This window comes from Macrotis lagotis, chromosome 1 (assembly GCF_037893015.1).
Source record: "Macrotis lagotis isolate mMagLag1 chromosome 1, bilby.v1.9.chrom.fasta, whole genome shotgun sequence".
In the NCBI taxonomy this organism is placed as follows: Eukaryota; Metazoa; Chordata; class Mammalia; order Peramelemorphia; family Peramelidae; genus Macrotis; species Macrotis lagotis.
In genome coordinates this window covers 611885654-611957742 of record NC_133658.1, presented here as the reverse complement: position 1 = coordinate 611957742, position 72089 = coordinate 611885654, and the positions used below count along the sequence as shown (strand labels likewise).

General features: G+C 36.3%; 1 protein-coding gene and 1 pseudogene across 1 annotated transcript; one reads left to right on the top strand and one right to left on the bottom strand.

The window, feature by feature from the left end:
* Positions 1-14917: 14917 nt before the first annotated feature.
* On the top strand, positions 14918-69588 carry MARCO (macrophage receptor with collagenous structure). The gene is made up of 16 exons (XM_074215008.1): positions 14918-15091; positions 23432-23533; positions 25356-25613; positions 29802-29837; positions 34312-34392; positions 34490-34534; positions 38357-38401; positions 38943-39050; positions 50864-50962; positions 51059-51094; positions 51757-51855; positions 52045-52107; positions 64043-64132; positions 64677-64712; positions 66170-66343; positions 67538-69588. Exons 1-16 carry the CDS (start codon positions 14983-14985, stop codon positions 67666-67668), a joined length of 1512 nt encoding a protein of 503 aa, XP_074071109.1. The 5' UTR covers positions 14918-14982; the 3' UTR covers positions 67669-69588.
* LOC141508534 (glioma pathogenesis-related protein 1-like) lies at positions 27506-28248 on the bottom strand (annotated as a pseudogene).
* Positions 69589-72089: the final 2501 nt, after the last annotated feature.

Genomic DNA, 72089 nt, shown 5'->3' with positions numbered 1-72089 from the left:
TCTCTATTTAACTTTCCTATTACTTGCTTTTGTATTATAACTTCTTTAAATAAATCTCTATTTTCTTTCTACACCTGAAAGTGATTCTTCAGAGTTGATAACCAACACAACAGGCCGCAGTGTGACCTTGGGCAAGTCACTTAGCTCTATTTGCCTCAGTTCCTCATCTATTAAATGAATTGTAGACGGAAAATGTCAAATTACTCGAATATCTTTGCCAAGCAAACCCCAAATGTGGTCATAATTCTGTCATTAGCTTTTGACATTGGGCAAGAAACTAAATTTCTTTGGGATCTCAGTTTTCTAATCTACTAAATGAAGGAATTAGATTAAATCAAAGCTTCTTAATCTGGGATTAACTTTAATTTTATATGTGTGTGTGTGTGTGTTTGTGTGCATGTATATATGTATACATACACATACATAACGGACTTTCTTTATAATCTATATTTTATTTTTTGCATTTAAAAATGGTATTATGGAAAGCTCTCCAAACTGACAAAAAAAAAGTCCATGAAACAAAAAAGTTTAAGAAAATGTCAGTTCTAAGAACTCTAAGATACCTTCAACTCTTTCTTAAAAATTATTTTATTTTTAATTCATGGAATAAAACAAGCAAAGTCTTATATCCCCCCCCCCAAAAAATAAAAAATCCTAGGACAATAGCTTTTCATTCTTCAAATTCCTAATAAGACTTAAAATGCATAAATTTCCTTCCAAGAAGGGGGAAGAGTAGAGTAAATATTCATAACAAGGTATAAATGACTGAAGTTTTGGGGTTTCTTTTTTTTTGAGAACAAGGTTTTTTATTGTTTTTTGAATTTTCCCCCAATCTTGCTTCCCTCCCCACCCCCCCCAGAAGGCAATCTGATAGTCCAGAAGAAGTTTTGATGAGACAAAGAAAGAGAGCACTGGTGTCAGGAGTACCTGAGTTCAAATCCGACCTCAGACACTTAATAATTACCTATCTGTGTGACATTTGGCAAGTCACTTAACCCCATTGTCTTGAAAAAACTAAAAAAAAAGTTCCTGCTGATCTCTTAATGGCCAAATCCAATAGGCTTTTCTCAGTTCTCTTCCTTTTTAACCTCTCTGCAGCTTGATGTTTACTGTTTTTCCAGGAAGGCATCTGTAATTGCATCTCAGTAATTAGTTGTATACAAGTTCTCCAAACAGAGCAGACATGAGTAACAATGTGGAGGAAATCCGGAAGACTTTATCTAGCACCCCACCCATCCCTCAGAGACTTTGTTTAAGGACTTTTCACTCTTTTATTTAGGATTGTGCAATTGCAAATTCAATTTAGTGTTAGTGATCAGAGATGACCACGTGGTAAATTGAAGAACTGCTGTCTATCAGTAGTTTTTCTCGTGTCTGTCTCTTCATGACTTAATTTGGGATCTTCTTGGCAAAGATACTGGAGTGATTTGCCATTTCCTTCTTCAGTTCATTTGACAGACAAAGAAACCAAGGCAGAGTGGGTTCAGTGACTTCCCCAGGGACATACACGTATTAAGTGTCTGAGATCAGATTTTAAACTCAAAAAGAAGAATATTACTGCTTCCAAGCCCTACCATGTCACCTAGCTGTCTCTGCTACAGAGTAGGAGCAGTTATTAGTAACAAAAAATACATTTCCCTAAAAATATGAAAGAGAAATCATAAGGGACTCAATAAAGTTGAACTGTCTGTATTCTTATATCAGAAGATGATGGTACATGCAACTCCTAAGGATTCTATCATTATTAGGGCAGTTAAAAGGAATTTATATAGCTAGAGAGCATGGGTATGTTGGAATGTTCCCCCAAAAAATGGAGGTGTGAGAAAGAGGGATGTACTAAATGGGGGGAGGGAGAAGTAAAAAAGGAGAAATTTTCTCACATAAAAGAGGCATCAAGGAACAACTTTTATGGTGGAGGGAAAGATGAGGAGGTGACACTATTCCACTATCAGTGTAACTGATTCAAAAAGAAAAGTATATATGTTTATGTGGGCATATATCTATATATCTATATTTGTATATATAGACATATCTACATGTATCCATATATACATAAATACATACCTACACATACAAATACTTGGTTATGGATAGAAACCTATCTTATTCAATAGTGAAAAAATGGAAGGGAAGGGAATAAGAAAGGCAGGGATGAGAAGGGTATGATAAAATGGAAAGTGGATTAAGAGAAGCAGTGGTTAGAAGCAAAATAAACTTATGAGAAGTGGAAGGATAAAGAGAGAAAAGAACAGAAGAAAATAGGATAGAAGAAAATACACAGTTTGTAATCATAACTGTGAATGTAAATAGAATGACTTTACTCCATCCTCACATTTGTTGAACTACTTCAGATTATTTTAGTTCTATTCTAGGGATCCCTCAAAAACCAGAGAGCAAAAGAAGTTCCCAAAGTACAGATGAATAAAGTATAGAAAAATTAATTTATTTCCACAGAGAAAGCAATGATAAACACAAGAATGAAAGTATGTATTAACAGAATGACTTAAACAAGATTCATCACCTTAACTACTGGTACAGACAGTTGGAAGGTTGATATGCAAACCTTGTTGGCACATAAGTTTTTTTTTTTCCCTTAAGAATGGCTGCTAGTTAGTTCTTTCCTATTTGACTCCTTTTCTGATCAGAAAACCACACTTTATTTTTTTTTCAGTTTTTTTCAGTCTCTCTCTCTCTCTCTCTCTCTCTCTCTCTCTCTCTCTCTCTCCCTCTCTCTCTCTCCCTCTCTCTCTCTCTCTCTCTCTCTCTCTCTCTCTCTCAGGCATATATCTCCTCAGGTGCTAGCTCACTCCTATTACTTCCACCAACTGCTTTGGCAGACAATGCCATACTGTCAACAAACTCACAAGGTCACTTTTTAAGATAAGAAAAGACCTCTCAAAAATGGTAAAGGGAGTTAGATGCTTGAAATAATCCTAGTCATCTGAACCCACATTCTCCTTGGGGTATTGTAGACTCTGCTACCAGAATGCCATGATATCGAGAAGGCAACCATCTCTTAATGAAATCTTATTACTTATCACACTCATCATTCAAATTACTGAATCCAAGAAGACCATAAGTCAAAATATCCTTCTATTTGGTGGGGTCACACAGTGTCATCAATTTATATGGTACAACAGTAAGTCAGGAATCTATCAGTGGAACAATAATAAATAGTAAGAAGGTGGTTCCCTTGTATCTAACAGGGATGTTGGTAATATTTGATGAGGTTGAGGTGGGAGAAGAGTCGCATTACCACTGTTATGTTCAGACATTAACACTTCATAGAGATTCTATATCATATTCTTTTCAACTCTGATAGCTAAGAATAAGGCCCTGAGAATAGAGAAGAGGCTCAAAAACTGCATGCTAAAGAGTATTTTAAAATAATCTACTATGTATTCATAACAGCAAATTACAGGTTCCCATCAAGCTCCAATTTGGTGTGATAGTTACTTTATACTTCAATTTTTCAAAGCCAAGAAGAAAATAAACTATATTTTTTCTTCTTCTCATCCTAGTTTATCCAGGTAAACACAAAAAAAGTGTTCTCAGAATTCTTGATAGACTCGTGTATCTAGAATTCATAGATCTCACCATCTAGAGTTCCCCAAATAATATAGATGTCTAGTATTACCTAATATATATGGAGCTCTCAAACCATATTCCTAAGGAAATATAGCAGAGTCTCAGCACAATCTTCCAACCAGAAAAACAAAGATTACATCTGAATAACCTTATTGTTAGCCTACATGGGAAAACTCATTCCACCTATCTCACCTCTGGGGAAGTACAGTCACAGTATATAAGAGGGAAAATATAAGAAAGTCTAAACAATATGCATTACTTCTCTTCCTGGGTGAATATCATCTGTACGTGTGTATGAGTGTGGTGGGGAGATGTTTAATATGTTGGGAGAAAATAATTAGAAAAACCTTTTGGAAGATAATATAATCATATTCTTCACAAACCCCAGAGATTAGCTTATCTGGATCTTAATTTCAATTGTCAAACTCAAAAACCATCTGAAAGAAATAAAATAGCAGACAGCCTAATACTTTACTGGCAGCAGTCTCTACTCTTCCTCCTCAGATAGTACAGTCATAATGGAGTCCCCAAATGTTGATAATGGAGATACAATTTCCTTGCAATTTCCTCCCTAGTCATGGTACTGTTCTCTACTGGACTGGACTCAGATCAATTCCCAGATAACCTTAGGTTTGAGATTGGAACATGCACACTCTCAAGGTCTGTCTTAAGAATCTGGGAACTGATTATATGACATGGGAGACAATGGCACAAGACATGGGGTGTCCTCAATTAGAGAAGATGTTGTACTTTATGAGCAAGACAGAATTGTAGTAGCTGAAAAGAAACATGAGTTGCGCAAATTTAAAGAATCTACCCCAAATGTTCACATGGCCTATTTGTGCCCAATCTATGATAGATCATTCTGAGCTTGTATTGTTCTAATCAGCCACAGTCGGACACACTGCAGCTTGACTCTATAGTGATATAATTTTGGTCCTCTTCCAGAAAGAAGAACAATCACCACCACCAAGAACAAAGAATTCAGAAAAGGAGTTCTAAAACTCTGATGTATGGCTGGTGGAAGAGGATGGTTAATTCAAGCAAGATCAGCTAAAAAATCTCAAGGGAATGGCTAAATTAATCTTTTACTTAACAGTAAAATGACTTACTAGCATTTCATTTGTTTCAGTTTCAAACCTAAGATTACCAGGGGATTGATCTGAGTCCAGCCAGGGTTTCTCCTTTTCTAGGAGGAAATATAAAATCATTGCCTCTAGGGGACTCTGAGGGACTTACCACTTCTTCACTTTCCCTTGGTGCCAGAAAGTAATCCATTGTCAACAATGACAAGTGTTAGGGCTACAAGCAGGCATTACACAATAGTTACTGGGTGGCATACTGGCAATAATGTAGAGGGGTTGATCAATCTTACATTAATTACAAGAATCAATGAACTACAAAGAATTTGCTTTTGCCACTGCACATACCAGCACCAACTCTTGTCACCAGGCTGCCATTGCCTCCTTGGCCAGGGTTAACTGTTACCTCATTAGCCAGGGCAAGATGATTGTCATTACTAGACCAAAAATTTTAATCTTCAAAAATCCAGGATGCTTTGAAAGTAAACTGAGTTCTAATAAAATCCATTGGTATAACTTGGAGGTTCAAATTTCAAGTCTGGAAGGCCCAGCAAAGAAGGAGGGTCCAAAACATAATTTACTAAAATTATCTTCAAGTCAGAACTGTTAAGAACACAAAGGAAATTCATATTGTCTTTTCTTGCTGATAATTTCTTATTATCTTGCAGATAATTTATTCTCTAATCTCCCAAAAAGTGGAGGGTTGAGGTGGGGGGGAGGGGGAGGAAGACAGAGTTTATCATAAATTCTATTGCAGGACAAAGTGTTACTTGGATCATGCACCAATAAACTTCCACTACTGGGGTCTGACTCTGCCCTCCTATGCTGGGGAAAAGATATAAAACAACCCAAAAGACAGCAAATCCTCTAAGCCACCATGTGGTCTTTACTTCTCACCAGAAAACACTAGCAACTTCTGCTGGACTTGGGGAAATGCTCCTGGGGCCTGAGTTCTGTGTTCTTTGTGGATTCCTCACTGGGAACAAAGAGAATTAATTCAAAGCACATAATTTAAAGATGAGAATGAAAACTTTAAAACTGATGCAGTGAATCCCTGCCTATCCTCAGTTAATTAAAGAGGGCATAATTGGTACATTTGTCTATACTCCCAGTTCCAGAAATATTTCTGAGATAATAATAATGATTATAACTGATATTTACATAATATTGTATAACATTTATAAAACAGTGCTAGGCACTTGCTAAGAGCTTATAATTTTTATCTCAATTGATCCTTGAGAATTAGGTCCTATTAGTACTCCCATTTTATACATGATGAAACTGAGGTAAAGTGACTTTTCCAGATCATACTCACATTGTCTCTTCTAGTTGAATGCCCACAGAGAGTTTACTCTCTAACCTCCCATGAGTGGGGTACTAGGGATTGAGGACAGGATTTACCACAATTACCATCCCCAGAGATATCATCAACAATAGGAAGAACAATCATGGTTTACTTTCTTCTTTACTGCCCATCCCACCACTTTAACTAAATAAATATGTTTCAATAAAGTTAAACCTAGCTAGTCCCCTAGAGTTTCAGGTTTGATTTTGGAACAAAATAAGACAATTGTTAATCATTCGGTGATTAATTCTAGCCACCAGAGAAGGATAGTCAACAAGGATAACCATGAAGAATCCCTCAAGTTGATTACCTGCAAAGTTCCCTTTTCTAAACTGCCCATCATAATCCACCAACAAAGTACCTGAGACTATTTGGGACTCCTTGTGTCCTTTGTGTACTCAGATGAACAGGAAGTGATGTTAATAGTCTGAGCTTTTGGTCTTCAGAGCTAACCAAATATAGAAAATTATCTCAATACCTCTTAAGGAAGTAGCTAGTCTAGTTTGCATGAAGGATGGGTTAGGATATTGTTTCTAACTGGTAGTCTAGACCCAAATAACTTTTAAGGGTCCTTAGCCTCTTGTTGATGTGGAACCAGAGTCTACCTGGGACTACTACATACCTAACTAAAAGGAGAGAAATATGGTTTATGGTCCCGGAGAACTAGAAACTTCAGGGTATTTATCTTGGGTAAGATAAGATATGGAACTCTCTCACTCTCTCTTGATTGAACTATCTAATTTCCTAAGGCAAAGCTCATCCAATCTATATTGCCTGGAATATATTCACTCATATGTCAATCCTCAACTTTCACAAGGCCTGAGAAAACTGCATTAAAATAAAAAATGCAACTGTTGATACATTGAACCTATGGGAAATAAGGAATTAGGTTCCTGTGATCACCAAAACTTTTGCTAGGGATTGTTGAAAATACACTTTTCTGCATATAATTCTTCATAACAACTTTAATTTTGATAATATGAACCTTCCCTAACAGAGTAATCCTGAAATAACCCATAAAATGCAGTATGCAAAATAAAATTTAAAGCATGAAAAAGCTATTTGCTTAATAGTAATTCCCTAATATTCTGAGACCTTTTATGCTAATATTTTTTTTAGGTTTTTGCAAGGCAAATAGGGTTAAGTGGCTTGCCCAAGTCCACACAGCTAGGTAATTATTAAGTGTCTGAGACCAGATTTGAACCCAGGTACTCCTGACTCCAGGCCCAGTGCTTTATCCACTGTGCCACCTAGCCACCCCCTTTTATGCTAATATCTAATAAAAATTGATTCACTTTTCATAACACATAAAATAGATAGTACTGTAAATATTGTTCAGCAAATAAAATTCTTAAAACTAAAACATCTCTTAAACATCTATTTATTTATTTATTTATTTTGAATTTTATGACTTTTCCCCAATCTTGCTTCCATCTCCCCATCCCCACAGAAGTCAGTCTGTTAGTCTTTGTATTGCTAAAACATCTTTTAACCTGAATTTTACCTTCTACTGTGTCAGAAGGCATTGTGAGGGAATTGTAGATCATACTGTACTTTAAACCTCTCTACATGTCAGCCCTCTGAAAAACCAAGGGAGAGGTTGCTGAGTCTTTAATCATGTTGGAATGTGCCAAGACTTGCATAACAATTTGGAAGCAAAATTACAACACAGAATTGTTTTTAATGGTAAACAATGCAATGAGTTCATGAGGAGTTCTTTACAACAGTAGAGTGAACAACTGATAAAAGTGGTTGGTAGGATCCAGCTGCTCCACAAACCTCACACTTCTCACTTTTTTTCTCTATGGTATATAACCACAAATGTGTTCAGAAGCCAACTCCAAATGAAAAACGAATAAAATCACACAAATACTTGAAGTCATTATAGTTAAATGCCTGAATGTTGAGGACTATTTCTATTTTCTGTGATTTCTCTTTTGCTATCAACTTGGATAATGGGTTTATCTGCTATTATTGTCCATTGTGAAAGTGGCATTTGGTGGGCAGAGTCTTTAATATAGAATTTAGGACATTCCTTTTCCCATTAAGGAATAGGTCTCATGAATTTTGACTTGAACTTTAAAATTACAACCCCTAAATTAATTGGGGGGGGGGAGGACTTGGAGGGAGAGAATGAAAAGAATAAGTATTTAAATAGCTGTTATGTACCAGTCACTCTGCTAAGTGCTTTTACAAATATTATCTTATTTGATCTTTATAGCGACAATAATAATAACATTTTAGGGAGTCAATAGATACAATTCTAGGCTGATATTCCCTGGGGGCAATGGGTTGGGGATAGGGGTGGCTGCATCTAGGTAACATAGTGGATAGAATACTGGCTCTAGAATCAGGATGATCTGAGTTCAAATTTGACCTCAGTCACTTACTAGCTATGTGACCCTAGACAAGTCATTTAATCCTGTTTGTCTCAGTTTCCTCATCTGTCAAATGAGCTGGAGAAGAAAATGATAAACCCCTCCAGTAACTTTGCTAAGAAAACTTCAGATAGGGTCACAGAACGTTGAACATGACTGAAAAAACTCAACATACACACGCACACATACACACACACACAAGCTCCACTGTCTATGAGGAGAGCAGAGTGGCCAAATCATCTGATCCCAATCTCCTGATTCTTCATATAGTGGGAATCAGTTTCCTTTGGAGAAAGGTGGGGGAAAGGAGATGCTAGAGATATCTATTCTTGCCTCCCCAAGGACCACCCCTACACAGTCATACATATACTACAAACATATGCTACATGAGCAAAAACAAAACAGCACCACACATAACCTTCCAATTCCATACAATTTATTCCCATGCAAGAATGGATCCTTTCTTCCAAAAAAAGAGGCAGAACCAAGGTTGGATGAAATGCCTAGGTTTTGCAGTATTTCTTAACAGAATATCAAAAATCTTCCAGAAAAGAGGCAGACCAAAGCTAATCTTTGAATCAAATAGATAAGCAAACATTTATTCTCCCTCCCACATGCAATCAGACTTAAAGGCACCCAGTCCCTCTCTTTTCTGCAATATGAGATTTAGAATCAGGGATCTGGGAAGGTATTATATCTACCTGTATGGTTTTAGAAGACTCACCAAAAAATGAAATCATAAAAATAACTATAAAATTGGGGTTTGACCAGGTGATGTTTAATTTCCTTCCCATCTCTAAATCCTATGACCTGCCTCTTCAGCCACAGCCTATTTCAGCCTATACACCTATTCCTTGAAGTTATCTCTGACTAGGACATACTGCATTTCAGATCTTGCTTCCTATTTTTCATTTTTTGCATGCTATTCCTCAACCACATTCACCTGATCTCATTGTTACAATTTGTTTCAATGTGCTTGACCCTCGAGAATACCCTTACTACCATTAAACTTATCTTTAAGGTTCAAGAGGAAGGACTAAATTCTTTCCACTAATACAGGGAAGCAGAAAAATAAAAAATTCCAATGTTAGTTGGGTCCAGTCAGGCTTCCAGACTTCCTGTTTATTTATTTTATTTTTTTTAGGTTTTTGCAAGGCAAATGGGGTTAAGTGGCTTGCCCAAGGCCACACAGCTAGGTATTTATTAAGTGTCTGAGACCGGATTTGAACCCAGGTACTCCTGACTCCAAGGCCGGTGCTTTATCCACTACGCAACCTAGCCACCCCTTTCCTGTTTATTTTCAAGCAAGCTGTTCCATAGCAACCTGATCAGGCTCTAAGAATAGGCTTTCCCTTAGTATTGATCTAGGGAGTATGGTAGTTTTATTCTTTTATCAATCCATATATTTGGTCACAAGTAAATTCAGTGGAAAGTTCAGTACAGCCCATCCCTCCAGCTAGATATGCCATTAAATGAATAATTAACCTAATTAAACTTCACTGATGAAGAATTGTAGCATCTATTTTTGTCTGCCCTTTCAGCAATTTAAATATCCTAGTATTGTAAAATAGTTTTGATCTCTTAGATCCTCTAAAAAGGCCTGAGGGACCCCCAGGTATGTTTTAGAACTGTTCTAGATTTTATCTTCCTTAAACATCCTTAGTAGAAGCAGACAAGTGACTTATTCCTTCTGCTTGGATTACAGTTGAAGATCTAGATTATCTGGTTATCAATTACTTAACCTGAATACCATTGGGGTTCTAGGGAAATTCTCTTCCCAGAGAAGTGAAAAAATCCCTTATAATTTCAGCATTATAAGGGAAATTGCCCTAGGAGTTGTATCCTAATTTCCACCCAGGTGCTTTCCAGGTTAAATAAACCTGAAACAACTTCTCCCCTCGTGAGTGGCTCAGGTATGTGTTGATGTGGTCGATTACATAGGTTAAGTCTTTGGGGTAAGAGTTGAAAGATCAGATTTTGTGATTTTTGTATCTCTCCCCACATCTTTCTCCATTCTTACAATTAGGTCATACCTAGGATCCAAACTTTGTGGTCCTAGTAGCATGATGCGGGACATTCATACAATGAACATGAAAATAACAAAAAATAAATGGTACTGATGACAGAATCAGGATCCAAAAAATATCTTGACAGACTAGAGTATTAGGCTATTTAATGAAATTCACTAAGGCATAGGTGACATAGCTTAAATGTAACAGAGACAAAATTCTCAGTTGTTTTGAAAAAGCTCTGGTGCTTTTAGTGGACTGCAAGCTCAAAAAGAATATGCATTGTGATATGGCAGTCAGAAGAATGAACATGACCTAGAGGGAAACATAGTTTCCAGGGATAAGAAAAAAATGAAAATTCCACTGTAATCTTCCTTTATATATGGTTTAGTGGATCCCATTTATGTTTGAGTTTGATACTATTGATATAGAGCACAGTAGGGCTACAATATTCCTCATTCTGAATACCTTGTGGCTATTAATGAAGCCTAAGGGAATGATAATTTTTTTTAGGTTTTTTTTTTTGCAAGGCAGCAGGGTTAAGTGACTTGCCCAAGGTCACACAGCTATGTGATTATTATGTGTCTGAGACCAGATTTGAAATCAGATCCTCCTGACTCCAAGGCCAGTGCTCTATCCACTGTCCCACTTAGCTGCCCCCCGGCAATGATAACTTTAAAGTGAATAGAGGACACGGTTTTTCTTCACATTGTTAGGAGTCAGACCAGTCCCTCTCTTTCTGTCTGTATGAGTCAGAAGATGATCTGAGCCACCACAAAATTAGTCAAAAAGTCCTTTCCCACAATCTCAGGTACAAGGAGCACATGCAAAGACGATGGAGAGAGGAGACTGAGGAAGAAAAGTAACTGTGTGGAAGCCAACTTCTAGGTTAGGCTGTGATAGTGAACATGAACTGGAGGCAGTGGATTGAGGCAGCTCAGCCAGTGGAGCAGTGAGCTGAGCCAGTGCCTGAAGATATACAGCACTAGTGATGATGTTCAGCTACAGGAGCCAGAGTAAGAGTCAGGATACAGAATAAGTACTTTAAAGAAAAGAAGTTAGCAGAAGTCCCAGAAGGAAGAAGTCAAGATGAAACATGGTGACACAAAAACTATTGATTGTTGGTGACTTGGATGGGGTTTTTTTTTGGGGGGGTGAGGATTTTTTGGTTTTGGTGAGGCGGGGTGAGTATTGACCCTATGTAGAGAGGGAAAAAGAAAACATCACTTGTCTCAGGGTAGAATCAATGATGTGTGGTGTGGTCCATGACTGGGGAGGCACAAACAGTATCAGAATCAGGATTTGCACTATCTAAATCTTAATAGAGGTAGCACAGGTCCACACTTATTGTATGCACTTAACCCAGTTTAGGAAGAATTGTATAATCTGAGGTGAGGTACAGCTCTGTCTCCTCTGCCTCTCCTGAATGAAAGTCCCTGAATATAACTAGAGAATATGTGACCCAGGATCCTGGGAATTCCCAGGAAATTCTTTCACTGATAGACATGCATTATAATAAACTTTTGTTAGATAATGCCTGAGTGGGAACTTGATGCCCCTAGGGAAAACTAGAAATAGACAAAAATCAGAAACAGAAATATAAGAAGGTGAAGTCTGAGTGAGGGGTTTCGAAGTTATGGATCATGAAGATCAAACAGTTTTGTGTAATAGTGAGATCAGGGTTGTGATCAACCCAGTGTGTGCTTGATGGGAAGGGTAGATAGAGGTCTTGGAAATTCAGGACATTGATAAATTGATAGGTCAAAGTGTGTGAGGCAACACCAACATGAATTTTGAAGTCCCCCAAATTGAGGGCAAGAGATTAGAGAGGCTAGGAGAGAAGAAGACTGTGAACTGTATATTAAAATTGTTGAGAAATGAGAGAGAAAACCCTGTGAGTCAATAAATTCAGAAATCAGAGTCAAAAGACAGTGTTTCAGATAACTACAATATTTAAAAAGGGATAATCATTCTTGCTTCACCTCCTCCATTTGAGAACATTTCTGCTTACTCTAGGACTTTGGGTTTCTATAAAGCTTGTCACTATTTCTATAAATAGTGACAAGAATTAGAATAGAAGATAAAAATGGGGAGGGAGTAAACTTCAAAAGAAGAGAAGCTGATGAATGATGAGACAGTTTGGAAGTGAGAGTAAGGAGCTAGGAGGATGCCTACTCCTCTTCCTGGTCCAATTTGGGCCAGGGATGGGAGTGGCAGAAAGAGAAGAGCTACTGGAATTAGAAGGGATGGTCAGGAATACAGTGTTTTCTAGAGAAAGTTAGGTTTCAATTATGTAGTCTAAACTGGATAGGGATGAGAGTAGGGGAAAGGCAAAAAGGAAAAACAATTTTCATCTCTATAGATATTGTCTCTTTAGCACAAGGATAGGGAAGTGGAAGCTGAGAATTTTCCCACCATAGAAGGGAAATTGAGAAATAGTGTGGCACAGTGAAAAAAGATCTGACCTTGAAGTTAGGAAATCCTAGATTCAAGTCCTGCCTCTGACCCATACTATATAATTCATTTAATCTCTCACTATTCCAAGCAACTCTTAAGTATTGATAGAGGTTCCTCAATAGAGAAGTTCCTATAACCATGAAACCATGGGTCTTGTAGATTCAACTATTCTCCCTGCTTTCCTCTTGTCATCTTCCCTCCCCTAATTGTAGGCAGCTAGATGGTACAAGGTAAAATGTGCTGGGTCTGGAGTCAGGAAGACTCATTTTCCTGACTTCAAATCTGAATTAGCAGTGTGACCCTAGAAAAGTCATTTTACCCTGTTTGGCTCAGTTTCCTCATCTGTAAAATTAACTAGAGAAGGAAATGACAAACCACTTCAGTATCTCTGCCAAGAAAAGACCCATATGGAGTCACAAAGGATTGAATGTGATTGAAAAACAACTGAACAACAAACAACAAAATCCTCTTTTAAGGATAAAATACAGAGGAAAAATGTTCTAGAAGTGAAAAAATTTTTACCAACTGAAATCTTTAATGGAGAGAGAGAGACAATAGAGATGGAGGAATAAAATGTATCTTTGGTTTCACTAGCATCGACTTGAAATTTAACTTTTCCTTCAATTATTTGAAAAATCTTATTCTGAGACAGGGTCCTTAGACTTTATCAGACCAGAAAAGAAATTTAAGAATTCATGACCTAGAGGTAGAGACCTGAGGTGAATGTAAGACCCCTTCTAACCAGCCTCCTCAGATGACATGTTCTCTATCCTCAAGGAGTTTCCCATTCAGTTGGGGAAACAGGTCTAGCACACAAAAAATTACAGAATAAAAAGAATACAATAACTCAAAGTCCTCTTAGAATTCATAGTGGATTGGCACTTAATAGGCATAGAAATCTATCTTACCCTAGAGAAAAATGAGAAGAAAGGGATGAGATAAGAGGGAATGGGGGGAGGGAAGGGGGAATAGGTGATAGAAGAGAGGGAAGACTGAGAGAGAGGGTACTCAGATACAACACACTTTTGGACAGGGCCAGGATGAAAGGAGAGAGAGAGAAAGAGAATAGAATAAATGAAAGTGGGGCAGCTAGGTGGCACAGTGAATAGAGCACCAGCCTTGGAGTCAAGAGTACCTGGGTTCAAATCCAACCTCAGACACTTAATAATTACCTAGCCGTGTGGCCTTGGGCAAGCCACTTAGCCCCATTGCCTTGAAAAATCTAAAAAAAAAAAAAAAGAATAAATGCAAGTGGGGAGGAATAGAATGGAGGTACAGCTAGTAATAGAAACTGTGGGAAAATATTGAAGCAACTTCTCTGGTGGACTTATGATAAAGAAAGCAACTCACCCCAGAGACAGAGCCATTGGAATCTGAACACAGACTGAAGTACATATTTTTTTCTCTCACTATTCTTGAGGTTTCTCATCTTCTTGGGGCAGGGGTTATGTTTACTCTTATAGTAAAATTATGGTAATAATATAAAATAAATCTAGATTCTTAAAAAAAAGAATTCATAGTGGATTGGAAGCTCTTTGAGGATAAGAACTTTTCCTTTTTTTATCTTATACCTCTAGTGAAGGCTCAAAATAGACACCAATAAATTTTTGCTCATTTGAATTAAATCCAAAGAGAGAATGAGCTTCCCTGTAATGCTCAGAAAGGCTTTAAGGAAAAAGTCAAAAATGAACTGGGGTCCTGAAGGCTGAGGTAGGATTGGGGTAGGCAGAGGAGAAGGGCCAGAAGTTAATTGCATGGCATTTAATTTCTGATTGGACAAGTTGGAGAAGAGAGATTGTCTCCCTCCCTATGCTGATCTTTGAGGAATGGAGTCTAGTATCTGCCTAAAGTATTCTCACTCACTGTTTTTAGTCAGTTGCACTGACCAGGACTTACCTACATATTGGGACAGAGCAGTTTTAAGAAATGGCTAATTTGCTTTGTGATAGGAAACATGTTGTAAATTTAGAAATCACAGCCAAGGGGAAGCATCCCCTCCCCCACCAATGTTTCAAATAGCTGTAATATTAAACAAGAGAGATAGCCATTCATGTTGTGGTTCCTCTGATGAGAGAGTATTTCTGCTAACTACAGGACTTTGTACCTACTATAAAGCTACAGCAATGGAAACTCAAGAGAGTTTTAAAAAGGAAGAGGTCATCTGTCACACCAACAGATTGGCAGCTGTTGAACCAGCAATGTTTTCTTCAGTGGAGACCTTTGAAATCAGTGGTAAAGTATTCTTCACTGCTAATCAGTTCAGGGGTAATGCAGTCACTTCATTATCCATATAAGAATAGATTATATGATTGGAAAGATTGAATTTGCACTGTATATTATATTTAGAAATTCTGAACTTTTGCTGATTAATTTCTAATATATTTAATTCTGGAATTTTCTGGAAGGCTAAAATAGCTGCATCTTCTATTTCTCTTTTTTTAATTCAAAAACTGCTATTATTAAATGGGATTCCCTTAGAAGTGAATTATCCATCCTCTACTGTCTTTCTCCCTATTTAATATTAAATTTGGTAAAAATATTTTTTTTAAACTTCAGATACTTCTAAAACTTTCCCCCCTTAATGTTTTATTCTTAAAACAGCACAATTGATTGCATTTTGAGGGATGTGGCAGGGGAAAAGAGAATAATATAGATGAGTATACCCTTGTGATTTAATGGGTGTAGGAACTTCCCTATTGAGAAAATTATCTCTGCCAATACAACTATCTGTTTTATAAGGTATTGCCTGGAATAGTGAAAAGTTTAAGTGACTTGGCTATAATTGAAACCAAAGATGCCCTAACTTCAAGGCAAGACATTTACTACACCATGCTGATTAAATATGAAAAAAAAAACTTCTAAAATTGAAGTGATTGAAGAGATTTGGATGTGAATACTCAAATTTAAAATTTCATTAAGAAATCATGAAAACTAGACTTGTAAGACATGTATTGAACTTTTACTCCAATGACAGAAGTTCAGCTATATCTCATTTCATCAGAGAAGAGATGAACTATGGGGGCAGAATGAGGGATATGTTTCCAGATATGGTCAATATATTGATTTGTTTTGCTAAAGTATATGTCTTTTTTTTAGAAATGAGAGTTAAGCAATATAATGGGGAGGGTTCAAATGAATTCTTTTTGGTACTTTATTTATTTTAACATTCATTTTTTAAAATTTTGAGTTCCAAGTTCTCTCTCTCCTTTGAATCCATCCTTTATCCATTGAGAAGGCAAGGGATATGATATCATGTGTGATTATATATGTCAATTCAGTTCAAATGAATAATTATCAAAAAATACCTCTTAATTTTCTTGATTCATTTACTCTGAACAATACTGTATAGATGATTGTTTAAAAATAGATTTTATTGATGTTTTTTTGCCTTCACATCACCATTATTGCATGAATGTGTTTTGAAAAGCTTTTCTCCAGTGAGTTTTCTAGAACTGAATTTTCAGTTTTGAATATTAGCATGGGAAACTTTTCTCTCAGCCAACCCTGCATATCCCATATACTTTTCTAGAAGCGTATTCTGGGATATTTGCAGAATCCTATCCACTCCAATATTTATTGAGTCTCTGGAATCATAGGATAAAAGATTTTAGAAATAAGGGAAGCATCTAGTCTTATAACTTATAACTTATAACTAATATGGGAGAGAAAAGTAAGTTGTTCAAGGTCTTAGAGGTAGCTTACAGGTGTAATTGCATTGTGAATATTACAATGAATAAGACATAGTCTCCACACACAAGGGGAAAGGGAGGAAGAAAATAGGGAATATGTGTTATATACTAATTAAATCAAAGGCTAACAATGAATGGAAAATAATTCCTGTCTCTCAGGAAGACGACAGTTATAGGAAAATGAATGAGAAGGCAAAGGGAGAAATTGAAAAAAGGAAGGGCTGGTGAAAAACCTTGTTTCAAGAGTGGGAGAGGAGCAACATTGATAAATTCTCCAAGGGAGATATTCTATAAAGGAAGATAGGGACCTTACAATGGATATTATCTGCAGGGATTCAGTACTTAGAAAATACCATTCATCTCTCTCAGGAGAAGAGAGATAACTGACTGAGGACTGAGAGAACATGGATCAGGGAAGAGATTTTTTGAAGTAAATGGGGAAATAATGACCAAGAGAAGGGTAAGAGTAAGTAGAAAAGCTCACAGTGGGAGAGAGGGAGTAACTGAAATGGGTTTGCAGTTAGGAAAAGGAATATTAGCAAGAGAACATACATTCTTTGAAGTACAAGGAAGAGAATTAAGAGAATGCATTGCCTTGGAAGCCAAGGGAGAGGGAAGATGAGCTGCTAGAGAAAGATCAGAGAAGATTAAAAGTGAGAAAAAGATATTAACAGAGTCATCATTCTCTTTATCAATTAGTAATTAAAATAATAATTAACTAGCATTATTATAGTGCATTAAGGATTACAAAGCACATTAGATGCTATCTTATTTGATGACTACAACCCAGAAAGTGGGTACTATTTTGATCTTCATTTCATAGATACCACACATATTCCCAATTTTCTTCCTCTCTCTTTGTGTGTGGAAATTATATCTTATTCATTGTAATATTCATACACAGTTGAAGAAACAATGAATTTACAAGTCATAGAATTATAGCTTTAGAGCTAGAATTTCCAAAATCTCTAGGATTACTAGAAAACAGGGATTCAAGTTTTGCCTAAATATCTGCCTTCTAAAGTCTATCTTTTTCTGCCTGACTATCTGTCTCTCCTCATGTTTCTGGAATCAATAACTCAGAGATCCTTTGGTAACTTGCATATTTTTTATTTTTGCAAGGCAATGGGGTTAAGTGACTTGCCCAAGATCACACAGCTAAGTAATTATTAAGGCTCACATTTGAGCTCAGGTCCTCCTGACTCCAGGGCCAGTGCTCTAGCCACCATGCCACCTAGCTGCCCCGATATCTTCTCTTGTAGCAGGAATGAAGAATGTTTGTTTTCTTCAATGCATTCATGCCAACCCTGCTCCTCTTGCAATTAAAATAATAATTAGCCAATAATTTTATAGTGTTATGGGTTACAAAGTATGTTAGATGCTAGCTTATTCGATAATCACAGCCCAGGAGTTGGGTACTATTTTGATCTTCATTTCACAAATGAAGAAACTGGGGTACAGATAAATTAAAGTGACTTTCCCAGAGTTGCACAGCTAGAAAATGTCTGAGGAAAGATTCAAACTCAAGTTTTCTCAAAAACAAAATCTTTTATCCAAAATATTTCAGACTTGACAGGTGGATTTAGCAGATTGTGTTTGTCTGTTTCTGAGAAAATCTCAGAATTTTTCCCGAAAGGATTTTTTTTAACTGAACAAGCAAAAACCAAGGGAAAGAAATGAGCAAAGATAAGACTATGAAAATAGCCCCGTTTGTTGAATTAAAGAAAGAATACTTATCTGAACCCTAACAGAAATCTACATGCAGATTGGTTTAGAATCATATATAGCACTGGCATTTGAAGGGGTCTCAGGAATCATCTAGTAAGATTACTTATTTTTGCTAGAAGGGCCCACAGAAACCATCATTTTACAAATAAGGAAACTAAGGTCCAGAGGGAACAAAGTGATTTGTTTTAGGAGATAGTAATTAGTAGAACTAGAATTTGAACTTGGGCCCTCTGGCTCCAAATCAAGTATACTTACTTCTAGCACCCTACTGTTATTTATAATAACAACAGACTCTAAGAACTGGAAGGAAGCAAACACTTATTAAGCACCAACTATGTGTTTATATGTGCTATACATTACACACATTATTTCATTTAATCTTGAAAATTCCCTTTGGGAGGTAGTGATAGATATTGTTATTTCCGGTTTAGAATTGAGCAAACCAGAAGTTAAGTGACTTGATGAAGGTCATATAACTGAAAGGAAACAAGTATTATTTTATACTCAAAAGAACCCTGGGAGGCAGGTGATAGACATTGTTGTCTCCAGTTTATGATTGAGCAAACCAGAGCTTAAACAACTCAGTAAAGGTACTACAACTGGTATAGTGTCTGAGGTCATATATGAACTCAAATCTTTTTTACTCCAGACCCATTATCCACTGCATTATCGAGTTACCTCTGGGCAGAGACTTCAGAGATCATCTAGGCCATCTAAATACCTAAAGAGAAACTAACTCTGAAGTTTCCCCTCACACCTAGCAAAGTGAAGATGACAAAAGGTAGAAATAGTCAGTACTAGATAGACTGCAGGAAAGATAAGCCTTTTAATATACTGATGAGAGCTATGAGTTGTTCTAGTCATTCTAGAAAATGATTTGTCTCCTCTTTGTCTCTGTTTCTCTTGCATTTTTGCTATTGCTAGCATTTCTAAGCAATGGCAAACAATGGAAAGAAGAGGCATGTTTGCTTTATTCTTGTATTTATTGGGAAAATTTCTAGTGTTTGTACATAATAAGTGATGTTTCAACTCATTCTTGCATTCCTGGAACAATTCAGCTTGGTCATAGAAAATGATTTTTAAAATACAAAATTGTAGTCTTCATGCAAGAATTTTATTTAAAATTTTAAATCAGTATTACTGTTATTCACCTCTAATTCCCTTTCTCTGTTTTATATCTCTCGATTAGATAGTAAGACTATAATTCTTTCGTAAAAGGAATTTGCTAGAGTGTTTCTACCACAATTAATGAGAAAATTTATTATTTGTGTTCCATAGATAATAATTGTTCTTTAAACATTTTAAAGATTTTGCTATAAATTCATCTGAACCAGGGTTTGTTTTTTCTTCCTTTGATAGTTCCTTTACAATTTGGTTATTTCCTTAGATTGGGTTATTTAAAACTTCTATTTTACAAAAAAAAAAAACAAAACCCTTCTGTTTCATGCTCTTTTGTTTATTTATATTCTTTGACCCACTTCTTTTGTGTAACTATTTTTATTGTTAGATATTTCTAGTATTTCCATACATATCCTGGCTAGGTGATGCTTTTCAGAGATGTTTAATATGAAGTTTTTTCCCCTTAGTTGACCACTTGCCTTCTCATCCTTACTGCATTAATTTTGTTGATGCAAAAGGTTTTTTTTAATTTTATATAACCTAAATTATCTGTTATAATCACCTGTATCCCGTGTTTGATTAAGAATTTATCCCTAGATTATCTGTATCCAACTTTGAGTCATCTCTTATTAGAAATTTTTTTTGTTGTTTTTGAAAGGCAATGGGATTAAATGTCTTGCCCAAGGTCACACAGTTAGATAATTATTAAATGTCTGAGGTCTAATTTGAACACAGATCCTCCTGACTCCAGAACTGGTGTTTTATCCACTGTGACACATTGCTGCCCCTTATGTGAAGTTTTTCTTATATAGAGTTTCAAACTGACTTTCTACAGATTTGCTAATGCTCACCTCATGGAATCAAATTACTTATTACACACTTTGAGTATAATGATTCAAAGATTACAAATTCTTTCAAATCTGCCATCATACAACACACTTCTCAATCTAATGAAGAACTTTGTAAAATATGCTGTTGGAATTAAAATGGCATTGCTCCAACATCCCACTCCAATAACTAATTCAAAAGAAGGAAATGAAATTAGTTGGCCATAATTTGATTCTGATGATTCCCACTTTTCCTCTGAAGTATTAAAATTCTCCTTAGAACAAAATTCCTTCAGAGAGTTGGGAGATTCAGAGTAATTTGTGACATATATTTTTGACCATAGTCAATGCATGAATTTGTATGTGTATATATATATATATATATATATATATATATATATATATATATTTAAATTCAAACTGTATATAATAAGTATTCATTGTTCCACTTACAATATTCTTATGCTGTTATTCTTTATTTGTAGAAATTCTAATGTTTCTTAAATTTAGAATAAAAACAATGATTTTAATTTTTAAAAGAATGTAAATTTGGCATTCTTAATACTGTAAATCAGTGTTTGGGACATAATAGACATTTAATTAATGCCTGTTTAATTGAAATATTTTAAAAAGCATTCTATAATTTTATTGGAATGAACTTTACTAGTCTTCTTCCTGACGTCTATCCAATATCATCTCTCTGAAAATTGGTATATTTGTTTAAATTCTAGTCTTCTGCACATTTTTCATCATCCATAATTCTTTAAAGATTATTGGCAGTTGTCCTAAGATTATATACTAGAGTACTTCAGTACCCCAGAATGTAGTTTGCTCTGGCTAGGAAATTTGAATTTATTGAACATTGCTAAATTTTTTCTCAATTTTTTTCACTCAACTTGACCTTTGATCCTCTTTTAGCCATGGACTTTACATCCTTAATGGCTTAAAAAAATACTCTCCATTGGAAGAAGGTAGAAAGAAATTGAAATTAAGTAGTTCATTTTTCCTTACTCTATAATTTGTAAATTAGTGTTTCAAGCAATGTAAGTATCTGCCCCTTCTTACTTTAACAGAACTATTTAAAAATATTCTGAATTTAACAGACACTAAAATGAAATGAGTTTTTACATATGCAAAATAGAACAAAAAAGAGTATACATAAAATCTAACAGAGCTTGTTTTTCCTTTTAAGTATATAATAATTTCTTTTCATCTCACTTCCTTTCTAATTCAATTAAATTCAGTAACAATATAATATAGTCATTGCCCTTGAGAACATCAGCAGCTGACCTCACCATCTCAGTAGCCAACCCTCAGAAGCAGTGAACTCCAGTTTTCACTTGGAGACTGACAAAAAGGAAAAACTGAATGTCTTATATAACAATTGTTAGGATGATGGCCAAGCAGTGAGACTGAGTGACTGAAAAAGTGGTGAGACAATGAATGGTTCCACTGTGCTCCAAGCCCATTTGTAACTTTGAGACTAGGCAAGGTTAGTACAATTAAGCTCTGAAGTGCTTAATTTCAAATTCCCTTCCCAGCGATAGTAACAAAACACAAAATAGACTGAAGAAACTGAGAAGCAACAGGCAGAATTGCATGCAGTCACTCAGAGTTGAAAGTTTGAAGTCTGCAAGAAGTGACTTATTACCTCATTCCTCTTCCCTTTTTCCTAGAAATTCTAAAATCAATAATATAATTTCATTGTAGGAAAGAGTCCAGAGAAATTTGGGATTTCAGAGAAGTTCTGGTTTTTTGGACTGCATACAATCCTTTGACTTATTCACTTTTTAATTCTGCTTTGGTGAAATGTAATCTTTTGTTGGCTATTGGCCTTATTCTCAAAGAGGACCAAAATGGCATCACTATGATAGAGTCAAATTACAATGTTTTCCAACTGTGACTAAGCAGATCAATATGAGCTTGGAATGTGATACCACAGGTTGGGCATAAATAGTTTATGTAAACATTTGGGGTGGGTTTTATTAAACTTTATCTTATATTTCCTTTGAACTACTGCAACTCTACTTTGCCCATGGAGCACAGCACTCTCTCTAATCACGGTCCCGTGCCACTGTATTCCATGTTACATAATCAAGTCCCAAGTTTTTCTTTCTTGGTTTTTGTGAGGTAACTGAGTTAAATGATTTGCCTAAGGACACACAGCTAGTGAGTATCAAATGTCTGAGATTGGATTTGAACTCAGTTTCTATTGACTAGAACCAGTGTTCTATCCACTGCACCATTCAACTGCCCCCCAATTCTTAAGATTGCTCTTGTTACACTTTTTCTGACCCTCTGTGAGCACTTGCCCTGTATGAGTTCTCCATAAAAGTCTTTTTTTTGCAGGTGTATATTTGGCATTCAGCCTATGCGGCAAGCACATCAGAGTTGCATTCTCTGTAGAGAGTTTGGATACTTGGAAGTCTAGCTCCAGAAAGGACCTTAGTGTATGGTATCATATCCTGGTTTTTCACCCCTTAGCCCCTCTGAGAATGTTTTCTACTCTGAAAAGTAGATAACAATAGTATCTCACAGGGTTAATATGAAGACCACAATGAAGCAATGTTTCAAAGAGCTTTGCAAACTTTAAAGTATTATGTATATGTGAGTTATTCTGTTCATATTCTTATTATTCAATGTCTGTTTTTTATTATTAGGGAAGAATTATTTCTTATCAGAATAGTTGGGAAGGATCCTAGTATATCAATGGGATGGAAGCCAAGAAACCAAATAAGTTATGAATTGTTTTTGGAAATATGTCCATTATCTTAATGTAGATCAAAATAAAAAATGAGGAGCTAAAGGCATTGCAAAAGGAAGGCTGGTAATTATGGCAACTAGACAATATCGATCTTCACTGTGTAAGGGAATGAAAGGGGAACTTAGTTCCTGAACTGGAGAGGTCTTGCTGAGGAGGTGATCAGAGTAGTCTGAGCACTGGAGGGGTCAGGCAGTTTAGCCACAGATTCCAATCTAAGTAGCTCTTCAAACCCTTTCTCTTAAAAGGAACAGAAAACACCTGAATGACCCTGTGTAGGGCGCTTGTAATTTTCCGCCTCTTATATACCTGACTCCTCTTAGTTCAAATGTACATCAGGTACTTTTGTGGAGCAGGACTTCTATAACTTATGATTTATATCCTGCTGGTATACATACTTTGAGAGACTGCCTTACTCTATCCCATCAGTATTCTCTTTATATTTTAGAATCAAAGCCCAAGAAAAAATGTGGAGGAAATTTTATCACATCTGTAATAATCATCTACCTAGTCCTGTTTACAGCAGGTGTGGGATTTCTGGTAATACAAGGTAACTGATTTTCTTGGATACAAGTTCTCTATTCTAGAGTATGACACCTACTCTGGCACACACTTCTGTTAATCTTGAAAACTTGAAGAATTACTCTTCCTTTTTGTCCAAGCCTGGGGTAAACAGAAGAAACTAAGATGGCCTCAGGGATTAGGAGAGGATAAATGTGTTCATATATGTGTATGTATATGTTTATATAGATACATATACATATCTGTATGTATATATAAGCTATAAACCTCTAACTGAATTATTTAGCTAAATATAAAAGCTTTTCAAATTAATCATTTCATGGAAATATCTAGTGGATGATATTAGATTAGATAGGAGAATTAATTATTTAATTAATCATTAATTTGGAGCCAATCTACTTTAGAATTTGTGATCAGTTCAGACAAGGACTAGACAGAACTTAGGATCCTAATTTGCACTGTCTATAAGGAACTAGTTTAAGCAAATGAATGATGTGACTAGAAATGAGAAGAAAATTTAGGACAAACTATTTTCAAATACTTTATATTAATATGCTAAATACAAATATCTTTCATTTAAACATATAATCTCAGTCTTAGAGAGGTTGCTTTATTAGGCAATCCTTTGGTTGGGATTGCTGTATGTTGGTGAAATTATTATTTTATGTTTCTTTAAAAACTTTTCTGCTGTTCAGATTATTTAATCATTCATACAGGCCAGGTAAACTGAATCATTCAACATATTGCAAAATCTACCTGTTTCTAAAGCCAGGAATTGCCAACTTTTGTTTTGCTTTTTTTGGGGGGGGGAATGGGGAGTGAAATTGAAATATTAATGGATTCTTCTGAAAACCAAGATTAAATAAGGAATTGGGAAGAGGTATTGGTATTTTTTTTTAGATTTTTCAACGCATTGGGGTTAAGTGGCTTGCCCAAGGCCACATGGCTAGGTAATTATTAAGTGTCTGAGGTCAGATTTGAACTCAGGTACTCCTGACTCCAAGGCCAGTGCTCTATCCACCTAACCCCCCCCACCCAAGTATTGTTAATTTTGATGGGAAGCTGACAGCATTCCAGCTGAAATCAATATAAGAAATGGTTACTTCTCATGAGCAATGGTGAGGATGGTACAGTAGAAAGCCATCAACCCTTCCCCTGGGCTTGTTGTTTGACATGTCAAGGATTCATGGAAGTAGGACTGAGGAGGACAAATGTACACTTTTATCAGTCCTCAATTACTCATGATGAGCTTAGGTTGTGGCCTTCATTCTAAGAATGCTGTTCTATGTGTTAAATCCAGGGTTAAATCAGAACTGTGGCCACATAAGAATGCTATTTTAAACATTCACTTCTAGGTCTTGGCACATCAACAAAATCCTTGGTTTAGGAAACTATACCCTAAACTAGAAAGCTTGGTAATGATTCAGATGTGATAGATACACAAGAATGAGAAGGCCTCATCAAATAATATTTGAAAAAAAAGAAGACTAGGTTCATATGCACATAGCTTGTAAATGCCTCACTATGGTCAAAGCAAAAGGAAATAAAATTTACCTTCCTCACTAGACTCCCAATAAATCTCCTTTTTATAATTTACTTTCCTCTTCATAGCTAGGTAAATTGAAAACCTGTATAGATCTCAATATTCTTATCTTTAAAATGAAGAGAGATTGGAGCTATGAAGTACATTCCTCTATTCTAACTTCAATTATCTTATGATTTTTGGAACTAGGAGAGCTACAATATTGATTTGCCCTAGGTTTTCCATCCTCCTAGAGATATATGAAAATGTAGAAATCAAACATAAATGTCATAAATATTAAGGTTCTCTAAGAAGAATATGTATATAGTTTTGAGTCTGCAGAAGGAAATGGCTTTCCAGAAATCTTGGCTACTAACACTTGAGCAGCTGTTATTTCCCAATGGAACCCTGGAATCCTCCCTGGATGAATCAGATCCATCTTTCTCCTATATCCTGTCCAGCCAGTCATCTCTCAACATTAAGAGTGAGAGAAAGTGGTTTCTGGAAATTGAAAAGGAGATCACTGAGGTGCAAGTCAGCCAGGAAGAATTACGTGGAAGGATGGACAACATTACCATGAACTCAGGTAAGTGACCTATCTGTTTTCTCTGCTCTTTCTCTGGTGCCTTCTGCCTTTGTCACAATGTTCCCTCAGAGATGAAGAGGAAAAGAGGAAGATCTATGTTTATATTGGTAAATAAGTCCTGAACATGGGAAAGCAGACTAATCTACCTGAAAAATCATCTTCCTGTGAGTAAGGAGATCTGATTGGAATGGATTCCTGGATTAATTCATCATGTATCTTTTGGGCAGGCCACCTTGATCTTTTGTTCAATATTGTTATAACAAAGAGAATAATTTCTTCCTTTATTCCCTTTGTCCCCCACTAGGGTTGAAATGAGGCTAAAACAGGATGAATAGCTATGAATTAGTTAGAAAGGGGTAGGGACATGAAAGCCCAATTATGACATGCATAATATGATTCTCAATGCAGATTCAGGGGCTCAGTTCATCCTCTTGCTCATTCACTTATTTCCAAATAAGATTACAATATCCAGTGTTTCACCCACTATACTCAATAGGAAGAAGGAAGAGAGATGAATAAAAATGCTTTAGACACATACTATCTGCCAAACACTATGCTAAGTACTAGAGATATAAAGAAAGGAAAAAGAAGGATTTCCACTCTCTCCTTTATAAGGGTAAATATGATGGGTACATGAGAGTTATCCAACCTACTTCCACGACAGAGTTTAGTAAACTGACCAAAACAAAGCTAGACAAATAAGAGGAACTGTCTCATTTTTCATATTCTCCTTAGTTTCCTAATCTCAATTCAAGGGAGTTAAAAGTGAGTCAGATAATGTTCCTAGAGTCTGAAAAGGAGATAATCTTATGGATACTTACAATAAAAAGAGGAAAAAAGAAATTAACTCTAGGGACTGAATATTCTCCATACATTCATTCATTCATTAAATAATCATTTACCTAGCTACTTACAATGAACTGAGAATTTAAAGAAAAGGAAGTAGATACAGCTACAAATCTATCCTCAGGGAGTTTACATTTGAATGTCTCAATATATAATACTGACTACCAAGGCTGTCACTGCTTACAGGCCAAGTTATGTTACATTTCAGTCCTCCTCCAGGATTCTGCACAAAGCAAACCTCAATTGCAGTAGCAAAAAAGTAGAGACATGAATCTACAAATTCCAAAGGGAAATTCTAACATTAGTGGCCAAATTCCATAATCTTAGAATGAGGATCATTCATAATACTTAAATGAAACAGTTTTAGTATCACCAAAAGTAATCCCTGTGTAATAAATGTATAATAATCTTAGGGAATTTACCATTGAGAAGTGGTTTTAGCTAAAAATGCAAAAAATTGGCTAAAAATTTTTAGTGGCATAGTTACTTTTTTCTTAGTCAAGGCAAATATATTTATTATCGGTTATTGACATTTAATTATAAAAGGAATGGTAAATAGAAGATCTAATTAATAGCAAACATTTGATGAGTGTCTACCTTGTGCCAAATACTGTTATAAATGTGGGGGAGGGGTGGGACTGGGAGGTGGGGGGGAGAATACAAATGTAGGTTAAAAACAATCTCTGCCCTGATGTTACTTAAAATCTATTGGAAAATAATCCTAATGAGAGTCTTCCATTATACGGAACCCAGTGCATGAATGTATAATGGTTTCTTTTTTTTTTTATTTGAATAAGGAAGAGAAACCTTCCTTCAAAACTCTCCCTCTGTTGCACATTCCATGGGTTTCTGCTATGACACCAAGTATTAGAAATAGTAGTAGAAAAGAAAAATATTTAAAATTCAGTTTAAATTTGTATAATCAAGTAATACAATTTCTCCCAGTTTTAGATTTTTAAAATTATTCAGAAATGAATTTCCCTTTCTCCGTTATAAAAGACAGCGCTTTTTTGTGTTTCAGCTATTTAAAGTTATTCAGAAATGTTTTACCTTTGGTAATAATACTTCATCAAAATAGTCAGTATAATAGGCAGCAAGATGAAAGCAAAAATTTTTTGGTTATATGTAACTTTCTTTTCCCCAGATGGTTTATCTAGAACTCCAATAACACAATTTGGATTTACTCACAGCTGGTCCACAAACATATATTCTCTCTACAGGCAGGGTTCTCTTTCTGATAGGGATTCATATTCACATAATCTCCTGGTGGTCTATAGCTGCACACAATAAATAATAATGTCTATAATCTTTGGGCATCGTTGAACTCCACAGCCAATCTTATAACTGTTTGCACAAACAACCTAAGTATAATGGAGATACTGCTTAATATATTCCTGAGTCTCAAATTATAGCTTTCAAACTCATCATTCCACATCTTGATGGCAGAATGTTCAGAAAATATCCCCAGTGAATCAACCCAAATATTCTCTCCCAGTGTTGTAAAGGTAGGGTGTAACTTTGGGGGAGTATTCAGATCAATATTGTGTTTAAACTTGTACCTTTTTCTCCAATTTTTAGCAACCTTGGACAAGTGTGAGTCCCAACTCATAAGCAGCCTTTTACTTACTTTGGGTACTACTTGTGAATGAAACTTTTTATGAAGGTTAACACTCTTTTTGGTAAAATCTTCATTTTGGGGGTTGGGCAGAGTCTCCATTTTATATGCCCAATTGTAGATAGAAAAAACTGAAAATATTATTATTATTTTAAGCCAAGAGTCCATGATCATCCAATTTGTTTCTAAATAACTCTTGAGAAAACTGGTCATCAGAACTTTGTTAAAGTTTGGAGCACATGCCCCACCTTCAATTCCATAGCAACAGAAGGCAGAATATCATTAGCAAGAAGCAAGTCTGAGGAAATTGGCTAGTAGTAACTGAGGTTACTCTTCAACACAGTGTAACAGGACATAGTTCCTTTTTTTATTTTTAACACCGTGATGTTTAAATAGTTTAAGAGATATAATCTCTAGGTGATTGGTTTTATTAATAATGCTAGCATTTTAATTAAAGAGGTCAATGGCATTCTTGAAGGTCAAATTCTGGTGACCCTTTATAAAGGAAGGCTAAGGATATTTGAGACATATGTCTGAATTCTGAAAATGATGTCTGTGCAATGAATTCCACAGGACTCATAATGAAAAAAAGACCTCTAGAGACAGAACTGATGAAAGTGCCAATTGAAATATAATTTTCTCATTTTTTAAAATTTTCTTGCTTTTTTTGTTACATGACTAAGGTGAAAATATATTTTGCATGATTTCATATATATATATATATATATATATATAGCAATATATCTGTGTGTATATATATATATATATATATATATATACACACAGATATATTGCTTGGTGAATGGGGGAGAGGACTGGAGGGAGGAAGTGAATTTGGAACAAAATAAGAAAAAAATTAGGTAAATATTTTTTTTCCACAGAATAATGTCTCCATAGTTCCCTCATCAGAGTCAAAAATCTTGGGCTATGAAGTCCATAGGACTGAGCTAAAGGGGGAATTCTGCTAGTCTTATTTCTTGAAGAAACTGGATATAATCACTAAATACCATAAAGCTCACAGATGTGACTCCTAGCAGTTTTGGACCACTAGCACATTTTTACTGATATCAACAAAGTTATCTTAACTGATGAGACTTTCTTAGGATTCTGCAGTTCATAGTATAGTGGCAATGAAGGAAAAATTATCCTTCCAGAAAGTCACATAGGTTAAATCTACATAACTCCAGAATATCTGAATAAAAATCATGCAATTTAGACTTGTAGGTTTCAAGGAGAGGGGGAAGAGAAAGTCTTTTCCCTTCCAATCCTGAAAGCTCTCATTCCAACTGAAGATTACAAGCATCTTTGCCACACAAGGAAAAGTATCTTATCCTTTTTTTCCCATGAGAATATGTTTGCACAGAGTTTGAAGCAAAGGAGTTGCAAAGAAAAGAAAAATTTTAGTTCCTCCTCATTCAGCTCTTTAGCCAAATGGTTTGTACTCTGTAGAAAAAATCATTTGGATGACCAACCAAAATGATCTCTCTTTACTTAGAGTGCTTTGAGCACAGTAAGGTTACTCCTCAGAAAGTATATTTAGTACAAGACAGGAAATTATGTGTCCAGGATCCAAACTCACCAGAATATATTACTGGAAAGTATGGCATCACTATGTGTCTTTCCAAAGGGCAGAGACCTCCTTCAACTTTGGCAAAACTGAACTCTGTGGGAGGGATAACCAAATTGATCCAGCACAGTCTGTGACCTACAACACTTCCTTGTTTCAGGGTTTCGAGGGAGCAAAGGTGATCCAGGCTCACCAGGTAGGTCTACTTCCAACTGTTTCCCCTACTCTATAAGGTTGTTAGAACCTCTCTATTGAAGTTTCACAGAATATGTCCCCAACCTAACTTTCTACTCTTATCTCCCAACTAGATTTCTCTACATCTTCACTATATCAGCAACATGCCTTCTGTTTTCTTCTTTCTTTTCATTTGTCTGTACCTTCCCCTTTCTTTGAAGGGACACCTCCCCCACCTAAATAATTCTTATTCATCTTCTAAGGTCAAGTCCCAAGTCTAACCTTTTCTATCCCTCTTGGTCAACAAATTGTCTCTTCTCTGAACTTCTGTGCATGTACTGTCTATGCAACTTATTTAGTACTTAGCAAATCTTGCCTTCTATTTTCAAGAATGTCTTATCTTCCTCATTAAATTGCAACATCCTTGAGGGAAGGGACTGTATCTTATTCATCTTTGTGTCCTCCAGAGGACCTTGCATAAAGTAACTGTTCAATAAAATCAACAATAAATGACTCCTGATTTGGTTGACATTCAATTTCAGGAATAAATAGATGAAACTTTCTCAAAGCAAGAATCTTTGGATCCATTATTTATTAAGTGATTCCAATATGTACTATGTACTGTCTAGACAATAGCAAGTCACTGTGCAGGGAGGGAATTTTGAGCATTTCCAATATAATGGATGCTTTCCCAAGAACCATCAGCAATCCAAATGTCTGTTCTCAGCTTATATTGTTAATTCTTTAAAAATTTCCTACCAACTTCCAAGTATAGAATTCCAAGTCACAAATTTATTCAAACTGAAAATACTTTTCCCAAATACCCCTGGATGCAAAATCATCCCTAGGAAATAGTGGAGTTATGAACTTCTGCTTTCTGTCACCTCTTGTTGAATGCCGGTGATTCAAGGGAGACATTAGTTAGAAAAGAGATGACTTCATGAATTAGTGCTAGCAATATTAATAATGATGATGAAGATGATAAGGATAGCCAAATGATCAAACACAACCAAACCCCACCCCCAAAACCCCCATACATACAATTAATCCTTAAATTGTCCCATGACTTGGTTAAGCCTTAGATCTGCTCCTTTTTCCCTTTCAGTAAATTCCTTAAATTTCACTCTTGCCCCTTTCTTCTTCAAGATTTTCCTTCTTCATCACTGCTTCTTGTAAGCAGGTATTATCTAAAATAAAATAGGCATATAGTGCTAATAACTAGCATTTATATAAGGCTTTATGGTTTGCAAAGTACTTTACAGGTTTATTTCATTTTATCCTCACAACTAGCATGTATATGTCCTTCATATTGTATCCTTCATAACTATGTGGAAGAAGTATTATTATCCCATTTTACAGATGAGGACACTGAGACACAAGAGATTAAGTGATTTGTCCAGGGTCACACAGCTAGGTACAGGTCTCTGACTCCAGCATTATGCTACCCAATTGCCAGTCTCAGTTCTAAGTGGAAAAAGATGAGGTCTGGTGCAAAAATCACAGAACTGTGATTTCTCAGGCTCCTACCCCCAAAGTTTGTCCAGAGTATTGAAACTACCATGCCCACACAATACCACAGCCACCCATGAAAGACAGGGGGGAATTGCTTCAGATTTATTTACATTGAAAATGGAAACTAGGGAACTACTTCTGGGGCAATTTCCTTGATGATGCTGAAACTATTCAGAACTTTTTTTTTCCCTATAATCACCATGGCATACAGGTAAATGTGTAACAGTCAACTAACCCAGAACTTCCACTATAATCTAGATAGAATAAAACTGAATTTTGCTTCTAGTGAGGATGCTTAAGGGATAAGAATTCTAGATCAAGAATCCTCAAAGTATGATCTGGAGACCCTAGGGGTTTCTAAGATCCTTTCAGAGGATTAATGAGGTCAAAACTATTTTCATAATAATAATAGATTTTTATTATTATCAGTGAATATAAACCACACAAACAAAAACTCTTTGGAGGATTTTAATTACATTAGGAATATAAAGGAGTCCTGAGACCAAAAAGTTTGAGAACTGCTGTCCTGAAGAAACTAAGCATACTTTTTTCTCTTGATTGTTAGGCACTGCTGTGGCAATATGTACCAAGATCCATGTAACTTCCTTTTCATTAGCAAAGCAATTAAGAATGAGGTAGCTTAAACTATTAGAAAAGATTTCTGTGCTAAATGTCTATAGTCCTCAACAAATTATAGCAATTTTGCAATCTATAACCCAACTCTGCAGTGCCTTACTCTTATCATCTATAAATTGGGGCTACTAATACGTTCTATAAAATTCTCATTGATTAATGTGAGGGAAAACTAATAAAGTAGATGCAGAAACATTTTGTTAATTACATAATTATATACTCTAAGAATGCATATAATACAATATGACTATAATAGTAGTAGTAGTATATAAAATAGTATGTTTTCATAGAATTTTAGAGCTAAGTGAACCTAATAGATGTTTCAGTCAATTTCCCTTATTTTGTAAATGAAGCCACTAAGCCCAGAACTGTTGAATTAATTGTCCAACTTCTCACAGATAAAAACTTGGGCTAGAACCAAGCCTCCTGACTCCTAGGCTATTGCTATTTTCTTAAATTAAGAATTTAGTTCTAGTCACATGCCAGAGCTATCATGAGAGGGAGACAAAGACCTCTGCCCTAAAGGGATCATGGGATATCACAGTTGTAAGTTTTCTCAAAGGTCATATCTAGTCTAACACTTACCTAAACTAGTAAAAGGGACTAGATAGCCTTCATTTGATGTTCTCTGATATTTACTATCCAATTTTCCTTGAGTCTTCTCACCTCAAAACATTCCTCCCTTTGCTAACCCCCTTCTACCATTGGCAAGTTCTTCCTGGAGTCTCCTTTCTAGGGAGATGCCCAGGCCAACTTTTAGTTTTTTCCTGGCTCTGTTTCTGACTTTACAGACTTAGATACCATGTCTCTTCATTGATAACTTCCCTGCCCCACTCATTTTCTGAATTATCTACCTTCATTAGAATGCTAATTTATTCAGATCAAGAAGTGGCTTTCTTTTTGCTTATTTATCCAGAATAATTAACATGGAGCCTGGAATATGATAAGCACTTCATAAATGCCTGTTACTTTGTCTTGTTAGAAATGTTAACTTGGACATGTCATTTAAGCTCCCTAGGATTTGATTTCCTCATCTATAAAATAAGGGGGTTGAACTAGATGACTTCTGAAGTCTCTCCTAACTCTAAATCTATGATCTTTTGATGCTATAACTTTCAGTGATGGGAAAGTGACAGCTATAATTATTTGAAAGTTCTTCCTTACCATAATCTGAAATCTTCCTGTCCTTAGTTTTTAATTATTTCTCTTACTTTTTCAACCTGAAACTAATTGAATCAAGTCTAATCTTCAAATTTTATTCCATATTACAGTCTTTCAGGAAGGAAAGAAGAAATAAAGGATGGACGGAAGGGGACAGAGGAAGGAAGGGAGGGAGGAAGGAAGGGAGGGAGAGAGAGAAAAAAAGGAAGGAAGGGAAGGGAGGGAAGGAGGAAGAGAGAAGGGAAGGAAGAGACAAAGAGGGAGGGAAGGGAGGAAGGGAGGAAGGGAGGAAGGGAGGAAAGAAGGAAGGAAGGAAGAAGAGAAAGAAGGGGAAGACAAATATCTGTCAGTTATCTACTATGTGTCAGACACTTTAGACTACTATGTGCTGAACACTTTACAGATATTATCTCAGTTAACTCTACAATAGCCCTGTGATGTAGTTGTGATTATTATCCACATTTTACAATTGAGGAAACTAAAGGTAGATAGTTAAGTGACTTACCTGGGTGAGTGTCTGAAGTCAGATTTGAATTCCCCCTTCCTGACTCCAGGTGCAATATTCTATCTACTATATCACTTAGTTGCCTTTATCATGGCATAGAATCATACACTGTCCATACAATGTCAAAATCTTCCATCATGGATCATCTGATCTAATTCAGTCATTTTAGAGATAAAAAAACAGACTCAGAGGGTTAAGATGACCAAAATCACTTAGTAAATGGCAGGGCTGGGAGCTGAATCCAAATGATATGACTGACTTCCAGTTCAGTGCTTCTTCTCTTCTCTGCTATAAATATTCCCATTTTCTCTCATTTATCCTTGGATGGTAATTTGTCATTTGTAACCAGACCAGTTGCACACACCCCTCAAGAAGATTTGAATTGGGATCTACTAGTGCCAGCCATCATTCTGGATGCTGAGGATATGCAAAGAAAGAAACAATCTCATTCTCAACTGGCTTCTAAAGAGAGAAAAGACAAGTCCAAAAGGACTTGTCCAAGGCAGACAGATGAGTGATGTTGGTGACAAGTGGTACTGGAGTTCAGAGAAAGGAGAACTTGCCAATTTGACTTTGACCTCATAGAAATGCTGCCGTTTTTTAATTGATCTAAGAAATTGTCTCGAGAGGGATCTGTATCCATCATGCTTTGTTTTGCTTATTGGAGTCTTTCCTTCTTCTCCAGGACGCCAGGGGGAAAAAGGTGATTCGGGGTCACCTGGTAAGAAGGGAGAAAAGGGAATCGCTGGAAGGGATGGAATGCCAGGTATGCTGCCACAGGCTTTTTGCCTTTCTGGTGCTGGGAAAAGTCATTGTCTCTCTTCAGGTCTCATGAGTCATGATCCATTTACTTTCACTTTCAGGACAACAAGGAGTCAGGGGACCTCCAGGGTACCCAGGAGCAGCAGGTAAATGGGAAATGGGACTATTGCACAGAGATTAAATAAACTTCTTAGGGAAGACACAGTTTTATTTTTATTTTATTTAAGTTGCTTTTTTATTTAATATTTATTCTCATTTTGTACAATTAATGTTATTTTTACATTAGTAAAATATTCTTGTTTAAGAGTAAACGAGATACCCCCTCCCCCTATAAATATAGACTTGCTTCAGCGATAAAGTAAAGGGGAGAGAAAAAAATTAAAATTAAAAAAATAATAGTAATAATTGTAGGTATGGCCAGGTGGCACAATGATGGAACACCAGCCCTGGAGCCACAAGTACCTGAGCCCACATCCCGCCCCATACACCCAACAATCACCCAGCCGTGTGCTATGCAAGCCACCAGAACCCCACTGCCCTGCAGAAACCAAAAAGAAAAAAGAGGAAAAAAAAGACCCAAAATAAAATAAAATAGTAATAATAGTAGGGGTGGCTGGGTGGTGGAGAAAGCATTGGCCTTTGAGCCAGGAGCACCCGGGTCCCAATCTGGCCTCAGACACCCAAGGATCACCCTGCTATGTGGCCCCAGGCAGGCCACCCAGCCCCATTTGCCCTGCATCCCCCCCCAAAATAATAATAATATTAAAAAATGTGCTTCAGTCTTTGTTCTAACACCAACAACTCTGTCGTGCATGGATCACATTCTTTATGATTAGTCCATGGCAAAAGTTACTTCCATATTTTTCCAACGTTGCCATTGCTGATTGCAACTCCCTCCTTTGGTATTTCTCCACTACCATGTACTATATTTTCTCTCTCCTTTCACTCTGACTCTGCTGTAGGGTAGCTGAGTGGCACAGCAGACAGATCCCTGGCCCTGGGACCAAGAAGCCCCAAGTCCTCATACCACCCCTTAGGCCCAGAATCCACCTGGCCCTGTGGTCCTGAACAGGCCATCCAATCCCAGCCCCTTGCAATAAGTAAAAAAGAAAATGTGTTATATCTGACCACTCTCCCCCCATGGTTCATCCTCTGCTCCATCACTCGCATCCCCCCCCTTCCCCTGTCACCCCCTCTCCTTACTCCACATGCCTATACCCCATTGAGTATATATGCTGTTTCCTCTCCTAGCCACCTCTGATGAGAGCAAAGTTTCCCTCATTCCCCCTTGCCTTCCCCCCTTCCATATCATTGCAATAGCTCATTATAATAAAGAAAAGTCTTATTATATGAAATATCTTGGCCTATTCCCCTCTCCTTTTTCTTTCTCCCATTACATTTCCCTTTTTTTCTATTTACACCATATTTTATCTTCAAATTCAGCTTTCTCCTGTGCTTTGACTATAAAAGCTCCCTCTACCTGCTCTATTAACTGAGAAGGTTCATATGAGTATTATCAGTGTCATTTTTCTATACAGGAATACGTGCAGTTCATCATCATTAAGTCCCTCATATTTTCCCCTTCTCCTCCAATCTCTATGCTTCACCCGAGTCCTGTATCTGAAGATCAAACCTTCTGTTCAGCTCTGGCCATTCCAACAGGAACATTTGAAATTCCCCTGGTTCATTGAAAGTCCATCTTTTTCCCTGGAAGAGGACATTCAGCCTTGCTGTGTAGTTGATTCTCGGTTGCATTCCAAGCTCTTTTGCCTTCCAGTATATTCTATTCCAAGCCCTACGAGAGCTTCCAATGTAGTTGCTGCTAAGTCCTGTGTGATCCTGACTGCATCTCCACGGTATTTGAATTGTGTCCTTCTGGCTGCTTGTAAAATTTTCTCTTTGACTTGGGAGTTCTGGAACTTGGCTATGATATTCCTAGGGGTTGTTTTTTTGGGATCTCTTTCTTGGAGGGATCAGTGGATTCTCTCCATTTCTATTTTGCCCTCTGCTTCTAGGATATCAGGGCAATTTTCCTGTAGTAATTCTTTGAAAATGATGTCAAGGCTCTTTTCCTGATCATGACTTTCAGGTATTCCAATAATTTTTAAATTATCTTTCCTAAGTCTGTTTTCCATATCAGTTGTTTTTTCAATGAGATATTTCCCATTTTCTTCTAATTTTTCATTTTTTTGGTTTTGAAGTATTGATTCCTGATTTCTGGCAAATTCATCAATCTCCCTGAATTCTATTCTTTGTCTGAAGGATTTGTTCTCCTCAGAGAGTTTTCTTATCTCTTTTTCCATCTGGCCCATTCTGCTTTTTAAAGCATTCTTCTCTTCCATAACTTTTTGAACTGTTTTATCCATTTGACCTAAGCTGGTTTTTAGCATGCTATTTTCTTCAGCATGTTTTTTAATTTCCTTGACTAGGCTGCTGACTTCATTTTCATGTTTTTCCTGCATCTCTCTCATTTCTTTTCCCAGTTTTTCTTCTAACTCCCTCATTTGATTTTCGAAGTCTTTTTTAATCTCTGTCATAGACTGAGCCCAATTTCTGTTTTCCTTGGAGTCTTTAGATGCAGGAGCTTATGCTTCCTCATCTTCAGACTGAGTATTTTGATCTTTCTTGGGCTCATTTGCAAAATATTTCTCAATTGTGTTCCTCTTTTTTCTCTGCTTGCTCATTTTTCCCAGCCTGCGCCTGTTTTGGGGTGCTTCCTGATCTTTTGGGACACTCCCACAAGGGTCTCAGTGTGTGAGGCTCTGTCCTCCCTCCTGGTCTGTGAATGACCATATGCACCCCCCTCTGCCACCCCTCTGGCAGGCCACCCCTCTGACCCCGGGAACCAGAGCCTTTCTGCTCTTTTCCAGGTTACCTTGAGTAGAACTGCCTCATTGGGTCCCTCTGTGGGTTCTGTCTCTAGAAAGTTTAGTTAGAGTCCTTAGCTTATGAGTTTTATCAGAGAGCGCCTAAGACTCGATCCTTTATTCTACACAGTTATTTTTGCTGAAATGAATTTACACAATGAACAAAGGATTCTTTCTAAGTTCCTAGTTAGCATCAGAGAAATATAAAGCCTATTTAAGCACCAACTGTGGCTCTTATTCCTACCGATCTGCTATTCTCATCATCTCCTCATCAGGTTCTGTGCTTTCCCATTTCTTTGCTTTTACACACATTGTTCATTCACCAAGGATGTTCTTTCCACTCCTACTAACCTAGCCCAATTCTTCACATTGTTCAAGGTTGAGTATAGATACAAATCTCATCTGTTTAGATGATACTTTGTCTTATTATTTTCAGCCTTCTACATTCCCTCTCTATAATAATATCTTAATAAAATTTATTTTCTGTAACTTTTATTTGCCACTGACTATTTGCTGTCTTTTATTGTTAATTTTTTATCTTATGTGTGCTAATCCTATTGTTTTTACATTACAAATATCTCTTACCCCTCTGTTGTCCAATGAGTCAACTCATATAACAAAAATTAAGAAAGGAAGATTAAAAAATATTAAATAAAATCAATTAATACATGAATTGTTTGATAGGATATACAACAGGGGCAGCTAGATGCTACTGTATATAGAGTGACCCTGAGTAAGTAATTTAACCCTGTTTGCCCCAGTTATAAATGTTTGCCCCATCTATAAATGAGCTGGATAAGGAAATGGCAAACAACTCTAATATCTTGACCAAGAAAACTCTAACTAGGGTCTTGATGCAACTGAAACAACATAAGCGTATCCAGTCATATCCCCCAAATCGATAAAGAGAGAAGGGAGGTACATCAAGGACAACCTTTATTGATCAGATTTCATGTATGCTGTAATTTATTGCTAATTATATTTCAATATGCCTTTTCACTGTTGTATTCTCACAGCATCAAACACAATACTCATAAATGTTTATGGATGACATGGATTAAAAAATAGTGACTTAATTTCTTCTTTCTTCATATATACTAGGCATCCAAGGGCCAAAAGGTATTCCAGGGGAACAAGGACCTGCTGGTAATTAATTTCCTTTTGATTATTGTTATAACCGTGTAATTCTTAGTTAAACTAAGTTTTTGATTCCTACTAACCCATCTCATAACTCTAGTAAAAGATACAGAACTGGATTGAACTAAGATTGACTCTTTCTCTTGCTAAGTTCCTCTTACACCAAGCCTTTGCCTAAACTTGGTCAAGTTATTGCTATTTATATGTCTAGGACCTGGAACATAAGGCTTAACCTTTGTTGTGTGAGGGATAGGATAGAGTGAGAGATGAATAAGAATTACCATGGTCAAAGATACCTTTCTATCCCTTATACACATAAGAAAGTTTTGTACCAGAATTGGGAAGGCTTTGAACTCTTCATAGGTTACTTCACTTTGCAGAGAAATAGCCAGAGTTAATGATATTAACATACAAGACCAATCAGATAAACAAAGATATCACTTCGGAATTGGTTCATTCTCTTGCTTCCCAGAATATCTATTATCACTTCACCTGTGTCCCCAAGCCCAAGAAAAATGTTAAGGCTATTCACTGAATGTTCTGTGCTCAGGTGTTGCAGGAACCCAGGGTGAGAAAGGCAGCAAAGGGGATAGTGGCCTGATAGGCCCCAAAGGTGAAGCTGGAGTCAAAGGGGATAAAGGAGACCAAGGACTCACAGGTAAGTCCATTCTAAAAGATTTTTTAATTTTTACTTACAAGCATATGAGAGCTGTGAGTAGTATTTCAACTCAATAAACATGAATCACACTAGTCCAAACACTGAGGATAGAAAAAAACAAAAATGGAACAATATGGATCTCAAGAAGTTTCAGGGGTTACATAAATCATATGATCAAAAAAGAAAACAAGATAATTCCAAGAGGGAATTATGTGACATCTAGGGGCATTCCATGAATGAGCAGAACCTAAAAAGAAGATGGGAACTCAATAATATGAAATTGAAGATGGAATACATGATAGCAAATGGAGATTACCTGATGGAAAAGGCATGGAGATGGGAGATGAAATATTAAATTCTGGTAACAGTAGATCAGATGACTAGAACTTAGTATGAAAGAGAATAATATGAAAAAGATTAGATTGTGGAAAGTCTTAAATGCCATATTGGGAAATTATTCTATAGGTAATAGGGAACCACCAAAGATTTTTGAACAGGGAGTGAACATGGTCCAACAAATACCTTAGAAAGATATTTTAATAGTTTTGTGCAGAACAGATGAAAGGGAAACGAAGATTGAAATGATGAAGGTAATTTAAAACATTTAAAATAGATCGTGAAAAGCAAAGGTCAAGTGATTTTATTAGGGTATAGAAAAGTAAACTGAGGGATGGAGGAGAGGGAATAAAAATAGGTGGAAATAAACCAAAGCAGTATGGCTGAAATGTGCTGATACACACACACACACACACAGACACACACACACACACACACACACACACACACACACACACACACACACACAGAGAGAGAGAGAGAGAGAGAGAGAGAGAGAGAGAGAGCAGAGAGGATTTTGATACTATTTTATTATTTAAATACTAGCACCAAAAATATTAAGCCAATATTGAAAAGCCCAGTGAATATATTAAATGTATGCTATTTGGTACATATTCTTATAATAAAGGTACATGAGGGAAAGGGGGATTGGCATACTTTAAATACATCTTCTGGGTGGATTTTCCATTTCTTTCATAAATTTCTGTAGAGTAGCATCACTTGAAAATAAAGTAACAATCTTTTTAATTTTTTATAAATTCAGAATTTCAGTTAATATTTTATTTTGTGTATGTTCATGGGAATAGTCTTTTTTTTTTACTCATTAGGACTTCTTTATCAATTCTTTCCAAAGCAACTAAATTATCGTAATGTCCTCTTTCCATTCACTCACTCATTCCCTCTCCTAGTTCCTCCCATCACTCTTCTTGCCTAATAAAGTCCCTTCCCCTTGCTTTTCACAATTTATTTTAAATGTTCATTATTTTTATCTCACACAATTTCAATTTTCCCCTCCCTCTGATCCATCCTTCCCAAAACTACTGAAATATCTTCCCAAGATACTTCTCAGACCATGTCAATTCTCCTAGTCAGAAATCTTTAGTGATTCCCTATTACCTTTAGGATAATTCCATAGATAGATAGGATAGATAGATAGATGGATAGACAGAGAGACGGATAAGATAGAAGGATAGATAGATAGGAAGATAGACAGATAGACAGACAAATAGATAGAGGTTAAGTAATACATAGATTCACAGATTGTAGATTGATAGATGGTAGATGATACTGAATATAAATGGCCTATAACTAAGATATAGAGGTAGATAAGGAAGCAAAACATACTAAGAAAACTGATAAAAGAGATAATAAATGGAGACCAGGCAAGCAAGGAACTAGGATGGTAGCCTTGGTACTCATAGAATTATATGATCATAGTTTAAGAACTTATCTAACTGTGATAGTTTAATCTATCTCAATTCCTGCATTTTACAAATGAAGAAATGAAAACCAGAAGGTTTAAGTGGCTTTTCAAAGGAAGGGGAAGAGTTAAAATTGGAATCAGGTATAGTGAGATCTTCATTCCTCCACATTCAGCACTAAGGGAAAGCTGAATTTACCTTGTCTGAGGTAGACACACCAAGATTTGGCAACTGATGGGATATGGAGAGGGAAGGAGAGGGAAGAAAAGAGGTTGTAAGACTAATCTCCTGAATGTATCAGTCAATCAGATATAAAATACCACTCAAGAGATTCAAGAAATCAGCTTTACAAATATAAGTTAAAGGACAACCTGGTTTAATAGAAGTTTAAATAAGAAAGACTCAAGTACTGAAGGTGATTATGAACTCAGAATGATACAATCATGTGTGACTGCCATTACAGCTTGGACAATCTTAAACTTCCTTAATAGAAATACAGAGTCCAGAAAAAGCAAATTTACAGACCCTGTACTGGTAGGACTGTATTGAGAGTATGTGTTTAGCTCTGCACATCCAATTTTCAAAAAAAAAAAAATAAATAAAGCAAAGCAGAGTTTATCTATGGAATAATGAGCAGAATGGTGAATGGAAGTGGAATTAAAACCAAATCACATAAGGAACTAGAAAATCTTAACTTGAAGAAGAGATTTAGGAGATAAGATTGTAATCTTCATTATCCTCATAGCTGTCCAAGAGGAGAGTGATGCAACTTACTTCTGTGTGGCTCTTGAGAGCAGAGCTAGGAAGCAAATGTTGGCACATTATAAGGAATAATAATAAAATTATTAGTAGAGCTTACTTTTATATAGTACTTACAATTTGCAAAATCAGCTTATGTACATTGTCTCAATTGAGATTCATAATAACCTTATGGGGGGATATGGTAGATATCCCTGTTTTATAGTTTAAAAAGCTGAAATTCTAAGAATTTCAAGTATACTCTAGAAGGGATTGATGCACTTGGCAGGGAATAAAATGCTACACTTAAGGTCAAGAAGTCCTAGGTTTTGCTTATCTATTGCCTTTATCGTATACAAGCCATGTGACTAACAATGAGGTTGCCACTTACCTTATTCTCTCTGAGCCTTGATTTTTCTCATGAGTACAATGAGTACTGTACAATGAGTATAATGAGACCTGCAGTGCTTTTACAGGATTCAACTAAAATTATATATATACATTCCCATATATATATATATATATATATATATATATATATATATATAGTGCTTTGCATATTTTAGAGTATTATATAAATTTCTATTATTTTACTAGATAACCCCTAAGGTCCCTTTTATCTAGTCATGTTGCATAACTAGTTCAGAATGAGCTTGAAGTTCACTATATTAACTCTTGATTTTTTCTCTAGAGTTGTCATTAGCTTCAATTAAACCAAATTCCTCTTTCTTTTATGTAATTTTTTTAACTTATGGTGGTATTTTATATTTAATTGAGAGTCTATGTTTCTAAATGTTTATTGAACATTTATCATGTAAAAGTCTTAATGTTTGTTACTATGAGGCCTCCAAAAAAAAAGAACTATAAGGCTCAGAAAGCTGATAATCTAATGAGGTCACTATAAAGTCTCAGCTAGGTAGGAGAGTGGATAGAATGTTGGGCCTAGAGTCTCAACTCCTATTTATGAGTTCAAATGTGACCTCAGACACTAACTAGCTGTGTGATCCTAGGCAAGTCACTCAATGCTGTTTGCTTCAGTTTTTCATATGTAAAATGAGCTAGAGAAGGAAATAGATAAACCACTCCAATATCTTTGCCAAGAAAACCTCAAATAGGATCATAGAGTCAGACACAACTGAAAAAAAAATGCCTTAACAGCAGTCTTAAAAAGTTAGATAATCTCTGTTCAATACAACTATATATATGTATATATGTATATATACATATATATATATATTATCACAAAGCTATACAGGATTAGCTACTTAAGGAGAGGTACAGGAAGGGATATTCTGGAATCATCTCCAACTGTCTAGATAAAGGTATAAATAAGAAAATTTACACTTTGAAAATTGGCAAATTCTTTAAATCAGGACTTGATTTATTGTTTTGTTGAAGAAAATGAAGGAGAAAATGTTAATACTGATTAAACTTAAAAGTGTTTCATATATATGTATGTGCATATATGGATATGTGTATATATGAATATATATATATATATATATATATATTCATATACCTAACAGTGCTTAAAGTTGTTGTTAAGCACTTACTATTAGGTATAGGCAATAAGGACCTTGACTTCAAAGAAGAAAGGGAGGTCTGGGAGGATATAGATATTTAGAGTTTAAGGAGAAAATCATTTGATTCCTGGGTGGGGTGGAGCAGGCAGGGTGGGAAATTCTGGAATAGATTATTAAAAAGATGCTTAGTGAACATAAAGAAAAGGAAGTAGCGACCACAAATAGCTGGCTTCATCAAGAACAGCTGAGGAAACAGGAGGAAACCCAAAGGTCAGATGATTTGCTGGCTGTAATTTAGCTATTTAGTGAGCTTCCAATCATGGTAGAACCTAGATGCCAAGTCTTCTCCCTCTAAGCCCTTTGACTTTTGACTTCTAGCCAACCCAAAACCAAGTCCCTGAATACCAAGTGGTATTATTGCCCCATCTCCCCAGATCCACTGTCAAAAATCTTGTTACTTTAACCTTTTCCTAAGTTGGAAAATGAAGTTTGCTATTTTTGTAATTAAAAATTCAATAGTTTCATTTCCTCGAGAATCAGAAACCCCATCCTGAAGGCCCCCCTGGGAACTTCCTAAGACAGCATCACACGATTTCTCTTACCCAATTCATCCCAGTAATTGTGTTTTTAGAAAAACGAAAGTAACTCTAAATAGTATTGAGCCCAGCTTAAGATGGAGATTGAAAACTAGAGTAAAAATTTCAACTCTGTGGTTTCCTTGAGGCTTCTGCAAAAAGGATAAAAATCTCAGAGTTGGTAGGAACCTCCTGGCCTGGATGACCTTTACCTCCCAACCTTAGTATACTTAAATTTGAAAACTAGAAAGGACCTTAGAGATTATTTTATCTAGCTAGGTAGAGTCATGGATAAGAATCAGGAAGATCTGAGTTCAAATTTGACCTCAGACACTTACCTGTTGTTTGAACCTGGCCAAGTCACTCAATCCTGTTTGTTTCAGTTTCCTCATCTGTCAAATGAGAAGAGTAATAACATTTACTTCTCAGAGTTGTTGTGAGGATCAAATGAGATAATATTTGTAAAGCCAGCTTAGAAGGTTGTCTGGCATATATTAGACACTTAATAAATGTTTATTATCTTCCCTTCCTCTTCCAGTTCGCTCAAATTTATCTTTCAGTTTGACTCTGGCTTGATAGGGCATCAGCTTTATTCATCTGGTCATTGTTAAGTCTTATATCTAGCCCTAATCTCTCTGCTGAATTCCATTCTCACATCATCACATCCAGATGGACATTTGTCTCTCAGATAGCTCAAATCTGCTATATCCAAAACAGAATTCATCCTCTTCGTCTCTGAACTTTCCCCCTTTCCCAAACTTCCAGATTTTTAATATGGTATTATATTTGACTCTTCCTTCCACTCCACACTTCTACTGAAGCAGCTGCCCTTTCCATGCTAATAGCATAATATCCATCCTAATAGCACATCCATCCTCTTCTCTATACTTGTACAGTCAACCCTTTGATTAAGACATTCATCCTCTCTTTCCTGAACTATTATAATAACCCTCTAAATGGGTTCCCTTCCTTCAGTCTCTCTTCTCTGTAATCTACCCTCCACACAGCATGATCTTCCTAAGGCAGAGATCTAATGATGTCATGCCCTTCCTCAGTCATCTTCAGGTGGTCTTCCACTACACAGATTCCAGGCTCTTCATAATCTGATTCCAAACAGCCTTTACAGACATTTCACATTACTCCTTTTTATACACTTTATGCTCCAAACTGGACTCCATTTTTTGCCTCAGTGTATTCACAGTCTACCCTCCAAACCTGAAATATAATTTTTCCTTTCAGAATTTCTAATCTCTTTTAAGGTGAAACTCAGCCTTCTCTGATCTGGCTCTTAAGTTAGTTGCAAGTTTCTTGGGTGCAGGGAGTCCTATTTTATAGTTCTTCCTACAATCTAAATCACCCAGTTATTCTTGAATTGAGGCAGCTAGTTGGCACAGTGGCTAGAACACTGACCTTGGAGTGAGGAGGATAGGAGTTTGAATCAAACCTCAGACACAATCTGTGTGACCTTGGGCAAGTCACTTAACTCTGCCTGGCATCCAGGGCCATCTCCAGTCATCCTGATTCATATCTGGCCACATGACTCAGATGGCTCTGGAGGAGAAAATGAACCTAGTGACTTAGCACTCAAATCCAATTCATGTACTTGTCATGGCATCACCTCCCTGATGTTATGGTCTTCTTAGAGAATGAAGGACAAAAAAACCACATTAAAATATCATTATCAAATTAAAGCACTTAAGACAGAGAGTCAAGGACTTGGCTTCCTTTCTCACCTCTGCAGATACGGGGATGTAAGAGAGCAAATCTTGGTTTCTTCATCTCCAAAATAAGTGGGATGTACTAGATAACAGCTTAAGTTAATTCCCTTCCAATTCTAATATGCTATTTCTTTGGCATCTCATTTCATATCTATTGTTCTGATTGTCTTTTTGAAGGAGACAGAATTCAGATAAACACAGATAAAAATTCTACACCAATGTAAAGAAGTGGTCAATAGGGCAAAGTTGTTGCTGTGCTTTATTTTTGAAATTTTCATGTCCTTGGTTAATGATCCATACATAATAGCAATGATTTGTTGACCTGGTTTCAACTAATTCTTTACAGTAATTGCCTTCATAAATCCCTGTCCATGTAAGGAGTCCTTCTTAATAATGGGGTAGATTGTCTGTTCCATTGCAGAGAAAGGAAAGCTCAGCATTTCTCTTGTCCCTGCTATCATAGAGTCAATGAACCTCAACTTCCCTTCCAATCTCTTTTGGATTCCTGAACAAAACATAGCTAAGATATCGAATGAAATAGTTTGTTGAAGCATGACACAAATAGATCCCTGAATTTGACAGAGATTCTTTTAAGTGTAGATTTCAGAGATTTCTTCTTCTCCTGTTTTTTTTTACTGAACAGAGACTGAGTACCAATCTGTTGATCTCTAGTTTCTCCAAAAATGAAAATATGATTTCTATAAGTGAAAATAAATCAACCCAATTCTTTTTATTGTAAACTGGAGTGGAGGTTCCAGAGAGTTCATAATTATGAGATTTTTATTTGTAGCAACTACTCCACAGATGTTTATTTGAAAAGTGTTGAATTATGTCAAACAAAACCTGTGGCTCAAAAGGAATAGGAAAATTCATCTGAGAATAGTTACTCTCTCTGTCAGATCCTTATTTTGGATGAGTTGATGAAGAGAAGACAGAAATTCTTCTGGGCTGGGGAGCTTCCCAACCCCCTCCCCATTCCCTTATTGATATGCAACAAGGATGGCTGGCAAATAGAGAATGAGAGCAAGAGATGAGAAAAGGACAGCTCTAATGCAAATAAGCTTCGAATGATGATGAGTGGAAAGTTTGAAATCAAGGTGCTCCAGGAAAATAGATATGAAATACAGAAGAAAATACAATCATATACTTTTTTAAAATTCTCTGAATGTTCTGAGTCTTGCATTTACTCCTACCCTTTCAGATCTCTGGACATGAAGTCCCTAAATTTCATTTTTTAAAATTAATTTTAGAAAACTCAGAGGCTAAGATGACTTTGGGGGGGTACTGATTGCACCTGAATGTCTGCTTTCTCATAAGGTGAATAGTTGATTGCTTAGAACTCATAGCGCTTCCTGCCTGTGCTACTCAATGTGGGCAATGAATCATATGCTGCCTTATCACATCCCTCTCGTTTCCTTATTATTAACTCTTGTGTTATTTAACCTTGTACTTGAGGGTTATTTGGAAGAGGAGGGCTATTGAGATATTACTCTAGTAGCTCTCTCTGCATCCTTATTATAGGACTGAAAAGTCTTAATCATCCTGGGCCACTTGAATCATTTTAAGCACTATTTAACCAATGAGGATATTAATAATGACAATAATTAGAATAATCTGGATTTGTGAAAGGCAGCACCAAATAATGAATTGAAGTCTAGTCACAAAGTCAGGGAGACCATTGTTCATGACCTATATCTGATAGTAGCTCTGTGACTATTGGCAAGTAAATTAAACCCTCAGTGCTCTACATCTGTAATTTGCAGAAGAGTTTCTGATCTTCATTTTTAGGGGGAGTTTTCATACCAGAAATTTATGACCTTTAAAATCACAGACCCAGAACAAAGAATAATAATATAGATTTGCATAACACTTTACAGAGTTCTTTATATACGTTATCTATTTGATTCCCATAATTACCCTGTAAGGTAGGGATCATAGGTATCAGTATTGCCATTTTATAGGTCACAGGATAATTGATTAGAACTGGAAGACAGTTGAGAGGTCATCAAATGCACCCCCCTCATTTTGAATATAAGGAAACTAAGTTAGTTTGCCTGAATCATAAATCACATGAAGGAAAGAGGATCATGAAATGTTTGGAAAGAATTTAAGAAATTTGTTCCAAGGTAATACAGCTTATAAGTATCAGAAGCTGAATTTTAACTCAAACATTCCTGACTTTCAAGTCCAGTAGTTTATCCACTATACTAGAAATGCCTAGATATTTGAAAGTTCCTACACATTCAGAAGACATGATTAAAACACTTCAAATCTATGAAAAAGGCATAATCAAAGTCGCAAATAATGACTTTGTCCTTTAACCCCATCAAGTTGACTGGTCTCTGCTACTGGTGTTCTTTACATGCATATAGTAGTGTGTTTCCTAATAGATGGGAAGTTCATTAAATACAGGGACTTTGTCTTATACTGTCCATCAGAGTGGATAGAGCACTAGGCCTGCAAGTAAGAAGACCTGATCTCTAACTCCATCTCTGACACTTTTAATTAAATGAGGGAGCATGTATCATCTCCACATCTGTAAAGTGAGATGGCAGCAAGGTGGCACACTGGATAAGAGTGCCAGATCTGGAGCCAGGACGACTCATCTGCATGAGTTTAGATCCAGCATCAGACACTTATTAGCTTTGTGACTCTGAGCAAGTCAGTTAACCCTGTTGGCTTCAGTTTCTCATCTGTAAAATGAGCTGGGAAAGGAAAAAGCAATTCATTCTTGTACCACCAAGAAAACCACAAAAGAGTAGGACATAACTGAACAGCAACAAAATGAGGATAACATCTCCAGTACTTATCTTGCCTGTTGTGAGATTCAAATGTAAAAAGTATATAAAATGTTCTCCATATTTTAGAGGGATATTAAAAGCCAATTATTATTATTTATGCAGAGTTTAGGAATAGAGATTTGTGATCTAGTCCCAGTTCAATAACTATGTGATCTTGGGAAAGTCAAAGGGGCAGGGTTAAATAAAATGAGGGGGGAATGAACTTAGGTAGTAAACAATGCTTAGACAATAAATAGTTGTTTTGGGTTTCCAATTAAGATGCTAAATGTCAAATATTCTATTTCTCAGTTCATCAGCATCCTTAATTCCATCCTCAATTTTTTCTCTAAATGACTATCACACTCCCTTAGCTCTGCTGGTTGGAACCTTCTCTTTTCTCAAGTCTTTCATAGCATCCCTCCTCATCTCTTTCAATGAGTAATAAAGTTGAAAGATCATTCTTGAGTGTGAATGTTATGTATCTGAGAAGCTGCCTTATTGAACCCTTAATCTTTCATCCTTTTCTCCATATTCTAATTTTTAAAAAAGTCCCTTCTACTTGTTCCTTTTACCTGCTGCTCCTAGTCTCCAACAGCTTGTCCCTGAAAATATCTCTTTTGTGATTTTCAATCGATACTGTATATTAACTACTTTCCTGCTGCCTACAAAAAATGTCCAAGTCTCTATCCTTAAAAACCAACCCCAAGCTTCCATCAATCTTACAATCCCCTCAGGCTATCATCCTATCTCTCCTTCCTTTCACAGCCAAACATTTAGAGAAAAATAGTCTACAGTCTCTTCCTCTTTCCCCTTGCATCCAGTCAGTCATCCCACTATACCATTCAATAAAAGTGTTCTTTCCAAGTGTACTAGTGATCTCTTAAATTCTAAATGTCATGTCTTTTTCTTGGTCTTCATCTTTCTTGAATTTTCTTTAGCACTTGGACTAGCTTCCCTGGATTTTTTTTTTCCCCGACACTTTTCTCTCTTGGTTCTTTTCCAATTTGATTCTTCTCCTTTGCTGAATGGGTTTACTCCAAGGCTTTGTCCTAAGCCCTCTTATTTTCTCTCTCTAAACCCTCACTGTGGATAGATCACTGGATCTGGAGTCAAGAAGATCTGAATTCAAATTCTGATTTAGACACTTACTAGCTATGTGACTCTGAGCAAGTTATTCAACCTCTGCCTGCTTCAGTTTCTTCATCTATAAAACGGGTGTAAATAATATCACTTTGTGAGAATAATGAGAGATATTTGTAAAGCACTTTGAAAACCTTAAATCACTGTATAATTGCAAGCTATTGTTATTCTTACTCTTGCTCTCTCTCCAGATCTTATCAGCTCCCATGTGGGCAATCATTATCTCTATGTAATGATATTCACGTTTCTATATCTAGTCCAATTCTTTCTTCTGAGTCTGTAGTCTGTTCTGATTTTCTCAGTTTAGTTGCATTCAATTTCTGAAATCACTTTCTATTTTTTTTGTATGTTCCCTATATTTATACATCTGTGAACATGTATTCCTCCAGTAGAATTTAAGAATAACCTTGAGGGCAAAGACTATCTCATTTTTACATTTATAATTTTTGTACCATATATTACCTAGCATATTATAGCTGTTTCATATATGCTTGATGGTTAATTAGGTAGTAATTAGGTAGTAATTAGGTAGTTAATTAGGTAGTAATCACCAAGTTCTCTGAGATATGATCACCTACTTCTCCAGAAGGATCATTGTCATATTGAAATGAGCATATCCATAACAGACTAAATCTTTCTCTCCAAACTCTCCCATTTTCCTCACTTTTCTTTCTCTCTGTTAAGGGTACCCACATTGTTCCAATCACTCAGATTCACAATTTCTGAGTAATCCTTGATTTCACTCTCCCTCACCCATATAAGTTATCAAGACTTATTGATCCTACTTCTACAATTTCTCTTACATCTCTTGCATGGTCATCCCCTTCCCCAGCTATTATCACTTTAGTCCACACTTTTGTTGTCACCACCATATTAATGTCATCCTGGCTCAAGAAGAAATAGGGGCTCCCTATTGTCTGAGACAAAACATGCACTTCTCTGTTTGATACGTAAATCCTTTCCTTTTCTGGTTCTTGGGATAACAAAGGTTACCTTTTCCTTATTTAAATCATATAGCCACCTCTCATATGCTTCAGGCACCTATGGCCTATGTTCCTAAGCTTGCCATTCCATTCTGTGATTTCCTGCCTTTAAACAGATCACCCTGCTTTACTGCTACCTCTAGTTTCCTTCGAGTTCAGTTCAAGAGTCTCTTCCCACACAAAACTTTTTTGGATTGTATGTAATCAATCAACAAGCATTTCTTAAATGCTTCCTATGGACTCTGCACTGGGCACTCAGAATACAAAGATAAAAGTGAAATAAATAATCTCAGACTTCAAGGAGCTTAAATTCTAATGACATTATCTTTGCATATATTTTATATTTACTCCTCTGTGTATTTTCTGTTTTTTCTCCCCCCCCACCCCAATAGAATATAAGCACCTTAAGGACAGAGACTATTTCCTTTTAGTCTTTGTATTTCCAGAATCTAGCATGGTACCTAGCTGATATTAAGTATTTCATGAATACTGGTTGAATGAATAAATAAATTAATGGATCAGAAATAACAAAAAAAAACAGGACAGATGTCATTATAGTCCTCTACTTAAGTCTAACTTATGTTTTCTTGTTTTCATAGGAAGTAAAGGGGAAATGGGCCAGAAAGGAGATATGGGTATGATAGGACAACCAGGATCACCTGGTTTACAGGGTATTGCTGGGGAGCCAGGCAAAGCTGGTAAGATGTCATATGATCAGATTTCCCCATTTACCATTAAGGTGACCCTAGTGAGAAAGGTTGCCTGAAAAACATGTTGTTTTTTTTTAATTTCAGGAATGAAGGGGTCTCCTGGGCCAAAAGGAGAACCAGGTAAGATCTGGGAGAAAGAATGATATTTGCATTGTCTCACAATAGTATGCCACTAACTTTTTTCTGGTCACCATTGCTAATATCTGATACTTATCAAGTCCCCCCAAAAATCCTGATTACTGATTACTGAATAAAATCTCAACTCAGAATCAGCCTGAATAATCCTCTCTATTTTGACATTCCTCTGTGTGTATATGTCTATGAGTGTGTCTGTGTGTGTGTGTGTGTATATACAATTAACCCAGAGATACTCTCTACAGGTATTTAGTTTTTTAAAAAGTCTAGATCCTCTAGAGAAGTTGAGAAGCAAACAGGGGGCAGAACTGATTGATATTCTCCATTACACTTTCGCCTTCCTTCTGCAATGGAAGAATGATGCTATAAAAATCCAAAGCAAGGTCTCTAACAGCACAGAAGTCCAAAAGCCTTGATCTTCTGGAATATTAAAACATGAATAAACATGGATGTCTTCACTAGTAGGCAGTTTAGTTGCCAATGAATTTTTTTGAAATAAGATGTTTAAAGGTGTGTTCTGGGATTTTTAGGAGTGGAAGAGGTCAAGTCCTGTCCTTTGAGGATAAGAGCACAGAGTGTATTTCTTAAATTTTTCCAACAGTCTCACTAAAATGATCACTAATTCGAACATTTTATTTAACTTTCAGGTCAGCCTGGAGCTAAGGGTATTGCTGGAATACCAGGTTTGCCAGGATTGTCAGCTACCAAGGGAGAACCTGGTCAAAGTGGCCCTGTTGGACCACAAGGTAATTTCATTTAATTCCCTGAGGGCCTATGTTGAGGCAGGCAGTTTGACCTGAGGATACCAAGTCAAAAACCAGATAGTCCCTGTTTTCAACAAGCTTACATTTTACTGCTCCATCTTTTGATTTTTATGGTGACTCCTGAAGGCTACCTCTATTCCTAACCATGTATGTGTTTCATTTAATTTCTAGGTCATCCAGGTAGGGATGGTTCTAAGGGAGAACCAGGTGCAAAAGGAAACAAAGGAGATTCAGGTAATAAAAAATAAACAAGGATACTGGAGGTCATATCCTTGGGCAGAACATTTAGGGGCTCAGGTCACTGTACCATTTTCTCTCTACTTGCCAGAGCCAAACAAAACTATTTTTCTTTTAATCCCTTTCCTTTTTATCCCTTTAGTCCCTTTCCCTACCTGTCTTCAAGGTTGAGGGGTATCCCCCATCTCCAGAGAGTCTTCAGTGACTGACCTAACCATAATAGATAATAACTGGCACTTTTATGAATGTAAAGCACTTTATTGTCTGTCTCTAGTTCCACTATCAGACTTTATTTGTGGCCATCAACTCCACACTGAGGTGCAGGAGTAATAGACCCCTTTATATGCCATCATTATTAACTTCCCAGTAGCAATAATGATTCAGGTCAGACTTAGGAAGTACTGATCCTTGGGCAGGCCCTCAGTTTTGAAGTCTCAGAAGTTCTTTCTGTCCATCTGGATGGACAGGGTGGCATTGATTCATGTCAACCAAACTCAAAGAGAGTGTCATAATGCAATCAATTTGCTAGCTTACTCTGAAAACTGTAACTTTCAGAGAGACTAAAACTAGAGTCCTTGGTTCAGTCAGTTTGTCTATCTCTTTCAATGAGGAAAACTTTTTGAGACACCAGATTTCCTTCAGGAGGTCACTTGATGAGTCCAGGAAAAGCAGAGAGGCAGTCTTTTTTTTGTTGTTGTTGTTTTTTTAATATATGTAAAAGTATATGCAGCAAATATATAAACTCAGTACAGATATGTAATATTTGAATAAAAGACACTGGGAAGGAAGGCACTAGTAGTTAGCTTCATTAGGAATTAGGAAAGGTTTCATGCAGAAGATGGTAGTTGAGCACTATTTTAATAAAGAGGTGGACCCTTTGAGTTGAAAGTAAATAGAGACTGCATTCCAGGCATGGGGGAGGGGGTGTGGTGCGATAACCAGCACAAAAACATAGAGATGGAAGAAGACAGAGAAGAACAGTTAGGCTGGATCCAAGGAAAAAGGGAATGTAACATCTGAAGAGGATATAAAAATACTTAGGGGTCATATTGTGAACAGCTTTAAAAATTAAACAGAAGAATTTATATTTTATCTTAGAGGTAATGGGAAATCGCTCGTGTTAACTGGTTAGGAGATAAAGAATTTTCCTTGCCAATTTTCCAACAGCAGAGACTAATGTCCCAGCAACCTCTCAGTTTTCAGAGGGTGACCAAGGGAGAGAGATTTACAGCAGCATAGTATTGAAGAAGGTACAAAAATGTTTGGAGCCAGGTTGGTTAGGGAATGTTAGCAAAAAATAATCAGAATTCTAGTGAATTACTAGTGAGAAAAATGTTTTACATGTTACCAATTATATTTTATGTAGTATATTTTATGGGTTATTTCATGGTTATTATTTTAGGAAAAATGAATATTATTAAAATTAATGTTTTGTTATAAAGAATTGTGATTCTGACTCTACATGACTCCCCTAACCAGCTAACACTGGTAGTTTCTCATTGCTTCTAATAGAAATAAGAAATTCTTCTAATTAGCTTTTAAATCTCTCCACTTAGAGTATAGGAAGAGTAGGGGATGAAGTAACCATTTTGAAAGAGTGGGCCAGAAGAGGAAGTCGCCCATCAAGTCAGAGGTTCAGCAGAGCTTTAAGAGTTTAGATCTTTTAAGACATGGTCTTTGGTGTGGGCTGCAAGTCTGTTGGCAACTCATAAGAAAATAGCAAAAGGAACTGAACTCCCTTTGGAAAGTCCATTATTCCCTGACTACATTCCCTTGCTTTTTTTTAATTTCTCCTCTTCACTTTCATTTCTATTTCTTGTGCCCTGAAATCCAATCTTTTCTTGTGTCAGCAAGACCCAGGGTTTTGCTTGTGGCCACTTCTTTCTAGTTTCCTAATGCCTCTCCATTTGAATTTTCCAGTCCCACCTACATCCCAACTTTTCCATCTAAAAAAAAGGACAAGGTTTTTTCTCCCTTTCTCTCTTGTCCTGTTCCCTGTAAAGAATATAGGATTTTCCTCTTAGGAGTTTTATTTATATTTACTACTAAATGAAGAGAGAAAGTTTATAAATTTGAAAGGGTCTTCTTGTTATAGACAAATGACATAGATAAATATGATAGAAATAAAACCATCATCTTCCATGGTACTCTCCTGACTAGTCAGTAAATCTAATCCTTTCTCATCTACTTATTAGATCTAACTCTAAGCTTTTAACTGATGGAATTAGTTTTCCAAGGCTATCAAATGTCTCAATCTTTCCAAAACCTATTCCTTTAACCCTTAGTTCTGACTCTGTGATCCCCAAGATCTTCACAGGTATGACCCTTTCTTACCTATTCTTCCTTGCTGCTCTGGAGAAGCCATTCTTCTGGGTTTCAGTATTGTTCTTTAGTTCTCTTCCTCATTCTTCATTCTGGTCAAAGAGACAGGATGGCCCATTGACCCAGACTGTAATCAGAATATCTGGGTTCAAATGCCAGCTCTGCCTTTACTATCTTTGTGGCTTGGGAAAGTTGTTTAGCTTCTCTAGGTCTCTCTGTTTTCTTATCTGTAAAATATGCAAGTTGGACTAAGTCTCTTCTGGGATCTAATTCTTTGATTCTATGACTCATTGGTAATCTACATACATGTTCCTTTGAAAGACTTTTACCTAGTCTCTAAAGATTTCCCCCTGCCCTTAAATGTTGATTCCAAACAAGGCTGTCACTCATCTCATCTTCTCCTACAGCTGTCCATTCTCTCTCTGTCTCCATATCTCTGTGTGTGTCTGTTTATATGAATATTAGAATGTTTGGACTGGAAGATTGCTTGGGTTCTCTCCAATTCTAAATCTAAGATTGCATCATCCTTGACCAAGTTGATTATCCAGCACAGGGTCTCCTTCAATATTGAACTTTTGTTCTTGCTCTCTCCTCCTACTCCTTGGTAGAACTCACTTTGATCTCTCCTCATTGATAGACTTGGAGTGACAGACTCACTCTGAAGCCAGTCAACACTCCTATAATTGACCCAATTTCTAATGACATTTACTTCTCTGTTTCCTAATTGTTAATTCATAGATTGAGATCTGCTGTCTCAGAGAATTGTTTAGCGAGAAGCCAGGTTCACAATCAGAAAATTTTCTCAAAAGTACAATGAATAGGAATAGATCATTTTCTGCCTTCTCCTACTCTACCAATGAGAGCAAGGTCTGTAGCCACTGTTTCTATGGTAATGACTCTATTCATCTTCATATGAATAAGAAAAAAGCCTTTTTTTCTTTTTCATGATACCAGGTAAAAAATAAGTATCTGATCAAACTTGGATTTCAATAAGTGGTCATAAAATTCAAATTTCTTAGAGTAGAATATATATATATATATATATATATATATATATATATATATATGTATGTATGTATACAGTTATCTCTTCCACATTGTGACTTTTCCCCATCACAGTTTCAATACATCTTGCAATTAAATGGGTATTTGGGAGGAATTTTCCTGAAGCCACAAATGATACATGAAGGCCAGCAGATAATACAGAAAAGTTTAAATAGTCAAAAGTACATAAAATATATGTATTGTAAAAGAGCAACATATTTTATCTTTTAATACCATAATAATACAGACTTCTTCTCTGGTTCAAGGGAAAGTTAAAAAAAATTTTATACAGACTTTCCAGGTCATGGGGGCACTGAACCCCTAATCCCCATGTTGTGGAAAGGATAACTGTACATATATATGTCTACAAATCTTCATTGTCCTCACTTTCTGTACCAAGAGATGACTGGTATTGTGCTCCCTATTTTCCTGGTATTCAGCAAAGTTCAATGCAGAATGATCCTGTGAAAAGCATTCTGGACTTAGAGTCAAGGGTCTTAGGTTTGATTCTGGCTTTGCCACATATTAGACAATCTTGGGCAAGTCACTTTTCTTGGGCCATCCTAACTCTCCTACCTTCTGCTCTCACATATAAGAACCAACTCTTGAGATTCTGGTGGAATCAAGTTCTTTGATTCTTGCACACAAGCCCTCAGACTCAGCTGTCTTTGAAATTTATCTTCTGGTCTTCTTATTCTCAGTTACATTCTCTTTCATATCTATCTATCTATCTATCTATCTATCTATCTATCTATCCCTATATCTGTCTATCTCCCTCTCTACCTAACATATATATTAATATAATGATTCATATATATAATAATCCATAAATATTCTATGTATATATATAGAATAAATGTAGAATAATATGTGAACATTATATGTAATATATATTAGACAGATATATTGATAGATTGATTCTCAAGCCAACTCTTCATTTATCAAGGCTCTATATTATCATATCAAATTTCAGAATCTCTTTCCAAACCCGGCTTTCCCCTTTTTAATTTTTCCCTTTCATATCAAAGGGGAAAGAGGGCAGCAAAATAAAAGAAGCACAAATATAGAACTGAAAGAGAACTTAGAGATCATCCAGTCCAATGCCCCCACTTTAAAGATGAAGAAATGAAGGCCCAGGAAAGTCAAGTAGCATGTTTAAGATCACATAGCAGCTTAAAAAATATTTCACCTCAGGTCCCAGAAGATGATGATAGGAGAAAAAATGGGTAGAGAGAGGGAGCTGTAGTGGGTATAGTGGAGTCAGAGGACCAGCTCTGTTTGACCTTAGACAAATCACCTAACTTCCTTGGGCCTTACTTTCTTCATATGGACAATGAAAGTGTTGAACTAGAGGATATATGAAATCTTTTCCAGCTATATATCTATATATGCATATATAAATATATTATATATATATAAACTACATATATACACATTCACAAATCTATATGGAAAGGGTAAGCAAGTTATTGAAGATTATATGTGCATATATACAACATGCACATACATACACATGTGTGTAATCAATTATATGTACAAATTAATGAATACACATGTGTGCATGAGTAAACATAAGGTATGGTTCTGTGTACATGTATGTATGTGTCTTAGCATATCAAATATGTGTACATCCTATAGAATGTAAGTATAGGCTTTGCACTATAAATTTATAGATTATGTATGGATATGCATAAATGCATGTCCATACACATGTAGATATACACACAAACATATGGTATGCCTAGGGTCATAGCCCAGGTCAGAACCAATATGAGGCAGGACTGAAGCACATATTTGAAATTACATATGTATTATGCCACATGTTAAAATGCTTTACTAATAATACCCTTTTTATCTCTTTGCCATTTCTTTTTTTCTTTTAGGTTTTTGTTTTTGTTTTTTTTTGCAGGGCAATGGGGTTAAGTGGCTTGCCCAAGGCCACACAGCTAGGTAATTATTAAGTGTCTGAGGTCGGATTTGAACTCAGGTACTCCTGACTCCAGGGCCGGTGCTCTATTCACTGTGCCATCTAGCTGCCCCTCTTTGCCATTTCTGAATGAATTAGTTTCCCTGCCTTGAGATACACACACACACACACACACACACACACACACACACACACACACACGATACTTTCATTATAATAAAAAAATACAGTTAAGAAAAACAAATCAACACCATGAACAGGTCACAAATACTTTTGGCTGACTGTATCATTAGTACACCAGGTCATCATAACCTGGATTCTCTCTCTTCGTCTTTCTGCCCCTTCTGTTTTAAAAGAAAAACATGCAAACAAAATCCCTAGTTTTTCAAGTGAGCTCCCCTAGCATAATTAGAGTACTTAAGTTTAGTTCAATGTATTCCCTTGTCAATATTCTCTAGTTAAGGAGTCATACTGCACATTTAGATAGTCACAACTAGTTCATTTAACAAATATTGTGAGTAATAAGGCAGATTAGGGATGTCAGTGTCAGCCCTCTAAGTGGAGAACCAGTCCCTTACTTGCTGTGTGAAGTGGACTGAGAATGGTCTTTGGTTTTGACAGTTAAGCAGTGATTCTGTCTTTTACTCCCCTATAGAGATAGCAGCTTTCTGACAAGTCTTTTTCAATTCTCACTTTTTCATACCTTCTCAGCATCACCATCCATTCTCTCTACATTTTACTGATCAAAGTAAAACTTTGTATACTCCTCACATTTGATCCCATTTCCTCTTGCTTCTTCTAGGATTTTCCTCCAATTGTCATCTACTTTCTCTTGTGCTTCTTTAATCTCTCCTTTTCCAGTGTCCTTTCCACCTGACTACCAAAATGATCAATTCTCTTGAATTATAAGCCTTCTCCTGAACCTTCTGCCATATCCAGTACAGTTACAACTTTATTCTCCACTTTTTGAAAAAGTTTCTAAGGCCACTGTCTCTTTTTATTAATATTTGCTCTTCTATTCCATACAATTTGTCCCAAACATGCTACTGAAACTATTCTCTCAAATATTACCAATAACTTCCTCAAACCAAATCCTTTTTTTTTCAGTCTTCAGACTCCTTTTGATAACTTTTGACTCTGTTGAAAATGTGATTTTAGGCAAGTTACTTACTTTATCTGGGTCTCAGCTTCTTCATAATATAAAATGAAGGTATTAGATAAGATGATCTCTAAAGTCCTTCCAATTATAATCTATAATTCTATGGCTAAACTTCCATTAAATATTCTCTCTCTTCTGTGTTTCAGAGACACAAAACTCTTCTTCTGTTTCCCTTCTTCTGTTTCCTTTGCTGATTCCACCTCATCCCTGATCTCTTATGTCTATGGTAGAGCTTTACTGTTTCCCTTGGAAATCTTATTTCCACAAGTTCAGCTCTTTGCATATGACTTTCAAATTTCCATCTCCAACCAGATCTAATGGTCTCTAGACTTGCATCTTCAATTGCCTGAAGGACATCTAATTTGGATCTTCCACAGGACCTTGAACTTCACAACATCAAAATAAATTAATTCATTTTCCCCACAAAACATGTTCTATTTTTTTGACTTAATTATTTCTATCAATGAAGTCACTATTCATCATTTCTCCTGTTATTAATCTTGAAGCTCCTCCATCTATTTTCAGTTCAGCCATTTCAGGCATGTCCAACTCTTACTAACCTCATTTAGAGTTTTCTTGGCAAATATATTGGAGCAGTTTACCTTTTCCTTCTTAAGATCATTTCCAGATGAGGAAACTGAGGCAAACAGAGTTAAGTGACTTGTCAAAGAGTCTTGAGACCAACTTGGAACCTGGAAAGATGAATCTTTCTGTCTCCAGGTCCAGCATTCTATCCACTGAGTTACCTAGCTCCCCTCTTACCTAAATTCTCATTCAATAAATTGTCTTGATTTCCCCTTCATGACATTTTTATATCTCTTTTCTATTTCAATTACTAATACATTCATATAATTCTTATTATCACCCATTAGGACTATTACCTCCTTGAAAGCATTCTCTCTTCACATTTTTTTCTCCTCTAAGTTTTCTGGCAGATCACCTTTCTACCACAAAAAAGGTCACTTCTCTATTCAAATGTCCTGCATGTGGCTACCTAGCATCTATCAAGTAAAATTCAAACTCTCTGCCTGGCATCCAAAACCCTCTACAGCCTAGCACCACTCTACATTTTCAACTTTATCTTATATTTCTTCTTCCATTACTTTGTTCTCTTACCTGAATTTCATAAATCTTTATCTACCCCCATCACTCCAATATACACACAGAGACACACACATACAAACACACAGACACATACAGTATTATTATACTTCCTTGGATTTGCTTATACTGTTTTCAGAATGTCCCCTTTTTACCTCCTTATCATTTAAACCCAACCAGAAGATCATCTCTTCCACTTTTAGGGGAGAGGAACATTTTGTCACAGGTAGACAGTTTGGATACTTCCATAGCGTAAGTTCCTTTTGCATTTAGCAAAACCACAACAAAAAGGTTGACCCAACACTAACTCATCTGATATAGTCCTTAATTTTGTCAACCAGAGAAAGTATAATATTACATTTTCCTACCTATGCAATTAAAATGTGCATAAATCTATTTATAATACTCCTGTAATGTGCCCCCAAACAATTCAAATGTCTTTAAATTATAACCTCCTATGATGACTCAGATACATTTTTGAAGGGCCTTTCTATTGTTCAGTAGCCAGACAGCACCTTGTTAAGTTAGTAGTAAAGGCCAGATATTGCTATCTAAGTATGTTTTCCTAGTAATATTTATAGACATATTTTTCCAGATCAGGATACTGGTATTCCCCAAATCAAAGGAACTATGGTATTTGTCCAGTTTTGATTAACTCAGGCCAAATTCCAAGATGGGAACTCATTGTGTAAAAAAGGCATTAATCTCTCGGTAAAACATAATTTATAGGCATTCCAAAAAGAAAACAAAGGTATCCCAGTTCACTTAATTGTCCTAGGAATAGTCCATTTCACTGTCATATATGTATAGTATGTATGCATACACACACACACATATATAAAATTCTGCCTTGGGGATCACATTAAGGTCAAAGGGTCAAAGATCTAGAGCTAGAAGGAATCTTAAAAGAAATTTAGTCCGACTCCTTCATTTTACAGATGAGAAAAATGAGGCCCATGGAGGAAAACTGACTTACCTAAAATCACATGAGTAGTACATGACAGAGAATCAAGAGTACTTCTTCTAGAGTCAGTAAATTTTATTTTAAAACCTAGCTCTGATATTACCTATGCTACCTTATATAATTTAATATCCATATGGGAAAGTTTTCTCACTTGAAAAATAAGATTGGTGGCCAAGATGACCTTCCAGCTCTATATAATGTTTTCATGATACCTTGGGATGGCATTTGAACCTAGGTTCTATGACTCCAAATTCAATACTCTTTCCAAAGTACTATGTTATCTCAACTACTAAGTACCAAACAAAAGGAAGCTCAAAAAATTTTGCCTGCAGAAATATTCCCAGGGTCTGCAATAAAACCAAAAAATTTTATCCAACTGTCTTATTATAAAATGATTATGATTGGGAAGGAAAATAACAAGCTCTACCTGAAAGGTTTAAATTCACATAAAATATAATTGTCTTAAAACAGACATTTAATGAAAGCAAAATTTCATTAACTTCAATGGCAAAGGTCACATTCTATAATTAAATATTTTGTGTTTCTATGGTGGGGTCTAATCATTTATTTGAACCAAGATTCTCAAACTTTATTATTGGTTTGCGTGCTAGTAAATGACAATATATAGGTGAATTTCATCTCACAATAGAAATAAAGCCTCTATCAATATTTTTACATATTGACACAATTCCAAATGTGAAATTCTTCTTCACGAAACTACACACATTTGCTGTACTCTATTAAAAGTATTCTTCAGTCTTCCTAACTTTAGTTCTATTATGACACACCAAATCCCCCAGGGTGATCAAAGCTATTGGGTTCCTACTATATGTAATGTAGCCAAAGCTCCTAATAGTGCCACGTCTCCATTGAGTCCCCTGTGTCAACCACCATCAAAATGTATATCTTGATATTCAATGCTTTTATTTTCTATGAATGAGAGTGCAAATTGTATGGTATATTAATTCAGCTTTAACTTTCAATTTCTACTTTCTGTCCCCAAAACATTCCCTATTTTCCTCCACCCAAGTCTTTGTTCAGTCCTTCTGTACATCTGACTGATTCATTCTCCTTCCTCATTTTTGACTGTTGTCTTTAAAGTTCAATTTAAATGAGTCTTCCTCATTGAAACCTTTCTTGATCCCCACCATTCCCTTCCATAATAAACTTCCCCTTCAAATTTCCTCTTTGGACTTCTCCAATGCATCTATATATCATTGTGCTTATAGTTATTGCAAGCTCAGTAATGATTTGTTCAGCTCTCACTGTATGGAAGATTCTGTGCTGGGTATTGAAAATTCAAAGCCCCAAATGAAACAGTTCTTCTTATCTATTCTTATAGCTTTGGACACTTAATAGACTATCAGCTCTCTGAGGACAGGAACAATGCCTATACTTCTAGCTTTGTGTCTCCCCATGTCTAGTAAAGGTAATGTTCTATACACAGAAAGCATTGGATGGTTTTGTTGAATTACTGCATAGCTGACAGGCTTAAGCAGGGAGTTATGAGGCCTGGATAACCAAGGTTTATAGTCCCATTAGGTTCTGTTGGACATGAAGCCACAGGCATATATTCATCTGAAATTCTGCAATTCATCTGCAATTCTTTCTCCATTTAGTGAAGTCTCTTAAAAGTCCTACAGAACCAATGTATTTTCCTCCTGCATTAATCAGACAATAAGTAGAAGGTGTCTTAAGATTAAAAGTGTCTAATATCTAAGTTTTATTATCTTCTCCCCTTTCTTTTTTCCTTTTTTTTTGGTTTTGTTTTTATCTTATGGCATCAAGGGCAAAAAGGGACAAAAGGAGAAGCAGGATTTTCAGGTAGAATACTTGCTTGATTTTAATTTCTCAAAGAGATGACTAGAATCTGTGCATCCAAATGGCAGTCTTTGTGACTTTCAAATGTACACTACAACTTTCTCCTCTACTTAACCCTCCTCCCAAAAGTTGTAATGGATTTGAAGGAACTATAAGGAAATTCAGGGTTTCTTATGCCAATATGGATGTGGTTGGGAAGTCACTAGGTCTTTGGGGATCCCTTTATAAAAAAAAAACAGAAGAGAAAAATGAAAACATATCCCAAATTGGGGATAGGGATAGAGGGCTGATAAGGAACTGTCACATTGTTTAGCATATGTACAAATATATTGTATTTGGAGAAAATAAGATAACCAATTGTCCAAGAGACTTTGTAAAATCACAGGAAAGGTTTGGTTTAAATCACCCAGTCATCACTGTTAGAACTCACATAATTTCTTACGCTCCAAACAATTTGTACTACCTTATTTTGCTCTCACCAGACTAGGGTCATAGAATCATTCATTCAGAGACCTCCTCCAGGCTACTGCCCCATTCTATAGATGAGGAAACTGAGGTTAAAAGAAGTTAAAATGATTGTGTCCAGAGCATACAGCTTGTATCTAAGAAAAGAGTTGAGTCCAAGTCTTCTTGACTTTAGGTGCAGCACTACCGAGTCAACATACTCAGACTGGGACTTTTAAACAAAGTTGAATATCTAGGATGCCAAAACAGCTCAATGTAGCCAGGGAGATGGAACATTCAGATGATTTTTAGAATTTGTCCTGGTGTTTGGGCTTGTGAAGCCTCACCAATTGGAAAACAAATAACTGAATGATGGGGCATTTTAATCAAACCAGTCTGAACTACATCAGACCAAATAACCAGTTTAACTGATGCCCTTCAGCTAAACTAACTTAATCAATAGATTGCTATAGCCCTTCAGGGTTCTGTTAATATTGAACTAAAACGATTATGAAGAAAGAAGAGAATATATAATTTCTTTTGAACTGGCTGTCTGATTTTTCTTAGGTCTGCCTCCTGATTTCTGTTAGTCAAAGATTTGGGCAAGGAGGCAATACCAATTTTAGTAATTGAATTATATATGAATTACAAGTGAGGATAACCTCATACAAATACCTCTAGTTTAACTACTTCATTTTACACACAAAGAAATTAAGGCCAGAAGAGTTAAAGGTCAGTTAGTGGTACAACTGAAGTTCCAACTAGGTCTTCTGATTCCAAATCTGTATTTTTCCTACGGTCTTTTTCATAGACTTTGAGAGCAGTTAGCCCTCACACAAAGAACTGAGAATCTTTTTTTTTCCTGGTTTCTGCAAGGCAATGGGAATTAAGTGACTTGCCCAAAGTCACATAGCTAGATAATTATTAAGCATCTGAGACAAAATTTGAACTCAGGTCCTCCTGACTCCAGGGCCGATGTTCTATCCACTGTACCTCCTAGCTGCTCCTAAGAGTTGATAATCATTTGCAATTGCATAGTCAGCCCCTGTGAGTTCTCACTTCCTCCCTCCCTTCCCAAATACTCTCCATTAGGCCCTTTTATAAAAAGACTGTGATAGGAACTGCCTACTACCTCTTTTCTCTGCTGTAGGTCCTCCAGGTGAGAAAGGAATACAAGGAAGTGTGGGGAATAAAGGTGAACCTGGTTTAAAAGGCTCCAAAGGAGAAAAAGGAGAGCAGGGTAAGGCTGGGTTTTGCTTTGTTTTGTTCTTTGGGAAAACCTGATTTTAAGTTTCAGGGAGATGGATTTTTCACATAGAGGTAGAGGTCATCGTATCCCTCCTTCTGCCTCTAGGGAGGATGATAGTAAATCTATTCTTAATAGAATGAATCCCATCTTAATATCAAACATGCCCTTTAGTGAAGACTCTATAGATTGCTATAGAAGATTCTTATAACCCCCTCACAACCTTAAAGTTTCTTTTCAGATCTAACTGAAACCTTTTTACCTGCAGATTAAGCCCATATCTTTTTGCTCATTAATATTGGTGGAGAATAATATAAATTGGAAAACCTCTCCAAAGCAAATTGAATAAATTCCTATGACTCATTTTAGTTTAATTCAATTCTACTGATAAATCACTGGACAGAACAAGGGAGAATTTGATCTCCTCTCCATCCCTCAGGCACCCCCCCACACACACACACACACCAATTGTCCCCAAAGGAAAGAAAGGAAATTCAAACTGACCTCCTTCATAATGACTCATTTTCTTTCATCATAGGTCAGCGTGGACCACAAGGGAGCAAAGGAGAACCAGGTATTGCTCACTCCTATATTAATTTATCCTTTAGGGAAAGAGAACATTAAAATCTTCTTCTAATGTTTTCACATGACCTGGAGGTGGCCCTGGGGTTCTAAAAGCTATGTCAATGGGTAGCCTCAGTCATGAACATCATCTGACTCTAGCTCAGTGTGCCTCAGAGGCTAATCCAAGAAGCTTTATTACCATCTTTTGAATTAGATTAAAGAAAGTATTAAGGCATAGAGGTCTTGAGATTTATATTGGTAGAGAAAGTGTTCATTTGAAAGTCACAGATTCTTTGAAATATTAAAACATTGATTTTTCAATGCCTACACTACACTAGAAAAGTCAGGGGTGAGAGAGAACTAACTACCAAAAGATGATTTTGATTTTTTTATTCCTCCCCATTTGGTATCACTCTTTGCTTTGAGGAACTGGGAATATAATAGGCAAACATTCAGGGCATACTAAAGAATTGGTCTATGATCTCTAGCTTCAATTCATCAAATTTATTTTTCTGTTCATTTTTTTCCTTCTATGACATTTGTCATAAGACTAGATTTGCAAAACCAACAAATATTCAGTCTGGTAGTTGCCTTTTGGAATGGTTGCTCTCTGAAATTCAAAGAACTACCATTCTTATTTGCAGAAGAACCACCAGGTAATGAAGAGAGAAAGAATCAGAAAGACTCAGGCTTAAATCTAAGTGAGCCTGGATAAGTCAATTAACCTCTTGGTTCCCCAATCACCTAAATCTATAAGTTGGAGGCCAAGTGCCTTATTTGCACTGAAAAAGAAGTTTTCTCATGAGGAACTAGAGCTCTAAAACAATGTAATGACTTATTTGGACACATAAATAAGCAAATGAAGATGGCAGGAAGGAGGGAAGGAAGGTAGGAAGGAGTGAGGAGATGGAGGGAAGGAAGAAAGGAGAAAGGCTACCTAATTCCAGACAGTGCTCACTGAGAGATGCACGATGAATGTTATGATTAGTTTTTATTAAAATAACTATTTACTTTTTTAAAAACACCCTATTTTAAAGTAATACTATTAAGTTAGCAGGTTATATAACATAGTTGTTAAATTCACAATGAAATATATTGGTAATTAAGAATAATGAATAAAGCCAGAGGGTGAGGATTCTCCAAGGGAAAAAGGTCTTCAGTCCTAGTCACGATCAAAGTAAAGCAGAAGGACTCTAGATCAAACCAGAAGTTACAGGGATCCCAAATCTAAAAGGCAGAAAAGTGACCAAGAAGATCTTACTAGTGAGAAGTCAATAAATAATATCTCAGAACCTATGTGTAAGGAACCATGAGTGTCATGGTGTAAGGAACCATGAGGGCCATGAAATTGTAACAATATCATAGTACAAAGCAGCCCAATTTCTGTACCTGGACCCAATGTTACTATGGGATAGAACAATGATTTCTTTTCATCTATCTTGCAAATCTTTCCTACCTCTCCTACAGGCAGATCCTCTGATGTTAGAATTGTTGGAGGAGAGTCCAGAGGACGTGCTGAAATTTTCTATCAAGGTGTTTGGGGCACTATATGTGATGATGACTGGGATGATCAAGATGCCACTGTCTTCTGTCGCATGATGGGTTACAGGTCAGGAAGTGCACTCACCAATGTAGCAGTAGGTAAGTCACAAACAGAGTAAATGAATATACTGGTATTCATTCATCAGATACCTAGTTGAGGGATTCAATACTAATTCCAATGCAACTTTCATGCATTTGAAGCTAAAATTTTAGGAACCTTTGGTTCAGAAGGATCTCTTCCAGTATTCCATAATTTAACATTTTCATTTAGGTTATAACCTCTTCCAAACCTCACACTCCCAGAGACATGCCAATAGCTATTAAAGCCCCAGTTCAAATTACTTTAATTAGCTAACCAGAGGATTTTCTTCTGAGCCTTAGCCATCCATAATAAACTGGAGTTGTAATATGGGGGGGGGGGGTGGAGAAGGTCATGAAAGGTGCAGGGGGTATCTTTGGAAACTCAAAATACAGCATGAGGATTCCAGACATGTGGAAAACGGCAGGGAAGGGCTCTGGAAGGGAAAGATCACAGTGGCCTAGGGTGCTCTGGGAAGATTTTATGGAGGAGGTAGAACCTAATGGCATTTAGATGGCAAAGTAGATAGAGTGCTGGGCCTGGAAATAAAGAGATTCATCTTCCTAGTTCAACTCTGGCCTCAGATACCTACTTTCTATGTGATCCAGGCAAGTCATGACTCTGTTTGCCTCAGCTTCTTCATCTGTAAAATAAAATGGAGAAGGAATTGACAACTATTCTAGTATCTTTTCCAAGAAATGGGTTCACAAAGAGTTGGACAAGACTGAAAAATGATCGAACAATAAAGAACCTAAGCTAAGTTTCAAAGTACAGGTGCCATTTCTACAAGTGACAAAGAGGTATTGAAGAAGGAAGAGAGAAAGAGAGCAGAGTATAGCAACACAGACCCAGCAAAGGGTAAGGGAATACAGAATAGGCCAGGGATGGTGGCAGTTTGAAAAACTAGAGACAAGAAGACCGTATAAAAGTCGACTGCAATAGTCAGTTTGTAAGATCAAAACCCTGGGCAAAGGCTGTGGCAATGGTAAGGAAAAGAAAGGGAAATGGGAGACATTTTGAGATTAAGGTCCATAGGATCTAGCAGTCAAATGTCTATGAAGCAAACTCCATGATCTCCACCAAATCTTAAAAAAAACTCAATTTTAAGCTTTCTTGGATTGTCCTGTCATTGTGAATAAAGCTGTTATAGGTTGTGTTGTCCTGAGTTGGAAGCTTTTGATTTAATTATCATTTTCACTTTTGTCATTTGAAAGGCTCTGGACAAATATGGCTGGATAATGTTGCATGCACAGGGACAGAAAATAGCCTCTGGTCTTGCCAGAAAAATGCCTGGGGTGATCATAACTGTAAACACAGTGAAGATGCTGGGGTAATATGCAGATGACCTTCCATACTGTCTTCAAATTCCTTGATTGCCAATCCTTAGTTAAGTGATTAGATTTACTCACAAGATTTCCTATGTTAAATACATGTATGTCTTTGTGTGGGTGACTTCATTCTGTATCATTCCTATGCTGCATCTGAAAATAGCCTTAAGAGAAAAAAAAACCAACTCTGCTGGACATACTCACTCGTGTTTTCTTTGACTGGAGCCAAACTCTGAAAAATTAAGCTAATTCTCCACTCTTGGACTGGAGATGCATACCAGAAAATGAACTGATGCAAGCCCTTGAGAAGTCCCAATTGCCAATTGCTTCTCCCCCTTTTGCATGGTTATAAGACAAGCAGGGCAAGAACTATGCCCAGGCAGATTAGAAGGCAGGCTTTGTGTCATGATTAGAAAGGTCTTATAAAGCAACTTGTCTCAAAATCATCTTCCTAACTTTTTGTATGCTCAGAAATTTCACCATCAAGATGGTCCAATAGTCAGGTTAAACTGTTGAGAATGTTTGAGCTAAATTTAAGCTGGATATGGGTAAAATCTAAAAGAGCTATCTGCCCTTTTTTTGAAGAAACAGAAGTTTTGTGCAATCAGCCTTGAGACCCTATTTTCCTTTAGGACAGGAATTCTTTACCAAGTTTGTATCATGGTGCCAATGGACTTCTAGTTGGAATAATATTTTCAAATGAAATTAAAGATTAGTAAAAATAAAGATATAATTTTTTCCCATCTAGGTCTTTGGAAACCCTGAAATTTATCCACAGAAAAAAACAGGTATATGGATTCTAGGTTAAAAACTCTTGCTTGAGCAAAGGTGGGGAAACCTCCAGCCTGTGAGTTGTTGGTCTGGTATTGCCAAGGCATCTGCAGACAGAACTCAAAATTCAATAAATTTAGGAACTTTTTGGGAATGAGTTAATTAAATATTTGACCATTTAACTAAATGAAGTAATTATATAAATATTCATGAAATAAATAAATATAGCCTGTGAATGATATTATAAATATCCAAATGACCTTTGGCATAAGAAAAGGTTTCCTATCCCTGTTTTAGAGGATAACTCGGAAGGAAAAATGAGATTAGAAAGCATGCCAAGACTCCCCTCCCCCCAAAAAAAGAAATGGAAACACATTCATCCACCAGAGTTGCTTTGTCCTTAAGAGTGCTACTAAGGGGACTCAACCATTCCTAGAAATCACTGGCACAGCTGCTTTTGGAAAGATCCCAAGGACTGGTTCAAGAAGAAAGATTATCTATGTAAAATATGATTGTACAAGTAAACCTATACCAGAATACTCACTGTAATGGGGAGGGAGAAGGAAAGGGAAGCAGGTAGAAAAATAAGGAACCCAAAAGCTTATAAAAAGATGCATGTTGAAAACTATTTTTGCATGTAATTGAAAAATAAAATAGAATAACAGTCAAGAAGGAAGATTATAACAGATCCCTGCAATGATTACAATATTGTAAATAGGTACCAAGATAAGAAATCTTTAGGAAAGGGGAAAACAGAGTGAGTTTGGGTCATAACCAATAATGGAATCATCTGGTTTAGGTAATTTAATTAAAGACCATTGAATTCAATTCATGCATTTATGAAGTGCCTAGTGTTTAGTACCAGCTGCTAGATTCTGTACCAAGCCTCAAGGATTCCAGGGTGGGAGGGGGGAATAGAGTTACCACCCTTTAAAAGCTCACATTTTTATTGAAAAACTAAAATTTAGAGGCAGCTAGGTGGTGCAGTGGATAGCACACCAGTCCTGGAGTCAGGAAGACCTGAGTTCAAATCCAACCTCAGACACTTAATAATTTCCTAGCTGTGTGACCTTTGGCAAGTCACTTAACCCTACTGTCTTAAGTAAAAAGAAAAAAGTAAATTTTGTTTATCAAATGCAAGGATTATGACAGGTAATGTTAATTACAGTAGATAATCATAGGATTGAAAATAATAAATAATGGTAATTCACATTTACATAGAACTTCAATGTTCTATAGAAAGTTTCATGCATTATCTGAGTGACAAAAGCAGACAAATATTATTTTTATCTCCATTTTAATGTATAAGGAAAATGATTTTTCCAAGCTTACAGTTATTTTATATCAAAAATAGGATTTGTCCCCAGAACTTCATGATTCCAAGTTTGGTGTTCCATCTATTCCACTTAGAATGGGGGAAAAGAGCGAAAGATTATGAAATAATAAATAGAAATTTTCAGTGAAGTGCTCAATCAATAAAAACTCACTTCCCTGCAGTAGTCAATGAGAACTTTTAGTTATAAAATGAACATGGCATTGAAGGGCATTATCTTGAATAAACCTCATTTTATGGATGAAAAAAACCAAAGCCAACAAAATCACAGTGTCATTGAATTTACAGATCATATCTGTTCTAGTTTTTGTTCATCTTCTCTATCAACTGAGGACTGAGCAAGAAGAAATCTGTAGTAATGCTGGCTCTGATCATCACTTTTCTTCAGTGTTTCCTCTCTGTACTGGTTGCCTTGCCTGTAAAATTTAGGTGTTGAACTAGTTCTCCAAAGTTTCTTTAAACTCTACAATAAATATATGATCTAGAATTATCTGAGGAAAATTGGATATAGGATAGGTAGAATGGGGAAAGATAATTTCTAAAATGGGCAGTTGGGAGACCATATAACCTTGCTAAAAGTAAGTATAGAACCTATCCTGAGAGTCAGCATGGTCTAAGACAGGATGACTCTTTTTTTCATGAGACAAATCAATTGATTTCTAGTGTCAAGATAGAATAAAGCAAAAACTCCCTGAATCCTGTCTAAATTTCCCTCCAAACAACCATGACAACCACCTCAGAACCAATATGGAAAGAGGAAATATTGTCAACTCAGAAAGAAAAGTCTGTCTCATTGGCATAGGAGGGGAGTTTGGCAAACAAGCAACAGCAGCGGGTCATACTACAGGGGACTGGCAATGAGGCTCTGAACCCCAGACACTCCACCAGAGGCAGGGAATGGTACCTCATGTGAGCCATCAGCCCCAGAGGTAGCAGTTCCAGACCAGCAGTACAGTGAGGCCCTTTCCATAGTGCAGGCCACTAGTAAGACCCTGATTCCAACCCCATAGTAAGCCTGCAGTAAGGCTCCAACTCCGACCAGGGAAGTCCTATTCCATATAAGCTATCAGGAAGCGCCCCCCCCACCTCCCTCTAGTGCAAGCCAGCCACTTGGCACTAGAACCCATTGAAAACCAGGAGCAGAGCTCTCAGCCCTGGCCCAGGAAGTTTGGGATAGTGCAAGAGCAGAGCCCTTCTCTCACATAAAAGAACAAAGTCACAAAATAGGCAGGAAAAAGAGAAAAAAGCAAAAAAAGAACTTGACTACAGAAAGTTACTATAATGATAGGGAAGATCAAGGCAGAAACTTAGAAGAGGACAACAATGTCAAAACAGCTACACGTGAAGCCCCTCTCCTGAGAAAAATGTAAGTTTATCTCAGGACCAAAAGGTACTCCTGGCAGACCTTTAAAAGGACTTTTAAAAGCAAATTAGAGAAGTAGAATGAAAAATGAAAAAAAAGAAATTAGAATAATACAAGAGAAATATGGAAAAGGAGGGAGTCAAAAGTTTGATTAAAAAAACACAAAAATGAAGAGATATAAAAAATTCACAGAAAGAACCAATTAAAAATAGAATTGGCCAAATGGAAGAGGAAGTACAGAGGTTCAACTGAAGAAAATAATTCCTTAAAAACTATAATTACACAAGTGGAAGCTAATGATTCCATGAGCCATCAGGATAAAACCAAAAGAATGGAAAAAAATAAAAGAAAATGTGAAATTTATCAATGAAAAAACAACTGACCTTGAAAATAGATCCAAGAGAGATTTTTTTTGTATATTTTCAAAAACAAACTTATTGGACAAACCAGGATCAAAAAAAAGCCTAGATATCATTTTTAGATAATTATCAAGGAAAATTTCCCTGATATTCTAGAACCAGAAGATACAATAGAAATTGAAAGAACTCACCTAACCATTTGAAAGTGATTACAAAATGAAAACTCCCAGAAATATCATAGTCAAATTCCAGAGTTCCCATATCAAGGAGAAAATACTTCAAGTAGCAAGAAAGAAGCAATTCATATATCATGGAACCACAGTCAGAATTACACAAGATTTAACAGTTTCTACATTAAAGAACCAGAGAATTTGAAATATAATATTCTGGAAGGCAACTAAGTTAGGATTACAACCAAGAATCATACACCCCCAAAAGCTGAGTGTAATCCTAAATGAAATAATGAAAATGAAAGAATTCCTAGTTAAAAGACCAGACCTTAATAAAATTTTGATCTCCTAATACAAGAGTAAAGAGAAACAGAAAAAGATAAAGAAGAAAAATAAAGAGAAAATATAAGATATTCAATAAGATCAAAGTTTTATATTCTAC

Excerpts from the sequence above, each read along its gene's own strand:
- MARCO (XM_074215008.1), top strand. The coding sequence starts at position 14,983 with ATGGAAACTCAAGAGAGTTTTAAAAAGGAAGAGGTCATCTGTCACACC. Across the intron at positions 25,614-29,801 it reads CAACATTACCATGAACTCAG|GGTTTCGAGGGAGCAAAGGT; the intron begins GTAAGTGACCTA and ends TCCTTGTTTCAG. Across the intron at positions 64,713-66,169 it reads AGGGAGCAAAGGAGAACCAG|GCAGATCCTCTGATGTTAGA; the intron begins GTATTGCTCACT and ends CCTCTCCTACAG.